Raw genomic sequence first — 72089 nt, 5'->3', positions numbered from 1 at the left:
CAGTAATAATTAAGCTCAGTAACATTAACTATATAATAAGCTAACTCGATGTTCTCAAAATTTTATGTATGAATAAATAAATGGTAGTAAAATAAAATTAGAAAAAAGCCTTTTGAGAAGAACATGTTCAGTCACTTTCATGGTCACTCAAAAACTGAAATTTCCTTTAGAGTTTACTGAATACCTACTATATTGTGTAATATTTTAATATTCTCAAACTGCTTTTTGTTTATGAATATATGTAAAAGAAATGCATTGTGAAGACATAAGTCTGAGTAAAAACAAAGCACACTTCTGTTTAGGTTCATTTTTAGGAATTTTATTCAGAAAATTTAGACACATAATGGGATAAATGCATTTTTTAATAAATTTATGGCACCATATGGCAACCATTAGAAGGTATGAAAAATTTTTAAAATACAAAGAACTGAAGTCAAACTAAATCAAATTTTCTAATCTTCCATTATAGGTTTCCACCTTCATGTTACTAATTTAAATGCATTGTATCTTAAAATAAGCAGTAACAGTGAACATTGGTATTTATGAGACAGGTTATGCTAGCAATGCTTTATTTATAATCTGAAAACAAAGATTTCAAGTGAGTAGTTTCAATAAAATACCATTCAAAAAATGTAAGATAAATGATACAAGTATGTCCTAAATTTTCTTAATGACTGACTAGTCGAAATATCGTCTTGAATGTTGTAAATACAAGAAATACACCTTAAACGGATTTTACCCATCAAACATTGCCAAGATATGAAGAAACTATTGAAAAGTGTATTACTTAGTGTGACTCTTTAGATTCCAGGAAATGTTGGCCTCTTTATGAACTTCCTTTTTGAGAATTTCTTAAATGTTTGAAAATGAATTGTGTTCTGTGGTTTCTTTCTAAATTGTGTTTGGGATAATGATAAGGGAGTGAATCCCATTTACGATTATTTCCAACCACATTCATCTTAGGTGCTGTGAAAATTCTAATGATCCTTCTGAAAAATATAGCCTTACTTCTGCCTCCTGCGATGTTCTTACATATCTTCACATGAAAGCAAAAACACCTCTACCCCCCAACAAGTATACCTAAACACACACACACACACACACACACACACACACACGCAAATGCAAACTCTGTTGGGTATTGTACTACTCTGTATTTTATTTTTGAGCTGTAGTCTATTAAGCAAACCCATTTATCATTTTTTGAGTTTTTGTCAAGTCAGAAGTGAATATTCTTTTCCTAAGGATGATTTAATTTTTAGTCTAGAATAGAAGAATAAAGATGTCAGAGGTCAGTTATGAATATCAAGAGCAGAAGATATGAGATGAGAATGGGCATTAAGCAGCAGAGCATAGTACAGATGGTAATAAATACTGATGGGATTGCCACAATATCTGGAAGAATGTCCACCAGCGTGACAGGAGAAGTAACCAAGTCTGGTTGCATAGGATTTTTTTTTTTTAACATCTTTATTGGAGTATAATTGCTTTACAGTGGTCCGTTAATTTCTGCTTTATAACAAAGTGAATCGGTTATACATATACATATGTTCCCATATCTCTTCCCTCTTGCGTCTCCCTCCCTCCCACCCTCCTTATCCCACCCCTCTAGGTGGTCACACACCACCGAGATGATCTCCCTGTGCTATGCGGCTGCTTCCTACTAGCTATCTATTTTATGTTTGGTAGTGTATATATGGCCATGACACTCTCTCACTTTGTCACAGCTTACCCTTCCCCCTCCCCATATCCTCAAGTCCATTCTCTAGTAGCTCTGTGTCTTTATTCCTGTCTTACCCCTAGGATCTTCATGACCTGTTTTTTTTTTTTTTTTTTTTTTTTTTTTTAAGATTCCATATATATGTGTTAGCATACGGTTGCATAGGATTCTGAAAAGTTTTACTTGAGAATAGATGTTTGAGTTCCAGGCAAATTTAAGTGTAAAAGCATTCCTAGGAATGGGAACAGTTTTTTCAGTATGTGTACATATAAAATAGTGGAACCTGTTTAAAATCTTTAAGCATTTAGAGTCTTATGGACCAATAGAAACATAACATATGACACAAAATCAACTTTAAATTTTCTAATACTCAGACAAAAATTAGAGTGAAATAAGCAGATGAAATATATTTTCACAATGTATATTTTAATCCAATGTTTCTGAATATTATAATTTAAACATGTAATCAATGTAAAAATTATGAATGAGTTATTTTACATTCTTTTTTCTTAAGTTGTCAAAAGTTAGTCTGTCTTACACTTACAATACATTCATCTTTATCAGATTAATGATATTTCAATTATTAATATGATAATAAAAATCATTTCATAATTTTACCAGATTAATGATATTAATGATATTTCAGCTGGATATACTTCAACTGGACAGTATAGATCTTGGCCAACTTAAAAAACATATTGAACAATGATATGGTAAATGTGGAAGAGGAGAAGAGGCTAGATAATAATTAAAGGCAGTATTATGAAAATTCTTATATGGTGTACTGAGGATTTTGGATTTCACTCCAGAGTGTATATATAACCATTGATTCTTTTAAGACAATGGTCTGTCCAGACATGTCTGGATTTGTACTCTGTAAATGACCTTATGAGGTCCTGTGAAAGATGGACTTGTTGCAGCTGAGTCACCAGGGCAGAGGGACACGTTAGGAGATTATTAAAATAGTGGAAAAGAAGGTTGCAAGATCCTGGAAGAAACAAAGAGAGAGAGAGGAGGAGATATTTGGAATGAGTAGAGTTTTTAGTATGTAAACGTAGTTAAATGAGGTTGATGAAAAGGCAGTGGAAGAATCAAGGGTCAACCAGGCTAGTGACTAGGTGGATATTGGTGCCTCAGAAAGGAAATATAAAGAAATACATTTGTGAAGGAAAAATCAGAGTTTCTGTTTTGGACAAGTTGACTTTCACCACTTCCCACACAGTGCTGCTAGATTGATTATTATTGTTATTCTTCTGGTTGTGAAAAAAATCTATTTTTCCTTTAAAAATATGATTTTGCAAACTTATTATGAATTATATTATATTGATATTTTGTCTCTTAAATTGTGGTTTTATCATTGTATGATAGTCTCAGTTACTGCCCACTTAGCTAGTGGGTAACACAGCAGCCCAATGTGAGCAGCTCAGCACACAGGAATGAGTCCACTGGTACAAAGAGTCATGAAGCCACCTTCAGAAAACAGCAAACATTTCTAAAAACAGATAACTTTGAGAAACCACACATGTTCGGCTTCCCTGGTGGAGCAGTGGTTGAGAGTCTGCCTGCCGATGCAGGGGGACACAGGTTCGTGCCCCGGTCTGGGAAGATCCCACATGCTGTGGAGCAGCTGGGCCTGTAAGCCATGGCCACTGAGCCAGCGCGTCTGGAGCCTGTGCTCTGCAACGGGAGAGGCCACAAGAGTGAGAGGCCCGTGTATTGCAAAAAAAAAAAAGAAAAGAAACCACAGTTGTTGCAATTTCTCCTACAAATTTTCACAACTTTGCTGTAAAATACAATAACTATTATATTATAAAATATATTCAAATATTTCAAAGTTTAATGGAGTGGTTTTTATAGAAACTCACTTTCACTTCGATACTAATTCTGAAATATTCTCTTTCATATCACCATTGACCATCCAGATCTTTATTCAAGTACTTGAAAAACTATAATTAGCAAAGAATAAGTTCAACCTTGCCCCTCACAAAACAACTTCTACTGAAACAGTGAGTGCTTAAAGTATTTCATAATTCTGAAAAAGAAATGATGTAAATGAGTTAACACATTCAAGGTAATTAATGTAAGTTTTCTTACGCAGTAAGTGATAAATACAAAAAAGTCTCAGATGTTTGAAATGTTCTTTTAAATTGATGTAAAAAACACCACAAGAAATATAAGGAATACCTGTTTTCCTTTATGCTTAAAATCACAGCTATTTAATAATAAAATTTTTCAAGACTAGTACCATAAATCACTAACTGGTAAATGTTCCAATGTTCTGTGAACTTAAGATTCAGAGCACAAATTCACTTAATATTCACATACAGAAAAGGAAAGTTCAAGCACATCCATATATTGTCAAATATATTTTCCTAGGAGTAATGAAGCCAATGACACTGATTTTGTGTTTTGATGTTTATTAATAACTCAAGTATATCTCCCATGCCTGTGACTCAAAACAAAACAAAACAAAACAAAACAAGTACTTCTAGACCACCCTGGAACACTGCTACAAAGGTTCTGTCCCATCCTTACAGTTTCAGCCTGAATACAAAGAGAATACTAGTTTTAGGGGGAAAAAAAAGACTCCCTTGACTATGAGTCTATGTCTTCATTGAAAATTCCACTCTGGATATCAGGAAAGCAGAGCTCTTTTCTTTTATTTAGTAAATTTCCCATAAAATACCTCGGGGGAAAGAGCTGAGGATGTGGACTTATGGGCTCTGTCCATACTTTCTGTCTCCTCAGGCACCTGCACTCTGGGATGAAGGGTTTCTCTCCACCCAGGACTGTGAACTTTCCACAGGTTGGAGTTTATTCCAATCTGCATCTAAACCTCTCCAAACATTCCTGGGTACACTTATAAAATATAGTATCTATCACCACTGAGACAGTCACTTACCCTTCAGTAACAGATAGTTTAACGATGGCATGAACAAGATAAAGTGAAAAAGAGTGGATGGATTTAGAAAATAGTTCATGATTAAAATTCAGAAGTCTTGGCAATTGTCTGGAAATTGAGAGAAAAAATACAGAGAGTTGCTGCTTCTTCAATTTTCTGAAATTTTTAAACTATAGGTAGAATCCATACAGGAAGGGAAAGGAAAACTGGGCATGTGTATAATACATATGTATTTATACATATGTGTGTGTGAATGTATAAATATGCATTTATAAATGTATATATGTATAAGCATGCATATATAAGCATAAAATACATATATCTAATAAACCGTTTGGAGTCTATGGAATAACTGTAGCTCTCGTACAGTACTTGTGGGATTGTAAAATGATACCTACTGTGGAAAATGTTGGCATATTTGATAGGATGTGTAAGTTTGTCAGTCTGATTGAAGAGCCCAAAAGCAATCCTTGTAGTGTTCATGTAACTTATCCGTGTTTTAAATTATATCAAAAGACAAAAAAAAAAAAAACTGAATCAGAAAGCCCTTCCTGACTGCAGTCATTTATGTCCTACTTTTCAGTATTTGCTCTGAATGAGAGCTGATGGAGTATGCAAATGCACTGTGCATTTGCATACTCCATCAGCTCTCATCCTTTAGCTCTGGTTGGTTGTGCAGCGCCACATCAGACACCCCTGTGCACATCTTTAAATCTTCTTCCCTCCCTTGTTTGCTTTTCCAGCTCCAAGTGGGCTTTGGCTCTGACTGAACTCTAAGAAAGATCTGACAGTACTTGCCTACAGCCTCAGGGCTTCTGCACTTATACTGCTTGGGTCCTATTCCACTCCTATGAGACCCAGACATGTGGTGGAATTAGTGCTGTGTGGGATGAACTGTTTCCAAAGGAAGATGTGAGCCTGAGGCAGAGTTTACACAGCTTCTTGGGGGCATGTTTCCACTGACCAAGCTGTCAGTCACACTTAGCAGTACCAGATAACTACTTGATTGTGTAGTCTCCTTTTTTCTCTGTTGCCCCAGATTACAGCAAATGCTAGATAGGACAGAGCAGGTTTAGAGGCTGCAGGAAAAGTGAAGGCATGTTTGAGAGAGTTTAGGTGTGTAAATTAGCAATGAGTGAAGGGGCCATGGAGAGCATTTGACCAGTTTATAAGAGGAAACAAATTCTCCCATTTAGTTTTGAGTTGCTTTTAGAATGTCAGGTCAGTGTTGCTAAAAGCCAGACTGTGTGGAAATTCAGAATTTATTTGTAAGCTTTCGGACTGATTGAAAAGAAAATAGAAATAAAAGTTTAGTTGTAGTTGAAAAAGTGGTCTACATAAGGACAACAGACCATATGGGTTCCAAATATTCACTGAACTTTTGATTATTATCTAATTATGAAAATAAAGTAAAATTAAAAATAATATTTTCTCTAATGAGTTTAATAGATTGTCATAAATATGAAAAAAGTGCATTTGGCCATAATGCCTCTCTCTCTTTCCCTCTGTCTCAAGAAATACTAACTCAAGATTGGAATAGAAATAAGCAGAAATATGTTCTTTGCATTGTTGTTTAATCATAATGTGTCTGGGTATCTGCTAGAGAAAAGCATGACAAATTTGAGGACGTTTCTTAGATTTTAGCGCTTATGGAGCGCCAAAATAATTTATAAGGAGTAACAGAATGGTTAAGCTAAATTCTTCCATTTTTAAACTCAATTTCTTACAGTTGCCTCTTAGTCCTATATTTTACTTTATTTTATTTTAATGGTTAGTGTATCTGGCTCTATGATGAAAAGGGCAGCTCTTGTAGTACTACTGACATTTGAAAAAAACAAGTGCATGTGGTTCTGTGAGTATTAATTATTTAACTTGACCCCAATAAAAGACACATTAAAAACAAAGATATTGGAAAACAACTGCTATATTTCTTGTGAATAACTATAAAATTAAATATAGCGAATATATCTAGAAACACTTCACTGTGAAAGAAATGGAATCTTGAAAGCAACAGGTAACAAATGTGGAATCATAATGAGTTCAAGACAAAGAGAGTGGAAAACCTGTATGCAAATATTAGTAAGTCATTAAGCTGTATCGTCTTGTTCAAAGCTAAAAACGCTCATGCTCAATTTTTCCATTTCTAAAATTAAGATGATATTATTCACTTAATATATTAATGAGGTAAATATCCTATCCTAATAAAATATCTGGCAATAAGCATTCAAACTGTTAGCTTTTTACCATGGAAGCAAACTAAATGTCCACCGACAGGAATGGATAAAAAAGATGTGGTACATATACACAATGGAATATTACTCAGCCACAAAAAGAATGAAATAATGCCATTTGCAGCAACATGGATGGACCTAGAGATCATCATACTGAGTGAAGTAGGTCAGAAAGAAAAAGACAAATACCATATGATATCACTTATATGTGGAATCTAAAAAATGATACAAATGAACTTATTTACAAAACAGAAACAGACTTACGGACAAAGAAAACAAACTTAAGGTTACCAAAGGGGAAGGGGATGGGGAGGAATGAATTGAGAGTTTGAGATTAGCAGATACAAACTACTGTATTTAAAATAGATAACCAACAAGGAACTACTATATAGCACAGGGAACTATATTCAATATCTTGTAATAAACTATAATGGAAAAGAACGCAAAAAAAAATATACGTATATATATAAATCACTTTGCTGTACACCTGAAACTAACACAACATTGTAAATCAACTAAACTTCAATAAAAAATAAATAAATATAAAATTAAAAATATTTTAAAATATCAGCCTTTTAATAATATTACTCAGAAATAAGAACTAATCATCAGATATTTAGTAATAAGATTGTATAGTCTCAGTACCTCAGCATGGGAAATATACATTTGTTTTCTGTTTAGGGAAGAAAGGCAACTCCCAAATCAAACTATAACTGATTTTGAGGAAATAAATTGTTGATTTTGTGATATAAGTAGGTGTGTGTGTGATAGAAAAAGAGAGGAAGGGAGAGAGGAGAGAGAGAGAGGGGTGGGGGGAGAAGAAGAAGGAGAATTAGGAAGGGGAGGAGAAACTAAAGCTGGAGCTCCTAGGATTTTCCCCCACTATCAGAATTAGAAAGGCTGCCTTCAGTTGTGTGTCTGACATCTGGACATGAAATCTTTGAGAAGATTCCAAACTTTCCAAGATTTCCATTTTCTCATCTAAAGATGTCTCATCATGCTGCTGCCTGGTGAGCTTCGGATAGATGAAATAATTATGAGAAAGTTTTTTATAAGGGATAACAGATTATACAATTTTAAGACATAATTATTCAGTTAAAAAGCATGAGTAAAAGGAGTTGTGTGTGTGTGTGTGTGTGTGTGTGTGTGTGTGTGTGTGACAGAGACAGAGAGACAGGGACAGAGAGAACAAACGTCTAAGAGGCTGCCAATGGGAAGTTTCACTGTCAGTATTGTTTCCTTAAGAGGATTATTCACAGAGAAAAACATCTGTTTAGAGTCCTAAAGATTTGCATTTACAAATGTCTAGCATTTTTCCCCCTACATATTCTGAGAGCATCAAAAAGAGACTGTGCGAGAATAAGTATACTGTAGGCACCCGTTGTATAGTCTTATTAAGTGAGGAAACAGGATGCATTTCCAATGCAAGAAGTTTTTATGATTCCAACTTCTTAATAGATACTTACATGGTCATGAATATTTTACAATGTCAGCGTTTCAATGTCATCTATATTACTATTTCTTTGACATAGCATATGCCATATCCCTGCTACTCTGAAACTTCTTTATAAAATGTCTAATGAAATATTCATTCAGTTTCACATTTTAGAAAAGATCACAGTAGGTAACCTTAACATAAAGTGCATTGAGTTTTATAAAGTTTCTGTTTTACTTTGAGACTCTCCAATTGATTATGAGATCAGTCTAAATATGCCAGAGATCTAGGCAGCGAATGGGACATCCTTCAGTTGCTCATATTCATTCAAGCACATTAAAAACTCTCTATAGAATAAGATCACTTATTGATACTTTGCTACATCTTGGAAGCAGGACAAAACCTCTTTTCAAAGGTTTTGTGTAAATTCATTCTTTCTTTTAAACAACAAATATTGATTCAGTATCTACTGTTTTCCATGCACACAGATCCAGAACACAGAATCCTTGTCTTCATCATGTTTATATTCCAGTGGGGGAAATGGCAAATAAACAAGTAAACCTACAAGTGTATTATAGGATCCCAGTTATTGATAAGTGTCATGGACAAGAATTATCAAGGTAATAGGATAGAGAGTAACAGGAGATGCTATTCAGATAGAATAGTGAATAAATAACTATAAATGAGACAATGTGAATAAACTATCCAGTGGCTATTAGCTTATCAACATGATTTATGACCATTAGAACAAAATCCAGAGGCCAAATATTTTAAAATAGAAGACTAGTTGAAAGTAATTGATTCAAATTACCTTCTTACCTAACATATTACTATTCCATGTTTTTTAACCCATTGTTAAGGAACATTAAACAATAAGAAGGGTTAATAAGGACAAGATTTTGTTGTGTACTCCTTGCTATGACATTGCCAAGCATCATAAGAGTTTCTAATGTGATAATATTTCTATTTGATAATTATATCTATCATAACTTAGAGAACCAAGAAATCCATAGTAAAATAACTCTTAAAATTATTATTATTAAATAAGGAATACAATAAAATAAGCAACAAAATAAAATAATAAAATATTGCTTTGTAAAACTTATACAAACACAATATAGAAGATTTTCAAATTTACATTTAAAATGAAAAAAATAAATATCTAGGAAGATTACAAAACATTAAAATGTCATTTGAGGCAACACTTGAATTAAAAAGTGTAGAATAAATAGTATTTCTATACTAACATTATACTAAATTTTGGTTGGTGGTAATTCTTAAATCTCAGCTTGTCTTTCCTAACTACAACCATTAAAGCAGAGCCTGAGACAGAATTTTGTGCAGGTAGATTTTTTGGAAGTAGTCCTGGGGAGCAGAAGCAAAGCTGAAATCAATAGTTATAGTGCCCTTTTAGGTTGTCACAGAATATTGAGCAGAGTTTCCTGTGCTATACAGTAGGTCCTTGTTTGTTCAATATTATGTAACAACCTAAATGGGAAAGGAATTTGAAAAAGAATAGATACATGTATATGTATAACCAAATCACTTTGCTGTAACCTGAAACTAACACAACATTGTTAATCAACTGTACTCCAATATAAAATAAAAAGTTAAAAAAATAGTAAAATTAAAAAAAATAATTATAGTGTCTTAGTCAATTCTGAGGGAAACTAGTCTCAGGCCACTTGAGAACTTCAAAGAGCATATGGAATGGTTTTCATAACTATCCATCTGAGACTCAAGGATTAACAGGAAGAAGGATGTATACCAGTCAGTTCCCATTTCCCATTGGTTTAAAGTTGTTGCTCTAGGCCAAAGATCCTGGACATTTCAAGGTTCTGCTTCCCTGCCTGAAGAGTGTGCTTCTAAAGACATGCACTGAGAGGCACATGAGAGCTGAACGTGAGAGACGGACTCAAGATCCTGGGGAGAGTGTATATATGTCCATGCCTAGTGGGAAGCAGCCGCATAACACAGGGAGATCAGCTCGTTGCTTTGTGACCACGTAGAGGGGTGGGATAGGGAGGGTGGGAGGGTGGGAGGGAGGGAGACGCAAGAGGGAAGAGATATGGGAACATATGTATATGTATAACTGATTCACTTTTTTATAAAGCACAAACTAACACATCATTGTAAAGCAATTATACTCCAATAAAGATTTTTTTTTAAAAAAAGGGATTATAAGAGGAAAAAAATAAAAATTAAAAAAATTCAGGTGAAAAAAAAAAGATTCTGGGGAGACAAGTGTAAACCGAACCCACGGCTGAAATCAAAGCGAGACTGAGAAAAGGTGACACAATACATAATAAGCAAACCAGGTTCTTCTATTGCGCGTTTAGTTGTAGAACAAAAATTGATGTGCTGTTTGGAACCATCCACAGGTACATTTATAAAGCAGGTTATCTAACCCACCCCCCCACACCCTCACACACACCTTTATTTTTAGGTAGAACTTTTGTTTTTCCTTCTTTTCCTCAGTATAATAATTTCCTTTCCTTTCTTTCTTTTTTTTTTTTTTTTTTGTATCTATTCCCTCTTCTTTAAAATTTGACCCTAGGAAAAGCTCTGGTAATATTCCTTTATCCTCTAGAGTAAATTGATTCAATGTATTATCTAATTTAAGCTTGTTTTTTACTTTCTTTTAAAGAAATTTCAAAAAAGAGTTATAATCATAAATATATTCTGGAGACATTACAGCTGAAGGCCCATTGAATCATACTTGAACTCTTGTGTGACCATTTTGATATGAGGCAGTATATACTGATTATCATTGAATAAGAAATCTATTTGTGCCTTGGTTCCTCTTTCTTTGCTTTGGGTATTACTTTCAAAATAAACTACATGTAAATAAATCCTTAGTAGGTCTCTACTTTGGCTGCGGCAGTGGCGGAACTCATACAAAAACACACATACTGCCACACAGATAATTTAATATAAAAAACTCTATTTCAAAAGAAGTAGTGTGTACATGACTATATCTAACTTTTTAGATATGTAAATTTTTTAGAAATTTAGATATGTCAATTTTTTTAGAAATTTACATTTTTAGAAATATACATTTCTACAATCAGATTAATATAATATAAACTTTAAACTAGTTACTATTTTCAGAACTTTGTAATTGCAGCCTAAACAAATATAGATATAACACAAATTAGTAAAAGTGTAAGAAAAGTTTATATCTCAAATATTTTTACTATTCCATATGTTTGTTTACCACACAGCAAAATGTCAAGATTATGATTTTAGAATCTTTATTGCAAGTGAAAAACAACGAACAAGATGTAAAGTAGTAATCAGCAAATATATATATTAAAAATAACAGGTACACATTCTTAAAATAATTTTATATTTCTATAATTTGAATACTGCTTGAGCTAAAAGAATACTAGCATTTTCTGAAACTGACATTTCAGTCTAGTGCATTTTATGATAGTTTAGTTTGACAGTATAATTCTCCAAATTCTTTGCAGTGATGAAAGGAAATCACACTTCTTCTTATTCCTTCTTTATGTTATTTTACAAAATATATTAGATAAACATTACATTTATTTTATTTTTTAAAGGTTTCCAAATAAAGATTATTTCAATTTCTATTATGTCATGCTAATTAAATTATTCCAATGAGCACTTTCCTAGTTTTTCTTCGGAATTTCTAATTTAATATTTATGTCACCATAAATGCTAATAAACATTTGAATGTATGATCTTCTGTAATACAATTACTTTATTTCTTCATGATTCTAATTGATAAGGATCCACACATTCATTTATCTTATTGGTATTTTCTCTTTTTTGTAATAAAACATTTTTAAACTTTAAATGTTAGCACAGTTTTCAGAAGAGTTTTGTCATAAAGTCTGACAGGATGTTCACTCCCATTTAAACCAACAGTGTATCATTTGCTGTCAGTGTTGTACTCAATACCCTATGGACACGATTCTTAGTGATTCTATAACTCAGGATCTAAGCTGGAGCTTTCACTGACTCTACTGGAATTCTCGGAAAGGCAGTCACTTTTTTTTAATATGAAATTATCATCTATGCATATTTACCTTTAGCATTATTTTTAAAAAGAGTTACCGCTTTTGGACATGTTATGAAGTAGGTGGAGTAATGGTGCTTACTTCATTCTGTCTTATACTATAGTTGATGACTTTCCCTGCCTCAGGAGAGTATAAATCTTTCAGGAAATTGAGTTATTTTACAGCAAGATTTGTGCTTTACTTATCTTACCCCCTCACATGTACATCCAGAGCCAAATAGAGAAATTTGCATATAATGGCAGTTGCTTCATGATTTTAGTTTTTTAATTAATCCATGAATATGTGGTCAAATGATTTTTTCACAAGTAAATAAAATTAGACAATTCCACTAATAAATATTACAATAAAAATTTTAGTGTGTGATGCTTTTATATTTCTCTCAAGTGTTGAAAAGAAAATATCTACACTTCATAATTTGTAATTAGTGTTTGGTTGATCTACATAAAATATATAAAACAATGTCTGTTGTGGAAATGTAATTAAAAACAAAACCTTCTCCCAACCCAGAAAATCTGTCCACAAAGGTAGTAGAGAAAGAAAACACTTTATTATCAAATAAGCATTAAACCAGAATGCTATGCTCATTACAGACAATCCACTGAAAGATGTAAAGACAGAAAGGATTCTGACCCTTTACGTAGACAAGCAGGTAGGACTATTCCATGTATGTTTTCAAAATGATTAACTGGTCTTTAAGTAAAAGGACAGGACAGCACCATTTGTCATGTATAGCTCATCCCATCTGACAGTCATCTGGTAATTCAGGTGACTGTCTGTGTTAGCTAAATTGGCTTTATCCAGAGGAGAAACTAGCTTTCATTTCTTTTTTATAGAAGATGGTTTTGCAACTTAGAAAAAGAAGCTCACCAGAAATTTTAGACTCTTTCCATGGGAACTAGAAGATAGAAGTTCCCTCTTCCTTGAGTTTACATTTCAGAGATAGCAACTTAACCTTGAGAAAGGCATTCCTGGGTCATAAAGCTACCAAAGGCTTATCCAGTTTTCAAAAATATTTGCATTACAATTTTTCTAAAGAAAAAGGGAAAGGGGTGATGTCAATTTTCTTATTTTCACCAGGAGAATTGTTCTTATTTTACATTTTTATTTGTCTTTACAATCTCAACACATAATAAATCACACACAAGAATACCAGTAGTCTCATAATATAGTGAAATATTTAAAAAACATATTTTAAAATTATTGTAAGAAGTTTTTGCTAAGAGTTTTTATAAGTCACAGATTCCTGTTAATGAGTAGTGTTGAGCACAACTTTAGGCCAATTATCTTAACCTGACATCATTTGACAGTAAAGAGTCTCATTCACACTTTATTATTATTATTATTATTGTCATTATCATCATCATCATCAGTCATTATTATGTTACCAAGCACTTGCCTGGCAAAGTCTAAAATCCTAATTTAAAATTGTTAACATTTTTGTTGCCTCAAGGGAATCATGTTGTAGTCATGTTTACTTAAAGATTCATATAAAGTATTTATCTGCCATGTTTCTTATAGATTCTAGCCAACCAAAAACTAAAATATGTTCCTTGATGAGAAGAAACATGATGCATATTGAATCCATCTAAGTATAATGAGCTAAGATATCAATAATCTAGTTAAAACTGATTTTTAACTAGATAATCTAGTTAAATAATTGTAAATGCTGACATTGTAAAATACTAGTGATACTGTTTGTGTGTGTGTGATAGAAAATATGAAGAATTGTATATGTGCTAATTTAATCATGTTTATTCTTAATATTATGTCAATATATTATGTGTAAATTAGATGAAACAGGACATGGAAGTATGCACATATTCTTGTTATAAAGCTATGTAGGAGACAATATTATTACCAATTCTTCATGAAAAGTTCAGGAAGATAAGATGGGTATGAGATTGGATATGGGAGGAATTGGCTAGCTTTTTTCTTTTTTTATTGTATGTAAAGTTAAGACATAAGACACAGAGGTTTTAAATCAAAAAATCAAGTAGAACTCACACATTTAAAAAAATTGTTAAAGCACTTAAAAACAATTACTATACGCCACTAATTGTTCTAAATGCTTTTCAAATATTGGTCATCTCACTTATGAAAATGAGCAGACATTTTAAGTAAAATACTAACAAATAGAATTTAATGTTGTTGTAGCAGACTGTAACTCCACAACCATTTGCAGTTGCTAACATGAATGCAATTTTGCTCATTTTTAATAAAGAACCAAGTAAATTTAAAAAGAAATATTAAGAAATAATCTTGAGTTGCCAAATAAATATTTAACAAAATTCAACATCTATATATATATTGTCAATGTAATCTATCTGTATAATATATATAATATATCAGATATACAACATACAATTTTTACTACATGTATATAGAATAAATTGCATTACCTTAACAAGATTGGTTAACACAAAATGGTAAAAAATGTATGTACTTTAAAGACCTGAACAAATTATGAATGTCAAAAATTTTTAATAAATTTATGAAGGAATAAGCCAATAGAAGATAACTTATTAATATAAACATAATTAAAAATTAAATTATCATTATTTGCAGATGATATATTTGTACATCTGAACTGAAGATAACTGCCTGAAAACTGTGAAATAAAATTCATATTTTATGACAAGATGAGAATCATTTAAAAAGAAAATTTTTTCTGGCTTTTGGCCTCCTCTCTCCTCACAGTGTACATTGTGTACCTGCATTATGCATCAACCAAACCTCTCCCATCAGCAGAAATATCTGCTTAACCATGAGGAGGAACATTCTCCTAGCATCAATGGAACAACTCCTTAAAAGATAGCTTTCCTTCTTGATCTCACGAGGGGTACATGGTGCTTAGATCTGCATTATGTACACTGCCAAACGTCATTTGATGTACAGTCCTCTGTCTCAAGAAACTTGTATAAACTGTGTCTTGACTTCTAATGAGTGGAACACTTCTCAGAGCTCTCAGAGATGCTCTTCCAGGTTATAGTCCTCAAATTTGGCCCAAATAAAATTTTCCAGTTCTTTCTTAAATCAACTGTTTAATTTTTTGTGGACAAAATCTATTAAAAGCAATGAAAGTACTCAGATTTTTCTAAGGTTCAAACATGTTCTTACATCAATTTTGATCTTTGCAAATGTAAGAGCAATCAAAGTGTCCATCAATAGGCAACAAATAAAATAAATAATGGTATACTTAAATTAGGAGATTAATTTTTAAGAATTTTGTGCTACTGTGAATTTTATTTATTTATTTTTAATAAATTCATTTATTTTATTTTATTTATTTTTGCTGCATTGGGTCTTCGCTGCTGTGCGCGAGTTTTTTTCTAGTTGTGGCCATTGTGCATTTGAAATACTATATGATTTGAAGAAAAATGTTTTTATCACCAGAAATTTTAATCTCACTTTTCCAATATCAAATTGAAAAAATGTCTAAATTTTCCTATTTCTTGCCATATTTTTCACTTTTTTTCATATATGGTTACTTGAGAAAACAAGTAAATAATCAAATATATTAATTTATTTTATTTTCAGGTATGTTACCAGAAAACTGGGTTTGCCTCTTGTTGGGTGTTGAGCCAAAAGATACAGCCAAGCCAAAGAGCAGGAGAAGGAAGTATTGATTACTTGCAGCAAGTAAGGAAAGCACGTGGGATCTTTCCCAAAGCAGTGTCTCCCTTAAGAGAAAAACTGGGGAATTTTTAATCTAAGAGCGTGTGCATATTCATGAGGGGGGGGTTGGGGGTTGGACAGTGGACTGAGTCCTGGCTTTAGCTGATTGAAGTCAGAAGGGTTAGCAAAGGTCAACAGCATCATCCATTAGCTTCCAGGTGATCTGGTGGTTGAACTTCAGGCTAATATTTACCATTGAAACAGAACTGGGAGTCTTTACAACTGATTTGTTATCTTTGCTATTGTTACTTCTCTTGTCTGATAACAGTGTTCCTGTATTCTTTTGTTTCCTTACGATCATTAAGTACTGAGACCTGTTCAAGGGCAAACATTGGAGCCAGGCTTAGATCACAAAATGGCTTAAGCCAAAAATGGTTTCTCTCTTTCTTTCTTTTTTTTTTTTAATAAATTTACTTATTTATTTGTTTTTTTGTTTGTTTGTTTGTTTGGCTCTGTTGGGTCTTTGCTGCTGCACGTGGGCTTTCTCTAGTTGCAGCGAGCGGGGGCTACTCTTAGTTGCGGTGCACGGGCTTCTCATTGTGGTGGCTTCTCTTGTTGTGGAGCATGGGCTCCAGGCGTGCGGGCTTCAGTAGTTGTGGCATGCAGGCTCAGTAGTTTTGCCTCATGGGCTCTAAAGCACAGGCTCAGTAGTTGTGGTTCACAAGCTTAGTTGCTCCGTGGCATGTGGGATCTCCCCAGACCAGCACTTGAACCTGTGTTCCCTAAATTGGCAGGTGGATTCTTAACCACTGAGCCCCCAGGGAAGCCCCAAAATGACTTCTCTTGTGTGAAGAAAGCCATGCATTGTTCTCTTTCTCCCTGGACTCCCTACCCTATCTGCTTACAAAACAGTCGCTTTTTTTTTTTTTACAACAGTTAAAATGTATAACAAATGTACAACTTAGACAATGATTCCCAAATTATTTAATTATTCAAGGGAAAATGGAAATCTGCAATTTAGGTGAAAAGCCTTGTTTTTTAAAGAATATAAACTTGGTGCTGGCCAGTAAACCCTTGTTACCACACATACACTTTGTCCCCACTTGTAAAGGGACTGTTATGGAGGTTCAGACCTCAGGTTGTAATTGGCTATGTTATGGGACGTTAGAAGTAATGGAGGCTTAAGAGCAAAATTTTCAAAAGAAGAAAGAGGGGAATGAAGTAGAAGTAAAGGTTAAAGGGAAGCAGAATATGCCACCCCAAAATATACCTCCTTGCCATAAAGATTATTTTGAAAAACTGCAGATTCAGGAGAAGCTCTAAAAACAGAGTAAAATTTACCTTTTTTGAGAGAAATCTACTCTTACAAAGAAAATTTACATTAGAAAGGGGGCCTGTTCCAGGAAGAGAGGTATCACCAGAGATAATATTTTTTTTCCTGAGAGACTTACCTTCACAGCAGGACAACATTTGTTTATCAAACTTTTCCTCTTCTCATCTTCCTGTGAATTGTCCCCCCACACCCAAACACACACACCACACACACACACACACACACCATACCACACACCACACACGCACCACACACACACCACACACACACACCACACACACACACCACACGTACAACACACACACCACACATACAGACACCACACACACACACACCACACACACACATACCACTTACACACACACACACAACACACACACCACACACACACCACACACACACACCACACAGATACCACAAACACACCACACACACAGATACCACACACACACACATCACACACCACACACCTACACACACCACACACACACCACACACACACACCATACACACAGACACCACACACACACACCACACTAACACCATACACACACAACACACCACACACACAGACACTGCACACACACACACACACCACACACAGATACCACCTACACACAACACACAGACACATACCACACACAAACACACCACATACATATCACCTACACACACACACCACACACACACATACCACACACACACCACACACACACCACACACACACCACACACACATACCACCTACACACACCACACACACACCACACACACATACCACCTACACACACCACACACACTACACACACACATACCACACACATACCACCTACACACAAACACCACACAGACACCACACAAACATCACACAAACACACACACACCACACCACTCACTCACCTCTCAGATACCACACACACACCACAGACACCACACACACACACATACATGCACCACACACAACACACACACAACACAAACACATACCACCTACACACACACCACATAGACACATACCATACACACACAAACATGCACCACACACAACACATACACAACACACACACCACAGACACACCACACAGACACATACCACACACACCACACACATACCACACAGCCACACACACACCAGACACACACACATACCACCTACACACACCACACACACACATACCACACACACACCACACACAAATACCACACACACACCTCACAGATACCACGCACACACCACATACACCACACACCACACACACACACCACACACACACACACCACACACCACACACACACACCACACACCACACACACACACCACACACACACACCACACACCACACACACACACCACACACACACATACCACCTACACACACCACACACACACACCACACAGACACATACCACACACACACACACACACACACATACCACCTACACACTCCACATACAGACACATACCACACACACACACACACACCACACACACAACATACGCACACACACACACCACACCACACACACACACATACACACACACACACACACACCACACACACCTCATACACACCTCTCTTTAGTCAGTTATATGAAGCTAGTATTCAAGGTAGAGGTTTGGGCCATCTCAGACAGTTTGCTCATTTTCCTTGAGGATCTTCCATATATACATGAGGTAAACATGGATAATAAATCTGTTTGTTTTTCTCTTGTTAATTTGACTTTTATCACAGAGGGTGTCAGCCAGTAATATAGAGGGTGGAGGGAAAATTATTTTCCTCTGCTACAAGGTCAAGGTAAGGAAAACCACATTCTGACATAAAATCCATTCCTACCACCACAGATTTGCACTGTAACCGTTAAAATTGATTATCTCTTGGAATCTCAAGGAAAAGAAATTATCTCTTAAAGTTAAGCCCTTGCCAGTCAAAACAGACTGTGTGGGTTAGTTAGGACTGTGTCCTTCAATCTTGGGGAATTATCATTAGATTAAAATAAAATAGATAGATCTTTCTCTTTCAGTCTCAACACAAGGTAAAAAAAAAAAAAAAGAACCTGTTCCGGAACTTCCCTTTTCTCTCTCAGTCTCAACATAAGGTAAAATTAAAGAGATCTTGTTCTGGAACTTCCCAATATTAGTTTAGTACATAAGAGCATATATTTGAGGCTAACAAAACTTGAAATGTGTCTTAACTATTTTAAGTTATTCATTAATTAGAACAATTTCAAAACCCTTTTATACTGGCTTATTTCAATATTATCCTGAATGGAGAAATTCTATTTAAGTTTTACATGAATAAGAAAGGCTTCTGTCTTTTCTCCATACTCCTTCCCATTCTATTTCACTAGCACATTACTCTTGTGAATAATTTATAGATTTTAGTATTCAACACTCTTCCTTTTCATTATCTTCAATGAAAGTGATTACTATTCATGCCAGAACTGAAGCTTAAAGTTTTCTACATTGAAATATATCCTTGGATCTTTATTATGAATTTGTTTTCTTTCATTTATACTATTATCCTCTCACTTTTACTCAGCTGAAAATAGTGACTGAAGCTGAAAACATGTGGTTTTTGAACATATTTTTTATATTTCATGTATTTTAAAATTTCTCAGATTTTGAAGATAAGACTTCTTATAAGACCTCATTTAATGCATCTTAGGAAATGCTTTTGTTTTTTTAAAAAAAATCACAAGTAAAACATATAATTGTCAAACAAATTTCTCTCTATGACAACATGATAGGCTTTGTTGATAGCAAGAAAGAGCAAATATGATACATCTTGTCTCCAATAAAGCAGCTCCGTCTCTTCCAAATGTCACTTTTTAAAAAATTATCAGCACTGAATATGTTTTACATAATATGGTTGTGTAGGTATTCTACTGGTCAGGAACTTAAATTCAGTGATTAGCAATCTGTAATTAGTATTGGTTCAGGGGAAGTTTTCCAGTTCTTCTGCCAATCTTTGCCTGATACAATCTAACATTTTTAGCAATAACTTATAAAGTAGAACTGCAACTTAGTTGGCTAAAATTTGAGAAATTACAAAATAGTATTGGAATAAAAACAATTTTGAGAAGTCCCTTTCATAATCAATGCAGCCACAATCTCCCCTGATGATCTATTTTGACCTACAATTCTAGATGAGGGGCCTCTCCTAATGTGTTCATCAGAAACCATGTGTTACCCTCTATCTCAGTATTTTATTTAATTTTTTTGAAGGAAACAATCTCAAATTTTTATTGTCTTAATAGACATTTCTCCAAAGAAGATATACAGACTGCCAACAAACACATGAAAGAATGCTCAACATCATTAATCATTAGAGAAATGCAAATCAAAACTACAATGAGATATCATCTCACACCAGTCAGAATGGCCATCATCAATAAATCTAGAAACAATAAATGCTGGAGAGGGTGTGGAGAAAAGGGAACCCTCTTGCACTGCTGGTGGGAATGTGAATTGGTTCAGCCACTATGGAGAACAGTATGGAGGTTCCTTAAAAAACTACAAATAGAACTACCATATGACCCAGCAATCCCACTACTGGGCATATACCCTGAGAAAACCGAAATTCAAAAAGAGTCATGTACCAAAATGTTCATCGCAGCTCTATTTACAATAGCCCGGAGATGGAAACAACCTAAGTGCCCATCATCGGATGAATGGATAAAGAAGATGTGGCACATATATACAATGGAATATTACTCAGCCATAAAAAGAAACGAAATTGAGCTATTTGTAATGAGGTGGATAGACCTAGAGTCTGTCATACACAGTGAAGTAAGTCAGAACGAAAAAGACAAATACAGTATGCTAACACATATATATGGAATTTAAGAAAAAAAAAATGTCATGAAGAACCTAGGGGTAAGGCAGGAATAAAGACGCAGACCTTCTAGAGAACGGACTTGAGGTTATGGGGAGGGGGAAGGGTGAGCTGTGACGGGGCGAGGGAGAGTCATGGACATGTACACACTAACAAACGTAGTAAGGTAGATAGCTAGAGGGAAGCAGCCGCATGGCACGGGGATATTGGCTCGGTGCTCTGTGACGGCCTGGAGGGGTGGGATGGGGAGGGTGGGAGGGAGGGAGACGCAAGAGGGAAGAGATGTGGGAACATGTGTATATGTATAACTGATTCACTTTGTTATAAAGCAGAAACTAACACACCATTGTAAAGTAATTATACCCCAATAAAGATGTTAAAAAAAAAATAAAAAAATAAAACAAAATATGAAGCTCAGAACTGGATCACTTGGTGCTTTCTCTTCTTATCTCCTCCCAGCTCAAAATGCTTGCATCTCTTAATAGCCAGCATTCTCTTAGATCTGCAGTTGGGTTCAACACATTCAAACCTCAGCACAGTCTTCTTTGTAGTTTTAGCCTTTTTCTGGAAAATCGGCTTAGTCTGCCCACCATAGTCACTCTGCTTCCTGTCATAAAGCCGCTTTCCCTGGGCATACAGAGACTCCTTGCCCTTCTTGTATTGTGTCACTTTGTGGGGTTGGTGCTTGCCCTACTAAGTCTCGTTTACAAATCAGAGGCACGAAGGAACAGCACAGAAGCGGGCTGTAACAGGTTCATTTCTGTCTGAGCTCAGGGAGTTTTAAGTTCCTTAAGCTCCTTACAGAAAGTCCAGCAGGTTTTAGGAATATTCACCGTGTTTGTGAGAGTGCCATCAACACGGAAAGAGAGAGGCCTGGAGGTAAACTGAAGTACCTCAGTATTTTATACACTAACAGTTCACTTGTCTGTCCCCTTCTTTTGAGTGACAGCTCCTGGAAAGTGGGTAATGTCTTACATATCTGAATCTCCAACAACTTATATGTTTTAACTGAATAATTTTATATTGAATTAATGAAACATACCAAATTTTCATATAATGTTTACCAAGAGGTGTTTATTAGTTTCAGCGGAGGAAGTAATTTAATGAAGGTTAAAGTTTGGAACACTTATGATTTTTATCAGGTCATTAAAAATGAGGTTTCATAGAAATGCAGAGCAATAGGTAGGTGGATATGAATTTTCTGAGTTAGAAATCTCTAAAAGTGAGGGTACATTATCCATTTATATAGTTGACAAATATTTATTAGACACCTTCCTATGCCAGCCTCTTTCCAAAATAGTAGGGGACAATGTAGAGAACAACAGTTGTCCTGTGATCACAATTTTTATGTTTGAATAGGCAAGAAAGACAATAACAATGTAAAGCACTAAATGGATAGTACTCCAGAAAGTGTTAGAAACTCAAAAAAAACCTTGATTTTATTTTAGATTGAGTAGTCAGGGTATTCTCTATATCACTGACATCTAAGAAGAAATATAAATCAAAGAGAAAGTTGTGCAAACATCTCACGAGAGAACATTCTAAGAAGAGGAAACAGAAAATACCAAAAACTTGAGGTGAGAGAATGCCTCACATATTTAAAAAAGAGTAAGGCATCTGACACAGCAAGGAATGGTGACCTCAGAAAAAGTGGGAAGACATTTGATTAGAGATAGCAGGCTCTACAGTAGTTGACCTCTTACAGGGATGGGGGAGGAAAACATTTTCTTCAACTCTTTTATGGTCCTTGTCTGGGACTGAAGATTAAACTGACAAAGACAGAACAAGAGAAAAGCATAAAAATTTAACTGAAATTTTACATGTATATGGGAAACTTCACAGGAGAATAAGGACTTGGGGAAATGACCAGAACAAGAAGTGTTTATTCCTTTTAGACAAATAAACAACAACAAAAAAAACACATTAGTTTGTGCAGAACTGAAAGGCAAAGGGGTAGTAAATGGTGAAGAAGTAACTGGGAGGATAAGGGTTATTTAACAAAATTTGTTTGTATAGATTTCTCATCCCCAAATTCCCTTTCCCTGGTGGCAGAATATATTCCTCCTCAGTATAAGGAAGGTTCTATGACCTGTTTCTCAGAAAAAGTGTGAGGGGAGGGAAGTCAGCGACCTTCCTGCTTCTGGCATTTTCTGAAATTCCTTCCACTCAAGATATTCAAGGTGCCAACATGCCATATTTTAAGGAAGTGTGTTCCGAACCCTATCATAGATCATGTAAGCATTTGGGTTTGAATCTAAGCACAGTGTGAAATTTGTCATTGAGGTTTCTGAGCAACACTTTGACATGCTCTACCTTATGATTTTGAAAAATCTTTACTGTTTTGTGGGAAATGTACATCTCCAAGAGAGGAATCAGAGAGACCAATCAGGAGATGTTTGCCAGAGTCCAGGTGGCTGGACATGAATAGCAAAGGTGAAAGGGATGGGAAACAGCCAGATTCTATATGGTTTATGTTGGTAGAGCTGAATAAATTCTGATTGATTGGATAAGAATGTAAACAAGTAAATCACCGATGCTCCCAGATACCTCGGGCTGAAACAACTGGAAACTGTTGTTTCCATTCCCTTTATTAGTCTCATTCTGACTAATAAAGTTACAAACTTAGAGCTGAAGACAAAAATTTATTTAGTTTAATAACAGGAAATGTTTATTTTAATTTCTTACTCTAATTTTGATATCTAGAAATAAATTATATTATTAACTTCCTGTGGAAAGTTATTATGTGATAAATCTAAATTTTAAAACTTGGCAAATTTTAATACTGCAAATGATTTACAGAAAAGTGTCTATCTAATATTTTATAATGCAATAAATAAACTAACACTATTTATCTTTGAATCTTATGATTTGTGATAATTATATATATATATATATATATATATATATATATATATATATATATATATGATCTTTGCCCACAGTTTCTGACACACAGCTCCAAAAACTTTTGTCATTTTCTATATAAGAGACATAGGGCATCATTTGTTAGAATATTAATTTTTCTTCTCAGCCCTGAAATAGCTCCAGATCAGGCTGATTTTTATACCTATTTTTATTTTTATCAAAATTTCTGATTTTCTTTGCTCACAGTTCAGTGATGAAATTAGACTCATTTCTTATTTTTGTGGTGAACTTTCTTCCTTACTGTATTATTCTTCCTATTCATAATCATGTACTGTTTGGGGAGCCAAATTTTACCTAGAATCCCACCTCCAACTTCCCAGGTTTCAGTGTTCTGTACTTTGAGTTAAGAAGCTTTTAAAGTGAAAACAATTATCTGTGATACCTTATGGTATCAGTAAAATTTGTATTTAAATTACTTTGGTTTTAGTTGTGGATGATAAACACACACCTGCACCTACACACATGTATGCACACATGAACACATGCACACAGAAACGTAGGTAAGAAAGTGGAGGTACAATATGATTTTACTATTAGACTTAAAGATTATCTAGTTTGTACCACTTAAATATGTATACATCATATATTAAATATATATATGTATATAAAACATAAAGTAAATGTATATTTTGTAATGTATTTTTAACAATCAAAGTAATTTTTCACCTTGAAATCTCTTTTTAACTCCAGACAGTAACATTTGTCAGGAATTTGGGGTACTTGTTTAATAAAGATTCTGTATGTTTCAAAGATCTTACTTTCATGAGTAAGATATTTTCCTGAGGGAGTATTTTATCTAAGTTATATACACTGCTACCTTTATTAGGTTGGTCTTACCTTAGGTAGGGTTAGGGAATCATTTCTGTGCAAATAGCAAGGATTTCCCTCTAGGTCTATGCTTTTATTGGTGTATAAGAAGGATTCATTTCCAAAATTAATACACTGCTACGGTATACCTGAAACCCTAGAGAAGGTGAAGTGTCTGTTATAGCACAGAAGTGGTATTCAAACAGAACCTTACTTGACTGATAACAAGCCTAGATTTCTGCTTTGTCTTCCAGAAAGTTCAGAATTCCATTAAATTCTGAAATGCAATAACAAACTCAGGCAGATGTGCCATACACCTAATTCTTCTCTTTGTTCTTTAGATTTGGGTCTCTGTAATTTTTTAAAAATATTCTTATTTTTAAAAAAATTAGTATTGAAAGATGTTTCAAATTGAAACTTGGTAGAATATAAATCATAGTTTTTTAATGATAAAAATATTATTTTACTTTCAGCAAAAAATCTTTCATGTTGTTTTGGCCTTGATTAAGTACTAATAAACATTATTTTGGACTGTTAATACCATTATCTAGTCACAGGCTAATATTTGTGCATTATTTAATAAGAAAGCAAAAGACTATTGAAGCCCATGGTTTCCACCTCATGCTGTAGAGAACTATTAAGTAACATCATTCTATCATTATCACTAAAAGAAGCTTGGCTAACTTCAAATTCATACCTTTTTGTGAATGCATTAGAACACTGTGGTCACAGAGCACAAGTAATGCTCCCAAATCTAAGGAGAGACACTGCTTTCAGGGAGAGAGGAGCCAAGATCTTGCACTTTTCTTTGAATATAAAATATGTATACATATAGCTGACTCACTTTGTTGTACAACAGAAACTAACACAACATTGTAAATCAATTATACTCCAGTAAAGATATAAAAAAAAGAATATGTAGAAATATAAATTAATTAATTAATTAAATTAAATGAGGCACCAATATGAACAGTTTAAGTAGAATAGTCAACAAACTGGTGAAGGTTCTGTGTGGACTGGTGAGATAGTGTGAAAGTTGGAGGAATCTACCATCTTGCAGTCTATTTCTCCAGAAACCCTACAAGGCATTCAGAGAAGGAATCTAATAGAGCCCTAAGAAGTGTCTATTATGGTGCAGACCTGGGGAGAAGAGAAGCACCCATGCAGGATGGGTGAGAAATACTGCCTAAATTCTTATCTGCAATCTCCACTGTGGAATAAAAGTTTTAACCTGACATAGGACATGCAATGGCACTCATGCTCTTAAACATTGTTAAACATTTGTTACAACAAGTGGAAGGAAAAAGAAAGGTTCTAAAAATCCATTCTTGACAGAGGAACAGTGTTACATGATAAGCCTATAACTGTAACCAGGTAGGGGCAAACAAACTGAGGAAGGCATACCTCCAAGTCCCAGATACATGGTACAGGTCTAAGATTGAGCCAGAATAACTGATTGCACATACTAAGAAGCCTCCCATAATAAGTAACAACAGAATACTGATGAGGGAGGGATGGGAGAGGAATAATAGTATGCAGGGAGACTGATTCTGAGGCATAGAAGAAAGGAAAATCCTAAAACTAAGAATTCAACAGGAATTGATCCAATAAGCCTCACTCCACTGTAGAAACAAAGTAATTCTACAGGAATTTGAAAACTTTGGCACACTGTGGGTAACCATAGCAACAACAAATCTTAAGATTAGTTCAACTCTTAACCAGATTAATCATAACCTCCAAGAGTAAAATTTTAGTCAAAGGAAAATGTGCTTATTTTCAGGCAAAAACTCTGTTTTACTGTTCTACAGAAAATATTAAGAAGTATATGAAAAGAAAAGAAAAATGGCCACAACTTCAAGAAAAAAGGCAATCATTATTAAGATCAATACAAATTGAGATAGGACACAGAACTTGGAACTTTTTAACAGGGCATTTAAAACAAATGTGGTGAGGAATGAAGTCAGTGATATGACAGACTAGGAGATTTCAGCACTTGTCCTGTTGCAGAAACATCAATTAGAACAACTATCCACAAGTGATGATATCATTACAAAAGCTACAGAATCCAGGTGAGTGATTACAGCAACTAGGTAGAGAACAGAAGTAAGAAAAGATGCACTGAAGAGGGTGGAAAGGATAGTTTCACTATCTCCCAATCCTGGGGAGGGTAGAACTAAGATATTCTTGGCATTTGTGGTAAAAGACTGAAGTGAGTACCTGACTTCACTGTGAACCATGGCATCTGGTCTGGTCTGGTGAACTCCAGTCACAGGCCAGCATCCATAGCCCCAGTTCAGCAAACTGGAAGACAGAATAGTGGAGATTCCCTAAACTGAACAGAAAAAAAAAAGTGAATTTAAAAATTTAGGAGACCACAGGGGCAACATCATGTGTACTAACATTTGCATTTTAAGGGTTCCAGAGGAGACAAGCCATAGAAAGAGGTGGAGAACTTAACTGAAGAAATAATAGCTGAAAACTTTCCTAACACTGGAAGGAAAACAGACATCTAGGTCCAGGAAGCATAGAAACTGCCAAACAAAATCAATCAAAGAGGTCCACATAAAGACATACTGTAATTAAAATGGCAAAATATAAAGATCAACAGAGAATCTTAAAAGCAGCAAGGAAAAAACATCTAGTTATGTACAAGGGAACTCCCATAAGATTATCAGCTGACATTTTCAGCAAAAACTTTGCAGGTCAGAAGAGAGTGGCTCAGTATATTCAAAGCGATGAAAGGAAAAAACCTACAACCAAGAATACCCTACACAACCAGGCTATGATTCAGATCTGAAGAAGAAATAAAGATAAACAATTTTACAGACTATAGAAAATAGTAGAAAATATAGAAAAAATATAGAAGTGTACAGCACCACAAAACCAGCTTTACAATAGATGTTAAAGGGACTTCTTTAAGGGGAAAAGAAGAGACCAAAACTAGAAATATAAAAATTAAAAAGGAAAAATATAATTAATGAAGGCAAACACGCAGTAAAGATTGTGGATCAACCACTTATAGTAGTTGGAAAGTTAAATGACAAAAGTATTAAAACCATCTCTCTCTATATATAATAAGTAGTTAAGGTACACACATGTAAAATATCATGCCCAAAACATTAAATAACAAGGGGAGTCAAAATGCAGCGTTGTTAGAATGCATTTGAACTTAAGAGATCATCATCTTAAAGTAATAATTTTACACACACACACACACACACACATACACACACACACACACACATACTCCACAGATAGAGAGCGAGCGAGTTATATATGAACCTCACAAACCAAAACCTTTTAATAGATACACCCATCATAAAAGAGAAAGGAATCCAAACATGATACCAAACCACAAGGGAAGACAAGAAGGAAGAAAAATGAAAAAAAAAGAAAAAAAGAATTACAAAACTAATTCACAAAGTGTCAATAAAAAGATACCTATCAATAATTACTTTTAATGTAAATGAACTAAATGTTCCAATAAAAAAAATGGAGTAGCTGAATAGGTAAAGAAAATAAGATCTGCATATGTTGTCTGTAAGAGACTCACAAAGACTGAAAGTGAGGGGATAGGAAAAAAGCTTCCTTGCAACTGGAAACAAAAAGAAAGCTGAGGTAGCAATAATTATACAGACAAAACAGACTTTAAAATGGAGAGTATAACAAGGGATAAAGAACGACATTACATAATGATAAAGGGATCAATCCAAGAAGAAAATATAACATTTGTAAATATATATGCACCCAAAATAAGAGCAACTAGATACATAAAGCAAACATTTACAGATATAAAGGGAGAAATTGAAAGTAACACAATAATAGAGTGGGGCTTTAATAGACCACTGATATCCATAGACAGATAATTCAGACAGAAAATCAAAAAGTATATGTGAGCCATAAATGACACAGTAGATCAGAAGGAATTAACAGATAATAGAATTTAATCCAAAAGCAGCAAAATACACCTTTTCAAGTATACATGGAATGTTCCCCAGGATAGATCACAAGCTAGAACACAAAACAAGGTTCAATAAATTTTAGGTTGAATTCATGGCAAGCATCTTTTCTGACTACAGTGCTATATAATACTAGAAATAAACTACAAGAAAAAAACTGCAAAAAACAAAACCATGTGGAGGCTAAACAATATGCTGTTGAACAAACAATGGGTCACTCAGGAAATCTAAGAAGAAATAAAAAATAATAACTGGAGAAAAATGAAAACACAAGCACAATGATCCAAAATCTATGGAACACAGTAAAATCAGTTCTAAGAGACAAGGTTATAGAATTACAAGCCTACCTCAGGAAACAAGAAAAATCTCAAATAAATAACCTAACCTTACACCTAAAGGAACTAGAGAAAGAAGTCCAAATTAAACACAAATTTAGTAGAAAGAAAGACATAATAAAAAACAGAGCAGAAATAAATGAAACAGAGACAAAAAAAACAATAGAAAGTATCAATAAAACTAAGAAATTGTTCTTTGAAAAGATAAACAAAATTGATAAAACCTGAGCCAGATTCATCAGTAAAAGAGAGGACATAATTATATAGAATCAGAAATGTAAGAGAAGTTACAACTGACACCACAGAAATACAAAGGATCATAAGAGATCACTAAAAACAATATATGTCAATAAAACGGACAACCTAGGAAATGGATAAATTCCTAGGAATGTCCAATCTCACATGACTGCATCAGGAAAAAATAGAAAATATGAACAGACCTTTTATGACTAATGAAATTAAATCAGTACTAAACAAACCCCCAACAAACAAAAGTCCTAGACCTGATGACTTCACAGGTGAATTCCACCAAATATTTAAAGAAGAATTAACAACTATCCTTCTCAAACTATCCCACCTCCAAAAAAAAAAAAAAAGAAAAGAAAAGAAAGGGAAGGAACACTTCCAGACTTATTCTGCAAGGCCAGCATCATCTTGAATACCAAAACCAGAAAATTACGCCTCAAAAAATGAAAAAAAAAAAATATAGGCCAATATCACAGATGCCAATAGGTACAAAAATCCTCAACAAAATATTAACAAATTAAATTCAACAATTACTAAAGTATGATCCATCATAATCAAATAGAATATTTCCTATGGATGCAAGGATAGTTCATTACACACAAATCAATTTGATACACCACATGAACAAAATGAAGACCAAAAATGATATGATCTTTTCATGGATGCAGAAAAAGCTTTTGACAAGTTCGATATCCATTTATTATAAAATCTTTTAACAAAGTAGTGGTAGAGAGAACATATCACAACACAATAAAGGACATATATGAGAAACCTATAGCCAACATCATACTCAACAGTGAAAAGCTGAAAGCACTTCCTCTAATATCAAGTATAAGACAAGTTTGCCCACTCATGCCACTTCTATTCAACATCATATTAGAAGTCCTAGCCACAACAATCAGACAAGAAAAAGAAATGAAAGTAATCCAAATTGGAAAGGAAGATTTAAAACTGTCACTGTTTGTAGATGACATGATACTATATAGAGAAAATCTTAAAGACACCATCAAAAGTCTGTTAGAACTAATAAATGAATTCAGTAGAGTTACAGAGCAAGAGAAATTTAGAAAATGGTCCCATTTACAAATGCATCAAAAAGAATAAAATACCTAGGAATAAATCTAACCAAGAAGGTAAAACAGATGTACTTGGAAAATTATAAGACAGTGATGAAAGAAATAGAAGATGACACAAAAATGAAGAGATATATTGTGCCTCATGTATAAAAAGAATTAACATTGTTAAAATGAGTATATTACCTAAGGTAATCTAGAGATTCTATGCAATGCCTATCAAAATAACAATGGTGTTTTTCACAAAGCTAGTACAAAAATTCTAAAATTTGTATGGAACCACAAATACCATAAATAGTCAAAACAGTCTTGAGAAAGAATAAAGCTGGAGAAATCATGCTCCCTGCTTTGAAACTATACTACAGTTACAGTAATCCAAACAACTTGTTAATGGCACAAAAAAAAGACACATAGATCAATAGAACAGAATGGAAAGCCTACCCACACTTATATGGTCAATTAATCTCCCAGTAAGATAGACAAGAATGTACAATAGGGAGAAAACAGCCTCTTCAACAAATAGTGTTGGGAAAACTTAAGAGCTACATGTAAACGAATCAAACTGGTCTACTTTCTCACACTGTATACAAAAATAACTCAAAATGACTTAAAGACTTAAATGTAATACCTGAAACCATAAAACTCCCAGAAGAATCCTAAGTAGCATGCTCTTTGACATTGGTTTTAGCAATATTTTTTTGGCTATGTCTCTTCAGACAAGGGAAACAAAGTCAAAAGTAAACAAATGAGACTACAGCAAAGATTTATGCAGCAAAGGAAACTATCAATGAAACAAGAAAGTGACCTACTGAATGGCAAAATACATTTACAAATGATATGTCTGATAAGGAAATATTCAAAATATACAAAGAACTCATACAATTCAACATCAAAACAAACAACCTGATTAAAAAATGGAGAACTTGAATATACATTTTTTCAAAGAAGACAAACAGGTTGTCAACAGACATATGAAAAGATGGTAAACATCATGAATCATCAGGGATTTTAAAACCAAAACTACAATGAGATATCACCTTACACCTGTCAGAATGTCTATTATCAAAAATACAAGAAATTACAAGTGTTGGCAGGGATGTGAAGAAAAGTTTACCCTGTGCACTGTTTGTAGGAATGTAAATTTGTGCAACCACTGTGGAAAACAATACAGAGGTTCCTCAAAAAGTTAAAAATAGAACTACTATATGTTCCACTTCTGAGTATTTTTCTGAAGAAAACAAAAATACTAAATTGAAAACATATCTACATCCCTATGTTCATTGCAGCATTATTTACAATACTCAAGATATGGAAGAAGCCAAAGTTTCCACTGATATTGAGTAGATAAATATGATAAGGTATATAAATAAAATATAATATTACTCAGCTGTAAAAAGAATGAAAATGCCATGGAAGGCCCTAGAGGATACTACACTAAATGAAATAAGCCAGACAGAGAATGAAGAGTACCATATGATTTCACATATATGTAGAATCTAAATACAAGACAAATGTACAAATATAACAAAACAGAAACAGATTCATAGATACAGAGAACAAACTGGTGGATTTCAAAGGGAGGCAGGTGGGGATATGAATAAATTAGGTGACGGAGATTAAAAGGTACAAACTTCTAGTTATAAAATAAATAATTCATGGTGACGTAACATACAACACAGTGAATATAGTCAATAATATTATAATAATTTTGTATGGTAACAGATTGTATGTAGACTTATTTGGTGATTATTTTGTAATATAGAAAAATATTGAATCACTATGCTATATACCTGAAATGAATATGATATTGTAGGTCACTTACATGTCAATTAAAAGAGGACAGAAGCTACTTAAAAAAAGAAATTGAGATCTATGAACACTCTGATGAAGATTTTAAAATAATCACTCAGTAACCTTTAATTTTCAACCTTTTGTAGCTCTCTTGACTCAATTAATATAGGTGTTGGTGGTGTTTTTGAAGTGTCTTGCTGGAGTCGTGGCAAGTCTAGGGATACTGTGGTGGAAGAGGCCATGAGAGTGTTGGAAATAGTCATTATACATGGGATTGTAGTTGTGTTGTAGTGGAAGAACTGCAGGTGAGTACAGTGGATGTGTGACCAAAAATGTTAACTGAAACCACCAGTGTAACCAGAAAAGCAGATGTCCAGCAGAAGTCATGGGTGGACATGTAAGTACACAAAATCAGAAAGTCATAGGGAATAGGCAAGGGCGAGCAATATAATTGGGGAGTATTTCTAAGCAGGGTTGCTGTCTGGTTCTGACTGCACATTTTGCCTGCTGTAGTGGGGAAACACGATGCAAAACTGCAGTCAGCAGAGGACATACAGTTTGACAGACATCTTGGTATAGGAAATATCAGCAGAAAAACAGAGGATTCCAGTGGAATCTCTTATTCCATTAAGGCAGTACATTTAATCCATTGTTCCTGGGTAGTCTCAGTCCCCATTGTGTTGTCTCACTGAGTTTGCTGTGAACTCAGTAGTAAGGCTATCTGGGTGAGTGGCTAGGTCTCTGACTGGTGATATGTCTCTGGGGAGTCATCTCTGGTGTAGGGACATAAGTCACCTTCATTGATGAACTCTTGGGCTGGGGTGATGCTGTCTGGAAGAGCATTCTCTCCAGTGATGAGTCCATCTCACTCAGGGGTGAGGATCTCTAGAGCATTGGCCCCTTAGGGGGTGGGGTCCTCTCATGTAGCTATCCAGTTGGGGTAGTGGTCATGGGCTGAGGGTAAGCTTGTCTTATGTAACTTGAAGTCACCTCTGAGGACAGAAATTTTTTAGAGCTTCCTGTAGTCATCAGCGGCAAATTTATCAAAGGAATGGGTGACTGCCCTTTCACCCTCCAATGAGCTCATTACAAGCATATATTCAGATTCTGGGTACATGTATCCAGGCTAAGGGAGACCTCATGGATGCTATTTAGACATCTCTTGGACCAGACTGTGAGGACGATGGATAAATCATGGGAACAAAGTACCTGTAACTAGCTGAGTTTTATGTATGGGCAATCAGAGGGCCAGTTAGTTTGTAGAAATATTTGATGTAAAGAAATTGGGGGGTGCCAAGTATCATTTAAATAGCATGTCCAGAAGAAGCCCTGTGTGTGAAGTGATTTAATCCTTTTGCCACTCAGATTTAGTGGCACACCTTCCTGAGCCCTTCCAACAGGGCTTGCCAACATTTCCTGCTTTTCTACCCTGTAGTGCAATTGCATTCTGAAGTGGCATTGTTCCAACGTTGATCCTGGGTGATGATTAGTCCCAAGGAATCTACCAGTAACCCAATCACCCAGGCAGCACACATCAGTAAGAATAGCCATAGCTGTACAGAGCACTGCCATTAGATGAGCTTAGGCCAGGCTCCTTCTAGATGAGTTACGTGTAAGTTGACTAGTGACTGAGTGTGATTGTTCCTGGCAAGAAAGTCATGGATTACCTCATCCAGCATGGGGTAAGGATAAGACTTGTACTTTTCTTGCCATGCTCTCATCTTCAATATGGCTCATGTCTACCAATAGTTTCTTTCCCTCTTTTAGACACCCAAACTGTGCAACTGGTTGGTCTTGAGGCAATGGTTTCCACTTCCCATACATTAGTAGAGAGATTTAGTTTCATTAGCCAGTCCTTGTAGCCATTACACTGAAGACAAGCAGTTACCATAGAGGTGGCTCCTTTTGGAGAGTCCTTAAAGTTGCCAGGGTTTCCAAAGACATGTTTTTGGACTAACGTGTAGGCTTTGGTACTGAGGGACATTCAATGATGAGAAGATAGTATTGGACTATCTGGTCTGATCAGGTGACCAGTGTGAAGTAGTTTGTAAACTGATCCAAAAATCATAAGAAGGTAAGTCAAATCAGAGAATAAAATAAAAACAACATTGCCTTGGATAGTAAAAGCTTAAGGTTTGTCAGAGATGACAAAAAGTAGAATTTTAGGGGGTGTGTAATAGTTGGTATGTGTGGTATGAAGGCCCTGGGGGACAAGAATTAAGCAAGAGCAAACTGGGGCAAAAGTTTGGTCCAGGGGCTTCCCTGGTGGTGCAGTAGTTGAGAATCTGCCTGCCAATGCAGAGGACACAGGTTCGAGTCCTGGTCTGGGAAGATCCCACAGGCCGCGGAGCAACTAGGCCCGTGAGCCACAACTACTGAGCCTGCGCATCTGGAGCCTGTGCTCCGCAACAAAAGAGGCCACGATAGTGAGAGGCCCACACACCACGATGAAGAGTGGCCTTCGCTTGCCGCAACTAGAGAAAGCCCTCGCACAGAAACAAAGACCCAACACAGCCAAAAATAAATAAATAAGTTATAGTATCTTTGATTGATAGTCCAGCCTCACTCTTGGGGGAAAAAAAAAAAAAAAGTTTGGTCCATTTTGAGGTCCCCTTGGTGGAAAGTAATTTAAGTAGTGTGTCTTTAAGAAGGCCATTATGATGCTCAATGAGGCCAGCCATCTGGGGGCTGTAGCTGAAACTGAAGTTCCAAAGAGAGTCCACTGTTGAGTGTCCTGAGATGAAGTGCGTACCTTGGTCAAAATCTGATCTCCAATATCTGGAGATCAAAAGAAAGAGAATAAATTTAATAAGAACAGAGATTTACTATTTTGAAGAGGAATTCCAAGTGCGAGTTTCCCAAAAAGAGTTCTGTGTAGGTATTGATTATTACGCTGGTCAGCAGTGTACCTGGAATCCAGCAGGGGGAGAGTGGGTCACTGAAGTCAATCTTCTGGTGGGAGTATTGTCAGTCTACCCAGGGAATGTGTCCCCATCTGGGTACCCTCTGTTGTTTGGTTTGGGAGCAGAGAGTACATTCCTCTATCACAACTTTGGCTGCTACAGAGGAGAGAGGGATGCCCTTCACAGGAGCCCAAATTGTTAAGGCATGGATTCTCCTGTGACCTGTGACTCAGAGGTTGTGTGGGCCAATTTAATGACCTGGTAGGAAGGGTCAGGACCTTTAGGAGCTTGTACCAGGCAGAGTGTGGACGACTTAGTGAGCGAGTTTGCAATGTTGTTGAAAATAAGGTTAGTAAGAGCAGAAGTTTGGGTAACAAACTAGGAATCAGGGACTCCTTTAGTTCCTTCCTTATATAGGTACCTCAAATGGGCTTGCCTTGTATGAGAAAATTGTCCTTCAGCCATTGGTTAAATAAACTGCAAGACCCTTAGCAATAGCCTAGGAGTTTGTGAAAATGTGGATCTGTGAAAGGCCTCTTTTAAAGGCCTCCTTGAGGACTAGTAAACAGCTACAAGTTCCACCAATCAGGCAGAGTCAACAGTGTCCTCTTCAACTAAACATTCCACCTGAGCTCAGGTGGAATGCTGTGGCCCTCCAAGGACCTGCCAGAGAAAGGAACATTTACTCCCTGACCAGCTCAGACAGTTGGCCCCAAGGCACTCCTCAAATACCCAGAGGAGAAGAAAGCAGGGGTGCTGATATCAATTCTCCAAGGCTCTCAGCAGGGGACTGAACATGGGGGAAGCCGCAGTCTCTGTAATTGGAGAGGCCTTCAGTGTTAGATTTAGCCTTCTTCCATTTTGACAAGGTTGCACCAGTGGCTGTGCTGACCTTCTGTGCTGAGGCATCTCTAACATAGAGCATTATAGGAACTTAGGTATGGGGTAGTATTGTGTGGGGTCTGGTTAGGGCCTTGATTTGTAGAAGACTCACATAAGATGCCAAAAGTTGGAGCTCAAGGGAATATATTGGGCTGGCACAGGGTGTAGGCACTTAGTCCAAAACCACAGAGGAAGCCACTGTGGTCCAGAGAGTCCAGGGAGGCACAGCTGGGTGTGGCCAGGGCTCAGTTCTCAATGTGGAGCCAGGTGAGACTAAAGGTAAGTCTTGTTGGACTGCCTATTTGCAACTTCTAAAGAGCACTGTTGGGCCTTGCCCCAGTGGGAGGTTGCAGACATGCATGTGGTTTCATGGGCAAGGAATTAGTGAGACATGAAGGGTATGCTGCCTTCATAATATGAAAAGGCCTAATATGTGTGGTGCCCACTGAGTGTAGTGTAGTATACTGGGTTTGATAGTGAAAAGTTGATGTTAGTGGCTGGGGGGATCTCTTGGTCCTTGGAGGGTCAGGTGATGCTCAGAAAGGTGGCAGATGAAGCTGGGCCTTGGATCTTGCCAAGGGGGATTGGCTAACCACATTGGTGAACATGATGTGTGAAGGTGTGCAAATCTGCCTGTACTGCTTCCTCAGAGATCCCTCTGCATAATGCCATCAATATATTGTCAAAAATGGCAATTTTCTGATTGTAAAGTGTTTATATCAAGGCAACAGATATTATGTGTGATTGCAGTGCTGTTTAAGTATCCCATTGGGAGCCATTTAAATGTGTACCAAACCCCTTCAAAAGTGAAAGCAAATCGGACCTGAGATTTCTCCACGATGGGAACAGCATAGAACATACTAGCTAGGTCAGTGACTGTGAAGTCTCCTTGGGCCAGTTTTGTGTCCTCAATCTATTCTATAATTTTAGATATTGGAGCCTTAATAGCAGGAACTGTGCATTGAAGTTTCTATAGTCAGTGAGGAAATGCCTCTAGTTGGTGGCTGGCTTACGTTCTGGGCAAATGGGGCTTTTGAAAGGGGACATTGTGGGTTTAATCACTCTTGTCCCAAGCATATCTTTAAACACAGGTGTAGACCTTCAGTGCCCTATTTAAGTCAGTATTAAGGGGTATTTATCACCTTGGCCAGAGGAGGAAGAGTCACCATTGTCCATCTGCAAGGCCCACCATGAAGGCCAAGCACTTGGTCTTGTTCAATTCAGGATGGTGTCACACAAATGCATCTATGATCTATGCCTATATGATAAAGAGAAAGCCAATCCAATCACCACCAGCAGAGGCTCTTTAATGAAAGCATGTGCCCAGATCCTACCCCTCTCTATGTCTACACTCTGCCTTGACCTCCCTGTGTAGACCCTTGAGGTATGTGGCTCCTTGAGGCCTCTTGGGGCCCTGTACTTTATTCAGGACCTGTGAGCAATAAACTTCCCTATTTCAATTTCTCCTGTGGTCTTCAGTTGAATAATTGCTCACCATTCAGCACCCTGTGTTCCACCTAACAAAAACTAGTGAATATTACAAAAAATAAACAGATATAGAGAAAATACTAGTGGTTACCATGGGGAGAGGTGTGGAGGAGAGGGGCAAAAGAAGAGTAGGGAATTAAGAGGTACAAACTACTATGTATAAAATAAATAAGCTACAAGGACATATTGTACATCCCAGAGAATATAGCTGATATTTTACAGTAATATAAATGGAGTATAACCTTTGAAAATTGTGAATCTCTATACTGTACATCTAAAACATATAATATTGTACATCAACTATACCTCAATAAAAAGAAAATTAAACTACAACAACAGAAGCCAAATGTTAATTTGGCAGTCATAACAGTGGCATGTAGTTTGATTAGATCAGCCACAATCTTTGTTCTTTGTTATGTCCCTTTGTCTCATAAGAAAACAAAATTTGCCTGGAATGCTACTTTTGATAACAGATTGTGTGAGTTTCCATGCCTTTAAGTGATCTGTATTTACTTTTGAAATCTTTTTTTCACCTTAGCTCAAGAAATAATTGTTTCACAGTGACCTATGATTCTATCTGACTGGGTGTTTTAAAATTTCTTGAAATTTTTGACAGACTTCCCAAATACCAAATTCTAATTAAATTTCTTTTGACCTCCAGCTAACTTTGGGGTGCTTCAAAGGGCCCTTGGAAAATCCCAAAGAGAGATCCTAAACTAATTGGATTCGTATGTTAAATGATATGGGAAACACTATCCAAACTCGCTGTTGCCTATGTCAGATGGAATCATCAGGCTTTCCCCAAATTTATCACAGCCACCAAACAGATAAGGGAAAGGATTTTGGGTTCTTCTGCTGTCTAGTCTTTCACCTTACTCTATGTTCAAAAAATCCCCTGTGGGAATACTCCCATCTCTAGGCCCTCAGGTTCTGATGCCCATGGCATTTTCCAAAGTACCCAACTCCAATTCCTCCAAGAGTCCCTTTTTGCACCTCCAGGACCCTCTTGACTTCAGGCCTTGGCAGCCCATACCTTTTCTACAGACTACCTATTGGGCTGGCCACTTCCAAGCAGCCCACATCCTAGACTTTATAGATGCTCAATCTCGAGAAATACAACCCAACATCAGGAAATTTTTTTTTAATTTTTTTTATTTATTTATTTTTTTTTGGTGTACGCAGGCCTCTCACTGTTTTGGCCTCTCCCATTGCGGAGCACAGGCTCTGGACGCACAGGCTCAGTGGCAATGGCTCATGGGCCCAGCTGCTCCGTGGCATATGGGATCCTCCTGGACCAGGGCACGAACCCGCGTCCCCTGCATCAGCAGGCAGACTCTCAAGAACTGCGCCACCAGGGAAGCCCCAGGAAAATTTTTATAGGACATAAGCATTATAGATATCAGATCGACCTCACAGAAAGTCTTGGCAACACACTGGCACTGGTTCAAACGTTCACTAATGGGGACCTCTTGCACAAGGGAGGGGGGTGACCAGAGATGTCTGGTTAAGCAATGGGAGAGTAGAAGATGCTCAAAATCCCATTAGGTGAGAAAGAAATTCAGAGGACAATCCAGCCCCCTTCTGACAAAAGCCTCCTGGTAAAACGTCTCTGGGATGCTGGTGGACCAGGTGGTCCTTGATGTGGCAGGTAAGAAAATCTTTTTTTTTTTTTTTTTTTTTTTGCGGTATGTGGGCCTCTCACTGCGGCAGCCTCCTCCCTTGCGGAGCACAGGCTCCGGACGCGCAGGCTCAGCGGCCACGGCTCACGGGCCCAGCCGCTCCGCGGCACGCGGGATCCTCCCGGACCGGAGCACGAACCGGTGTCCCCTGCATCGGCAGGCGGACTCCCAACCACTGCGCCACCAGGGAAGCCCCCAATCATTTTTTTTAATTGATATGGGAGCCAGTTACTCTGTCCTGATTTCTCACACTGGGTCTCTTTCTTTCAAAAGCTGTACTGTGACTGATGTTGATGGAAAGCCTCACACCTGTTACTTCACTGGAACTCTCACTTGTCAATTTGAACAGCGTTTGATCTCACATGCCGTTTTAGTTGTGCCTAAGTGTCCTACCCTATTTCTGGGGAGAGACCTTCTGGGCTCCCTTGGAGCCATATCATGGTTAGGAGGCCCCAAGCAGCCCCTTTTCTTGACTCTGGACTCTGACTAGGACAAAGCAGCTGGAAGGACAAGGGCCTATTCCTAGCCATATTCTACATGCAGTAAACCCTGCAGTTTCGGACAAAGGAATCCCTGGGAAGGCTTTCACATGCCCAACATGTAAAAATTAGCCTTAAGCCAGAAGTCGCTTATCCTAAGAAGAGAAAATACCCCATAAAGTTGGAAGCAAATAAAGGTTGACAACTCCTCATAGATAAATTCTTAAAACATGGCCTCTTAGTGACCTGACAGTCTCCATGCAATACCCCTATTCTGCCAGTTGTTAAGCTAAACGTGGAATATTGAATGGTACAAGACCTTAGAGTAGTATATGAGGCAGTGGTCCCTGTACATCCCCTTGTGGCCAATCCTTATATTAGTCCAGATTCCTGGAGATGCCAAATGGTTTACTGCGCTTGACCTCAAGGATGACTTCTTTTGCATCCCAGTTCATCTCTCATTTCAGCATCTGTTTGCCTTTGAGTGGACTAACCTCTACTCGGGACAGATGCAAGAATATACCTGGAGAGTATTGCCTCAGGTGTTTTGGGAAAGTCCACAATTGTTCGCCCAGGCCCTAGGGAAATAACTAAGGGAAATACACTTAAAAGAAGGGGCCATTCTACAGTATGTAGATGACATATTAATATGTAGTCCCACCATGGAGGCCTCAGATCAGAATACCATTGAAGACATTAATTTCTTTGGTGCCTAAGGTTACAGGATCTCCCAGAAAGGAAAAAAAAAAAAAAAAAAAGCACAAATCTCAAAGCAACAAGTTAAATATCTGGGATAAATTATAAACCCTGGAAGCAGACAGTTATCTCCAGATAGAAAACAAGCTATATTAGGTCTAAACACCCCAAAGACAAAAAAAAAAATCTTTGTACTTTCTTATGCATGGCAAGATTTTGCAGAATTTGGATTCCAGGATTCAGACTAATGGCAAAGCCTTTATATAAAGCTACTAAAGTCCTAGATACAGAGCCATCACTTTGGAATGGGGAACAAGAAAGGGCTTTTAATAATATCAAACAGGCGCTCACCAGAGCTCCTGCTTTGGGTCTCTGCAGTTAAAAAGGAAACAATTATCTTGTATGTGGCTGAAAAATAGGGAACAGCTCTGGGGGTCCTTGTGCAAAAGCTAGGAGAAGTTCCTCAGCCTTAGTCTATTTTTCCAAACAACTAGATTCCTTGGCTCGAGGTTGGCCTGGCTGCCTCTGGGCAGAAGCTGCCACTACTTTATTAGTGGAAGAAGCTAAAAAGCTTACCTTTGGACAGTCACTAGGAGTCCAGACCCTTCATCAAGTACAAGGGATTCTGGAGATTGAAGGCCACTGTTGGCTAACTGGAGGCCACCTAACTAAGTAACAAACTTTACCCCTTGACTTCCAAGAGGTAACCCTCAAAACTTTCCACACCTTCAACCCAGCTACACTAATGCCTGTGGAAAGCCCAGAACAAACACATTCCTGCCTTGAAACCCTTGACCAGGTTTATGCCTGTAGGCCTGATCTAACAGACCAGGCCATAGAAAACCCTGAGGAAGAATTGTTTACTGATGGCAGTAGTATTCTTAAAGATGGAGTCATGAGGGCAAGGTATGTTATTGTGAGCACTTATAGTGTTATAGAAGCAAAACCTTTGCCACCTAACAATTCAGCCCAGAAGACTGAGCTAATAGCCCTAACTTGGACCTTAATCTTGGGGGAAGGAAAAATTATAAATATGTATACAGATTCGAAATATACCTTCCTTGTTTTATATGCCCATGCAGCTATCTGGAAAGAAAGAGGACTGTGAATACAAAAAATTCCCCTGTAAAATATGGGGCTGAGGTTTTACATCTCATAGAAGTGGCTCAAAAACCAAAACTAGTAGCAGTCATTCACTGTCATGGGCACCAAAAGGAAAATTCTCAAATTATCCAAGGGAACAACAGGGCAGATTTGGAAGCAAAGAAAGCAGCTGTAATGCCCATGCCAGGTAGAAACCAACACTGAGAAAATTCGACTACAAACCACTTGGCTTCAGCAAACAATTAACCACCAATCCTTGCTATTCAATATGGGCACGGAAACTGAAAACTGGTTCTCTAGTTTTTCCTCTTGGATTCCATGAGGTATAAAAAACTTTCTGGAAGGAGATTTTTATTTTCTTATAACCCTTTTCTTTTCAGTCATACTGATTTATGCCATATTTTGTCTAGTGCTCCATTGTCTTCCCTACTATTGTAAACCTGTGACTCAGACTTTTTGGTCCAAGAAGGAGAACTGGGACAAACAGGTTCAGGCCTTCCATTCTAAAAATAGAGAAACATGTTAAACTTTAACCCTGATATTAACAAAAATATATACCCAAGGAGAATGGCTTTTTGGCAGGGGCAATGTCACCTCCCTTGTCTGGTCAACAGTTAAGGAAGCCCAAAATTAACCTGGTTCCTTCCCTTTCTAGGTCCTTTAATGGCTATTGTTGTTCTCCTTTTTAACCCTTGTTTGTTTAACCTTTTGATTGAGTTTGTGTCTTCTAGCCTACAACAATTTGAAGTAAGGCTCCTGATGGAGTAAGGAATTCAGCCCATTCCAGCGGAAAGTGGCCCAGATCCCTACAGGCCCTTGCAACAGTCAGCAAGTGATGTCTACACCTCTAGGGCAGGCTAGGATCTGCAGTACCTGTCCAGCAGGACGAATTTTCCGAAGAAGAGAACTTCGGCCCCTTACCCCTTAAGAACAATGGTGTAGAGTCTCTCAGGGGAAATGAGACTGGCCTGGGACCTGGGACACTTTGCTGCAGTTCTGCAAAGCTTGTACCTGGACACAACTCTCCTTGAGCTACAAAATACAAAGAAATTATATGGGACTAAAAACAACTGTGTGCATACACAATTGGGGCAAATTCTGGACCCATAAGATACAAAAAAAACAGAGTAAAACAAAAAAACAACTGCCATTTCTGAAGAGCCGGGAGAAAAAACAGGGTTTGGGGAGCAAAAGCAGGGAACTGCACACACAGCCACCTAAGGGATGGGCAAAACTCCTAAGCCACCCCTCCAGCCCGACCCCTGGACACACCCCTACACTCATCCCATATAAGGAACAAGCTTGCCCCCCTCCACAAGCGAGCAAGCCAGGGAACCTGTTGTTTGCTCTCTCCCACTCCCTCCCTGCTGCAGCAAGGACCCCAATAAAGCCTTGCCTGAATTTCTTGTCTGGCCTCTAGTCAATTCCTATTGATTGGGGAAGGCCAAGAACCCTGTGGGTATCACTAATATGCTGAGTTTTGAGGAAAACACCTAAAACAGTTAGGGGGTATTGCCTGAATTGTCCCTTATGCTTAATTTTTTATAGAATATGGCATGATTTTGGAATGCTGATGAAAAATACGAGGCTTTAAAATAGTTCACTTACTTCCCCTGAGAGGTAAGATTAACACTGTTCAATTATTAAATTTTCTTTAAAATTATTATTTTTTATGAATAAACACGAGTTTAGAAAGCTGAATTAAACTGCAGCCGTACTCTATGTAGTGGGGAAACAAATCGAGGTATTTGCATTCAGACAAAACTTTGAACTTTAGCTCTACCACTTACTATCTTCTGACTTTAAGCTTATTAAATATCTTCTGTTGAAGGTTGATATCTGTGGAATAATTTTAATAATTTACAACTTATTTCAATTCTCCCTCAATTCTTCAAAGTAGTTTAACCGAAGTAAGCAGTTTTAAACATCAGGCAGTTACAAAGGGAAAGAAGCCTATTAATCAGGATAATAGACTCAAAAGAAAAAAAAATAGAAATGACCAGATTCTCCAGACCTTTTTTCTTATTCCACTACCCTAATCCCAGGTTAGAAGATTCCTCTGGAATAGGAGGATAGACCAAAATCCCTTTGGGATGAATAGTTCTTAAAACAGGTGTTTCTTAATGATTCCTCCCAGGCTGGATGTATCTGCTTGTATTTGCATCGTTTGTTTCATGGCAAATATTACTGTCAAAAAGTCTTTAAAATTATATACAAAATTACCTATGTGTGACTAAAATTATATTTATTTCCTATATGTTTTTCCCAACTTCTAAGATCAGATATTCATAAACATAACTTTAAGAAGTGGTCTACCTCATCCTTCACGAGTCTCTATTTCCTCATATATGAGAAAGGAGACCATCATTTATCTTCTTTTCAGGAGTTTGTGTGAAGAAGAAATATTACAGGGGAAGTGATACTTACAGAGTCTTCTAGACTTCTGCATATTTTGAATCATTATCCCTAGGGCAGTCTGGAGAATTTCATGTCCTAATCTTCTGGGTTTTGTTTGTTTGTTTTAATATATATACACATTTGGAAACTGTTGCTATATACCAAAGATTTGTGCTTCTATAATTACACGAAATTTCACTTTCCTAGATGATTTTAAAATGATAAATAAAGGTCTAACTCCTCTTTGATCTTTCTTTATATTCACTTCTAAATTCTTTTGTTTTTCCCTGTAAACTCATCATATGTGAGAGGATGGAATACTACAATACATGGGCATGTGCTCTTTTCTATTTCAAATAGCAAGTTGAATAAGAAAAAATAATATAATTTTTAATATTCTATAGCAACTTTTGCATTATATGCAAAGGGGTACCTGATTAATCATATACTATGTAATAATACAATGGCTTTGTTACAAACATTTCTAGAAAACTTACATAAGTGGCTTGTGCTTACTTAAAATTTTAATTGATGTAAGTGAATTCATCCCTTAAAGCATGTTAAGAGATTCTCGTTAATATTCAGTTGTAGGTAAATCTGGGCTAGGAAAACATATAGCTGCTTATAGTACAGTAAGTACAGTAAGTATAAAATGACACAAGACACTGAAAATCTGATTTCAATATATTTTTGTATCCCATTTCATGTGTAATCACAAATACTATTTATATTTACTGAGTTTGCAGTCATCACTAGTTCAGTCATTTTATAATGATATTTCCATGATTTTTATATGATTATGGAATGTATAACTAAAATAATGTACTATTAAAAAAATCCAAGTATTGTTCTCTGTGTGTGTGTCCGCACACAAACACACACACACGTGCAGATACATTTGTAACTGCACAGGAGTTCTCTGATATATGCTTTACAAATGCACACATGGGAAAATTGACTAAAATATATATATTAAAGTATGAAGTGTAATTTATGTTGTGTATGAACTATAATTTTATTTTTAATTGAAGGGGGATATTATAATTAGGTTTTTGTAAAAGCAGCCCCTGATAGTAGCATCTGAGTGTGTGGTTTCTATTTGGGTGGTGATCATAGAAATCATAGTAACGGAACAGGGAAGTGAGAAAAAGACAACTATCCATCAGAAATTGTTAAGAAATTGATTATTCCTGTAGGCAACTGGGGCTCCATCTCACTGGGTACTCTGTAGAAGGCCATGTAGAGTGTACCCAGAATTGTTCCACTGAGGGTTAAAGAAATTGGGACTGTGCTTCACCAACTCTAGAACCTAACTGGCTGAAGGTCGCTCCTGGAATGTTAAATCTTTGCACTTTTATCACTGGGTGGACCAGAAAAGCTCCTGCAGCCAGAGGAAGTCCCTAGGCAGAGAGACAATAAAGTGGGGCAAGGGAAATTGGTGAGACATCAATGGCATCTGCAAAAGATATCACCTCTTGAGCCACTCAGCTCCACTTGCATCCCACGTTAGATTAATAACATCCTTTCACTGATTCTACAAGTTGTTGCCTGACCATGATTTCTAATAAAAATAATTATAACAAGGTTAGCAGGGAAAATGACATTCCCGCTTACAGCTTGTGTTCAGCCCAGATTTGATAATCATCACTTCTCTTTCTCATATGCATTCTAGGTCATCCTTATCATTTTCCTGCATGCCTGATTATCTAAGTTGCTTATTTGTTGGGGTCAATCATACCTCTAACTATGGAGTGTCTGAGACTGCTGGATACGATACGATGCCCTTGCCATGCTGTGGTGTTGCCCCAGGCATGTACCAATAAGTATTCCAGTGAAGTCTTGGAACCACAGACTTCCTTTCCACTGTTTCCACTATGTAACAGCAGTACTGATTCTTCATGATATCCAGGATTGACAAGTCCTACCAGCTCTATAACTCCTCCATTTTCCTGCTGACTTCAGCATTAGGAGACCCAAATGATCAGTTATCAGTCCTAAATCTAGATCTGTGTTCTGTGGAACACTCCCTGTGTCCTCTGGAGGAAATATTCCACCTCTAGTTATCTAGACCCCTAAAACTACAGAGACTGATTTGCAAGGGAAACATACATTTCCAAATAAGTCAGTACGGTTTTGGTGAGAGTGACCAGTTTTATTTTCACTATTTGGTTTCTGAACAAAGGCAGAAAATCAAATAAACACTAACTAAGACTATTAGTTTAATGTAGACATTGCATTTGGGCACAACTGCCATAATGCTGTAGATATCCTCAAATTGGAATTTTAACTGATCCTTTAAAAGGCCGTTCTAATGGTTTATCATGAATGTAACTTCTGAGTAATATATAATAGGGCAGGTGAATCCTTTATTGCTGTGTACATTCTTCTAACTCCTACATGACAATGTCAGCCTCTTGTTCTGAGATGTTGTTCCACAGGATAACATTTTAGTTAATCAAACATTCTCTGATCTTTCTAAAAGTAGTAGTGGTAGAGCAAATGTTGCCAAGGAAAGAGAAATGCATAACTATAACACATACTGATCCTAGTCAAGACAAATCATTAACATCTTAAGTTGGAAGTGGTCTTACATATAAAAAATCACTTTCCACAAAGTGCCTGGTGAATTTCCTCAATGGATTGTGTGCTTTTTAGAGCTCAGCATTGGTCTCTGCTTCAGGTGAGTTAGATACTGAGCACCAGTAGTAGCTGGATCATCTCTGAAAAGGGAGAGCCCAGGTTGTTATGCCCATGCATAGTCTCCAACCCTGCCATCATAACCACTTTATTCATGGACCCACTGCGCAGACACTGAAGTGACTGAAGACTGCCTTGCACTGGAAAACTCATTTTGCACACCTGAAGATTAATTAAGCACCTCCTATGGGGTAATTGCTATCTGGAGGGCATTCAAGGCAGACAAAAAGTTCTGCATGCTTTTTCCCCTCCTATAGGTCCTGATCTCATCTAGTAAAGACAGCACATCTGAAACGGAGGCTGCGATTGGGATTAACAGTTGATTATAGTGGTCCACAATCATCCTCTTTGATCTTTATAGTTTTTGGAAGGTCCATTTCTGGGAATGAAATTGGTTGTTGACAGAGATCTTCTTTATGCATCCTTTAAGTTTTGATATTGATAAATGGCATTGCTTCTGATCTAGTATTATGAACTGAAGAAAGAGACCAATTGTTAGGAGATTCCTGCACATTAATATTCTTATTCCACAGAAAGTGCAACTGCAAGGATTTTCTGTTGCTCACCTGAATATTCTTTTCACGTCCTTGATTTTTTTTAGTTGTTAACTATACAAGTCATACAACTTTCTTATTTTAACATCATTAATTTGACCCTAGAAGCATCTTGCTTTCAAGCCTAACCACTACCCATTACCAGTCATCACACAACTTCAGAAATAAAAAGTTTTAACAGTGATTACAGACCCTGCAGGCACCCCTCCAACCATTATATTCCTCTTCTGCACTATCAGGAGAAACTTTATACTGAATTTTGTAGTAGTTTTCCCCTCGAAGTCTGTATTTTAATCTGTTTCTAGAAAATATGTTACTAAGCTTTGCATTTTTTACATAACTACAAACATAGTGAATGTATTTTTCTGTTACTTGATCTTAACTTGTTTGGTTGGAGATTTATTATATTATAAAGATGTAGCACACCTGACTTCAACTTTCTATCGATTTTCACTTTTGTTCCAAGTCTACATTTTTCTCACCTAGAGCTTGTACTATGTTTACTTTTATTCTTCCAGTTTTCTTGAGATATAATAGACATACAGCACTGTATAAATTTAAGGTGTAAGCATCATTAATTGACTTACATACAGCATGAAATGATTACCCCAATAAGTTTAGTGAACATCCATTGTCTCATATAGATACAAAATAAAAGAAAAAAGAAATATTGCTTGTGATGAAAACACTTAGGATTTAATCTCTTTTAAAAAATTATTATTATTATCTTTATTAAAGTATGGTTGATTTACATTATATTAGTTTCAGGTATAAAACACAATGATTCAATATTTTATAGAATATAACCCATTTAAAGTTATTATAAAATATTGGCTATATTCTGTGTGCTGTACAATGTATCCTTGTATCTTACTTTATACATCATATTTCGTACCTCTAAATCCCTTACCCTATTTTGCTCCTTTCCCCATCACTTTCTCCACTGGTAAACAATAGTTTATTCTGTATATCCAAGAGTCTGTTTCTGTTTTGTTATACTTGTTTTAGATTCCACATATACAGGATAATTTACAGTACTTGTCTCTCTCTGTATGACTTATTTTACTAAGCATAATACCCTCCAGCTCTTTCCGTGCTGCTGCAGATGGCAAGATTTTATTCTATTTTTATCCCTAAGAAATATATATACCATATCTTTAACCATTCATATCTGGATAGCTACTTAGGTTGCTTCCATATATTGGCTGTTGTAAATAATGATGGTATGAACATTGGGGTGTGTGTATCTTTTTAATTTAGTAGGTTTTTTAAATTCAAATCTAAACCCAGGAGTGGAATTACTGGATCATATGGTAGTTCTATTTTTAGTTTTTTGAGGAACCTCCATACTGTTCTCCATAGTGGCTACACCAATTTACATTCCCACCAACAGCTTAGGAGGCTTCCCTTTTCTCCACATCCTTGTCAACTTTTGTTATTTGTAGACTTTTTGATGATAGCCATTTCTAACAGCTGTGAGGTGATATCTCCATGTGGTTTTATTTTGCATTTCCCTGATAATTAATAATGTTGAGCATCATTTCACATGTCTGTTAGCCATATGTATGTCTTTGGAAAAAAGTCTGTTCAGGGCTTCTGCCCATTTTTAAAATTGGGTTATTTGTTTTTTGATATTGAGTTATATGAGCTCTTTATATATTTTGGATATTAAGTCCTTATTGGACATATCATTTGCAAATATTTTCTCCCATTCAGTAGATTGTGTTTTCATTTTGTAGATGAGTTCCATTGTGCAAAAGATTTCAAGTTTAATTAGACTCTATTTGCTTATTTTTGCTCTTGTTTCCTTTGCCTATGGAGATAGATCCCCAAAAATATTGCTGTGACTTATGTCAAAGAGTTTTCTGCCTATTTTTTCTTTTACAAGTTTTGTGCCTCTGGTCTTCCACTTAGGGCATTAACTCATTTTGAATTCATTTGTTCATATGATGTGAGAAAATATTCTAATTTCACTGTTTTACATGTAGCTGTCCAGTTTTCACAGCACAACTTATTGAAGAGACTGTCTTTTTTCCATTGTATATTGTTGCCTCCTTTGTCATAGATTAATTGACCATATGTACGTGGGTTTATTTATGGGCTTTCTATACTGTTCCATTGATCTGTGTGTCTGCTTTTGTGCCAATAATAACTATTTTGATTGTTGTAGCTTTGTAGTATAGTCAGAAGTCAGAGAGCATGATTCTTCCAGTTCTGTTCTTCTTTCTCAATATAATTTTGGTCATTTTTGGTCTTCTGTGGTTCCATATACTTTTTAGGACTATTTGTTCTAGTTCTGTGAAAAATGCTATGGGTATTTTGTTAGGGATTGCATTAAATTAGACTGCTTAGGGTAGAATGGGCATTTTAATAATATTAATACTTCTAATCCATGAATATGAGGTATCTTTCCGTTTCTTTGTATCGTCTTCAATTCCTTTATCAATGTTTTATAGTTTTCATAGTATAGGTCTTTCATCTTCTTGGTTAAGTTTATTTCTAGGTATTTTATTATTTTTGATGCAATTTTAAATTGGATTGTTTTCTTGCTTTTTCTTTCTGATCATTCATTATTAGTGTATAAAAGCAACAGATTTCTGTTTATTCATCTTATATTGTACAAATTTACTGAATTCACTTATTAGTCCTGATAATTTTTTGGTGGAGTCTTTAGGGGTTTTATATACAGTATTTTGTCATCTGCAAATACTGATAGTTTTACCTCTTTCCTTCCAATCTGGATGGGTTTTATTTCTTTTTCTTCTCTGACTTCTCTGCCTTGGACTTCCATACTATGTTACATAGAAATGGTGTGAGTGGGCATCCTTGTCGTATTCCTGATTTTAGAGGAAAATCTTTCCACTTTACATAATTGAGTTTGGTGTTAACTGTAAGTGTGTTATAATTGGTCTTTATTATGATGAGATATGTTCCCTCTACACCAACTTTGATGAGAGTTTTTATTAATAATGGATGTTGAATTTTGTCAAATGCTGTTTCTGCATCTATTGAGATGATCATGTTATTTTTTTCTTTCCTATTGTTAATTTCCTAGCACATTGATTGATTTGTGGATATTGAACCATCCTTGCATCTCTGGAATAAATCTCACTGGACCATGGTGTAAGATATTGTTGATATATTGTTGAATTTGGTTTGTTAATATTTTGTTGAATGTTTTTAAAACCTTTTTTTTCTTAGAGATAATGGCCTTTTCTTTTTCGTGTGTTGTCTTTGTCTGGTTTTGGTATCTGGGTAATGGTGGCTACATAGAATAAACTTGAGAATGTTCCTTCCTCTTCAATATTTTTGGATAGTTTGAGAATGATAAATATTAGTTCTTCTTTATATGGTTGATAGAATTTCCCTGTGAAGCCATCTGAACCTGGAATTTTTTTAGCTGGGAGATTTTTTATGACTGATTAAATTTTACTACTAGTAATCAGTCTGTTCAGATTATCTAGTTCTTCCTGATTCAGTCTTGCCAAGTTGTATGATTTTAGGAATTCACTCATTTCTTCTAGATTGTCCAAGTTGTTGGCATATATCCATTCCTACTGTTCTCTTATGATTTTTTGTACCTCTGTAATGTTCACTGTAATTTCTTCTCTTTTATTTCTTATTTTATTTTGGTCTTCCTTTTTTTTCTTAATGAGCCTGGCTAAAGGCTTATCAATTCTCTTTATCTTTTCATAAAAGCAACTCTTATTTGTATTCCTTTTTTCTTTTTTTCTATCTCTATTTTACTTATTTCCATTCTGATCTTTACTGTTTTCTTCCTTCTGCTGGCTTTGAGCTTTGTTTGTTCTTTTTCTAATTTTTTTACATAGTAGGTTAGGTTGTTTGAGATTTTTCTTATTTCTTGAGGTAGGCCTGTAACACTGTAAAATTTCCTCCCTTTTTCTGTGTTCCATAGATTTTGGAAAGTTGTGTTTTAATTTCATTTGTCTCAAGGCATTTTGTAATTTCCTCTTTGATTCTTCATTGACCCATTGTTTTTTTAATAATATATTGTTTAGTCTCCATGTGTTCTTGTTTTCCCTACTTTTCTTCCTGTAATTGATTTCTGATTTCATACCATTCTCATTACAAAATATGCTTGATATAATTTCTATCCTGTTAAATTTGTTAAGATTTGTTTTGTCACCTAGCATGTCATCTCTCCTAGAGAATGTGTCATGTGCACTTGTAAAGAATGTATATTCTGCTGCTTCAGGGTGGAATGTTTTCTCCATATCTATAAAGACCGTCTTGCCTAATGAGTCTCTTAAATTCAGTGTTCCCTTATTGCTTTTCTGTCTGGATGATCTGTCCATTGATGTAAATGGGATGTTAAATACCCCTACTGTTATTGTGTTACTGTCAATTTCTCCCTTTATATCTGTTAATATTGGGTTTATGTATTAGGTGCTCCAATTTTGGATGCATATGTATTGACAATTGTTATTATCTTCTTATTGGATTGATAATTTTATCATTATGCAATGTCCTTTATTGTCTCCTGTCATAGTCTTTTTTTAAACATTTTTTTTGTTGACATAAGTATTGCTATTCCAGCTTTTTTTTTTTTTTCATTTTCATGGAATACCTTTTTCTAACCCTTCCCTTTCAGTCTGACTGAGTCTCTTGTAGGCCACATATATATGAGTTTTTTTTTTTAACCCATTCATAAAAAAATCCATATTAATAAAAAGACATAGCTTTTCTGTGTCTTTTTATTAGAGCATTTAGGTGACTTACATTAAAGGTAGTTGTTGATAAATATATTTATGACCATTTGTTTATTGCTGTCTTGTTGTTTTTTAGTGTTTTTGGTTGTTGCTGTTGTCTTCTTTTGTGCTCTTCCCATTTGATTTAATAACTCTCTTTAGTGTTATATTTGTATTCCTTCTTTTTTTGTGTGTGTATCTATTATAGGTTTATGGTTTGTGGTTAACATGAGGTTCATACATAAATACAGACACAATTATAAATATAAATATGTTAATGATCTCTTAAGTTCAAATGCATTCTAACAAACCTGAATTTTTATTCCCCTTCCCACATCTCTATTTTTGACATCATATTTCACATATCCTTCTTTTGTATATCCTTTAGTACTTATTGTGGATATAGACGATTTTATTACTTTTGTCTTTTAACTTTCACAGTAGCATTATAAGTGTTTTGTCTACTATCTTTATATTTTTCTTTACCAATGAGATTTTTCCTTTCATAACTTTTATATTTCAAGTTATGCTTTTTCTTTTCTGCTTAGAGAAGTCCTTAGTGGATGTCTAAGTTGCCTCCTGTCTCTCTGGGATCAACAAGTAGGTCTGGCCCAGGAACATTTATTGCTGACTGTGCACTGGGTCTTGGAAACTGAGATTTTACATATGCCCTTTAAGACAAGAGTGTGTTTCTTTCAGTCCTCTAGCTCTTTTGTATACAATCCCTATGGCCTTCAATTACAGACATTCTAAGTATTCATCTTCCCAGTGCAGAACCCTTGAGCTGGGGAACCAAGTGTGAGCCTTGGACCTCTTGTTTCTTGGGGATACTCTTCTGTAATTGTAATTACCCTCAGATATGTGGTTTACCTACACAGGGATGTGGACTTTTGACTATCCTTGGCCTCTAGCCTTCCTACACATCTCATTGTGTTTCCTTCTTTGTATTCTTAGTTGTGGAAAATATTTTCTGCTAGTTTTCAAGTATTTCTCATTGATGGTTGCTCTGTAAATAGTTTTAATTTTTGTGTGCTCATGGGAGAAAGTGAGTTCAGAGTCTTCCTACTCTGCCAGCCTGGCCACTTCTTTTTACAGTATTTCTTGGCATCTAATAGAAAATGTCCTCTTGCCTTCTTTTTTTTTTCTCTAGTGTGGTTTATCCTTGACTATCAGCTGTTGCAACAAAAATTGCTGCAATATTAATTAAGATTGCATCAAATCTATAGACAAATTTAGAGGAAATTTTACTCAGTTTCCAATGTGTAAATAGATGTGTGTTTGTATATGTGTGTGTATATATATATATGTATATGTATATATATATATACACACATGTATGCTTTTATTAATTAATTAACTTACTAATAAGAAAATCATTTGTTTTGCAGTTTATTTTACAATATGGTTTTATAATATAAAGCTAATTGATAAAAGATTTATAATATTAATATCATATTATAATCAATATTATTTTATAAAATACTAATAACCTGTTATATGTGATATTAATATAACCTTTCAAATAAATGTTTATAATTTATTAAAAAATCATTTTCTGGATTTATTTTTGTGTTGCCTTTTTTAGTAAGTATAAATGATATTTTTAAAAATCACTTTAACTGAATAATTGTTTCTTGTGAATAAAACACAGTAGAGTTTACAAAATATTTTGTATTCATCAAAATTTCTAAAATTCTTTAACTCTAATAATTTATCTGTGGCTTTTTTGCACATTTCTAAACACATAATATGATAACCAATTAATTTATCCCCTTGAGAAGAAGTGGTCATATTGAACACCTTAGGTTGTTCTTGATATTAAGAAATGCTTTCAAAATTTGACCATTCTGTCTGATATTGTCTTAGGGATTTATTTTCTGTCTCTTTGTAAAGGGAATTTATCAGGATAAGTATTTTTTTTTTATTCCTAACTTACAAAACTTTTTTCCTCTTTAGAAAATTTTAAATTAATCTAAATTTTAATTTTTTTCTGGAACTATAGAAAATAAATAACATCGTTCTCTCCTTTAATTTATTAGTGTTAAATCATATAATCTGATTTTCTTATGTAGACACATTTATTAATGCTGGTATAAACTCAAACTTCCAATGAAAATATAGTATATCAAGTGCATTTTTCCCACCAGTGTATTTGTAAACATAAAACGTTACTGCTGAATGGAGTTATATGGGGATACTTTTCTGGAAATTTATTAATAATTTTAGTTTTGTGATCAGTAATATTTAGTTATTGTTTTATGTTTTTAAGTGATAACTAGAAAATTTTGGAATAAATACAAAGGATTTTTATTTCCTTCTGCAGGTTCTTCTAGTGGTTCTCTTTTTGTGATTATCATTCAGCTTATTTTCATTTTTTACTTGAATAAAAGTTACTCTGGCAATAAAGGCAAGTGAGATAGAATAAGGAACTTTTTAATTTAGTTACTTGTCCTCCCCTGACTGGAATTAAAAAAAAAAATTCCCATTTTGTTTCAACTATTTTAAATTGTGTTATTTATCTTCCTCCTAGTTTTATTGAAGCAGAACTGACAAAAATTGTATATATTTAAAATGTGCTACTGAATGATTTGATATGCATTTGTGTTGTGAAATAGCCATCATGACCAAGTTAGTAAACATATGTGTTACCTCACATAATTACCATTTTCTTCCTTTCTTTCTTTCTTTCTTTCAGAACACTTAAGATCTAAGATCTACTCTCTAGCAAATTTAAATATACAACAGTGTTAACTATGGTCACATTTTTGTACATTTGATCTCCAAAACTTAGGTATCTTTCATAAGTAAACACGTTCTTTGACCAAAATTTTCTTATCTATCCCTCCCTCCAGTTCTTGGTAAGCACCATTTTACTGTCTGTTTCCATGGGTTTGATTATTTTAGATTCCACATATAAGTAAGATCATGCAGTATTTGTTTTTTTAATTTGTGGTCCATTTCTTGCATATTCTTAGTAAGCAGGTGCTTCAATTCCTTTAAAGATAGTATTTATTAAGATTGAAAATATTTGAAAAAGTCTATATAATTATTAATGTGTATCTCTCTGTCTTTATCACTCTCTCTATATATATGTATATATACTTTATATATATACTTTGTACCCCATCAAAATAAATATGTCTTTCTATATATAAATATACATTCATATAAAAGCTTATTATACTAATATCTGTTGATATAATTTCCCATATGCATGAATGCACATACATCCCTTTAAAAATATTAACAACAGGAAGAGAACATTCAGTACAGTATCAATTAGGTACCATATTCTCTTCTGAATTTGAGGTTAATCATTTATGGCAAGACATATTATACTTGAAAAAATGTTTATAGAATGAAGCAATAAATATTGTACCTCTGTTAAAGTGTCTTGCCAATTACTAAAACATAACTGTTACAAAGTTAAACTTAAACATAAACTGTAAACCTAATAATATTTTAAATTTAGATACATTTCAATTTTATAATTCGGGTTTTATATTATCAAATATATTTTCATGATTGCACTGCTTTACTGAGATATAACTTTCATGTGATAAAACTTTAAGAGTGATTGGTGCAGTAGTGAAATTATTTAAACATCTAACATTGACATTTAAATGAAAAATAAAATTACATATATGTAGTTTATAGATGACTGGATAGGTTATGTAGAAAAACCTACAGAATCTACAAAAATGCTAGATTTAATAAGTAAATTTTTCAAGACAAGAAACTAGTTAAATTTTTAAAAATCCACTCTATTTTTACATCAAAGATATAAGCAATTGGCAAATAAAATTACCAAAACAATCCATCAAAATAGCATCAAACTGTAAAATTGCCCTTACTTTTCTTCTTCTCAAATGGTAAATTCATTATGTTGAGCAGAACATGTGGGCGTCCATTGTAGTGGTGGTGGAAGGGAACCATGATGACTTCAGGAGTGTTGTCAGAGCTGAGGCTTAATCAGGAAACCTCTCCAGGGAGAGGAAATTGTGGTCTATTATGGAATATTAAGAGTCTGACTGGTATAAGGAAGATTTCCCACTCTGGAGTGAAAGAGCCCAAGTAGGGAGAGAAGAGTGTCCATATGGAATGGAACAGCTTGCAGAGAAATAAGGATGTACATGTAAAGTCAAAATCACTGGGTACTCAATGCAAAAACCATAAAAATTCAACCACTATCTCAATTGAAACACATACAAAAATTGAAGTGGGTCATGGACATAATCCTAAAACTATGAATCACAGGGTTTCTGAAGGAAATATAAATGCCTTTGTAACTTTGAGGAAGGCAAAATTTTCATGGACATAACACCAATGTATTAATCATAAAGGAAACAAAATTATAAACTGAAATTTTCTCTTTATTTTTCTTCTAGATTGATTATGGTTTTAACTTTCACATTTTAAAATTAATTTTTGAATATACTATGAGGTAGAGTCAATATTTATGTTTCTTTCAGTAAGAATATCCAGTTGTTCCAGCACAGTCTGGACATTATTTTGTCCATTGAATTGCATTGGTGTCTTTGTTGACAATCGAGTGAGCTCATATGTATGTGTCTGTTTCCATACTCACTATTCTATTCTGACACTACTATTTCAATGCTTCTTGTAATTTCATAGTAAGTCTTAGAATGAGGCAGTATAAATACTCTTATTTCAAGTTAATATAAACCCGTTGCATTTCCATATACATTTTAGGACCATTTTGTCAATTAAAATAAATAGTGTTTTTCACATTTTGATTGGAATGACATTAAACATATGTTAATTTGGAAAGAATTTAAATCTTAATAATATGGTCTCTTCCAATTCACGTGAATGAGGTATTTATTCATTTATTTAGGTTTTCTTTATTTTTTCCTAGTGTCCATGACTCTTATGTCTCATGGCTCCTCCTGTCTAATCTCCTGCTTCATTCTTTCTTTTGCTTTATAGATTTTATTTTCTTCCTTCATTTGGTTTCTTTGCATTTTCCATCTATATTAGTTTCCTGTTGATGCTGTTACAAACCACAACCATAGTGACTTAAAAGAGAACAAAGTCTTATCTTATAATTCAGTAAGTCAGTAGTCCAAAATTAATCTCTCTTCCCATGATCTTTGTTTGTTATTTTATCTCCTTCTCTGACTCTGAACTTCCTGCCCGCCTTTTACAAAGGCCCTTGTGATTATGTAGGGTCTATTCAGATAATTCAGGACAATTTCATCTCAAGGCCTTCAACGTAATCATATCTGCATGGTGTCTTTTTCCATCTGAAGTAACTGATCCACAGGTTTTGAGAATCAGGATATGAATATCTTTGGTGGGCCATTATTCTGTCTACCACACCAACCAGTGTTTCCTGGCTGTAGCAGGAAGTGTGGTTGAAATAATAAAAATGATCCATATAATAAAGGAGTCTTATAAATACTCTTCAGGAAATTTGACTATCCAAAGAAATGAGTCACAATTCAAAATTTTTAATAAAGGGAATGACATATTTGTATATGAGGTTTAGCAAGAGCACATTTTCCAGTGTGGTAGATGATCTAGCAAGAGAAATATTACAGGCAAAGGAGCAGTTAGGAGACCACTGTAGGGATAAAACAAGAGACCTATGTTCTGTTACAATAGTCACAATCCAGATGGAGAAAAGTAGACAGAATAAAGAGAATGAAAGGTCTTGACAAGTCAACTGTCCTGGTCTATTAGACATTCATTTAATTTGAGAAAAACCTTTATTCTACTGCTTGAATTTTTGATATTATGAATCAAAGGAGTAAAAGCATAAAACAATCCTACAAATCTCAATGTGTATAAATTTTGCAGTGCACCCCTATCTTCTTTCTCCTATTCATTATAGCATAGAATCAGCTATACATAAACCCTGACACCTACCTCTAACTTGACAGATTACTAATAAATGGGCATGTGGTTTCAGTTAAAAAATGAATAATGCTCTAGTCTAGTCTATATATACTTATAATCAACAATGATGTCTAGCACAATTTAAAGTTTAATAGGATAGAACTCACACAAAGTGTTCTTACCACAGTAAAATAAAATATAATTTAATTTAAAAATAGTTTTCTGTGAGTGGCAAACACTAAATAGAAGAGTAAACAATGAAATTATGAGATAGTAAGTAGATATTAGAGAAGAAAGTAAGGGTTTCCTGTTTATATTTTTATTCTTTAGGACAGCAGACTTAATTTGTTCTTAGTAACAAGGCACTTTTGATTTCCTTCTATCAGCTTTAAAGTAACTGGAAAGTCAACCACTAATTTTAGTAATTAGTTCACTCTCAGTTCTCATTTCTTTGTTTCTGGTGTTTTTGTTTCTGAGTGTGTGTGTGTGTGTGTGTGTGTGTTCCCATAGATATTTTAGTGTGAATTTGAGAAAACCTGAAAGTTGCATCAGAGGCTAGATATTGTTTTAAAATAGAAATGCCTCTTCTTTTTTATGTCAGGTAGAACATTACACATTCTTTTCAAGTTACATTTCATTTAGATCAGAGATTCATTATGGAAACAATTCTTTATAGCACTTTATTTCATAATTCTTATTGGAAAGCCAAAAAATTTCCTCCTAGTGCCCTCGGAACAAAGACCTGTTAATGTTTTCTTGACTAATGTTGAATTTTCAAGCATCCTAAGCTTACAAATTAAGGCTTAATAACTCCCATTTGGCAGCAGCTAAACTAGAGGTTCCAAGGTGTTTACCAGAAATTTCAAATTGTTAATCATATATCCAAATCCACAATAATCCAGCAAAATGCCAACTTTTGCAAATTAACTCTGCAATTTTCCTAAGTAGCTAATGAATCCTCATCCGGCTTTACATATTGCTGTCCACTAATGGTCATAGCCAAAAGAGATGAGGCATGAGCTGGACAAAAGTTGATAAGAAGCGTACAGTAAAAGGACAACACTATTTTTTTCCTATTTATCAAATTTGTTTTTCTCATCTTTCATTATAAATTTATTAGTAAAACATGGAAAGGAAAACATTCTCTACAAGCTAATTTCAGTGTACAGACAACTCACAAATATCAATATCTACATAAAAGGTTATACTGTCAAAGTTATAAAGGACACTATTTTACTTTCATTTAGGATAAATTTGCATTTTTAGTTAAAAATTAAGACAATAGCATCATTGTACAACACTGATAAAAAATGTCAAATTTCTGGTTTATAATCTCATGGGGCATAATGCAGTCTGATTTATGGAAATTCTTAGCAAATTGCTACACTGTTGTGTTAGTACTAATGTCACCCCAATTAATAAACTTGACAAAAGTTAATGATATCAGCAAGTAAGATCATTTTGTTTACAAGAAACTTAATAGGGGATGGTAAAAGAGTTTTGCCAGCACTTTTAGCTTCTTTATGTGATCCTAGAGGATATTTCCATATTACTTTCCATATAAACTCATTAAATGATAGTTTTATTCTCAAAATATCATTATTATAAGATAGGTTAATTATATTCATACTAATTAAACTATATGTTGGTCAAAATATTCATTGTATACTGCTTTACACTGAGGCTAATAACTGAAATAGTCTATATAATATCTTCATAGTATCATATTTCATACTCAGAGACCCCAATAAATAGTTCTCATAAATAAACCTGTAGATTCTACTGGAAAACCACAAGTTATCTTTCATTTCTATCTATAAAATAGGAAAATAACAGACACAAAAAGATGCTCAAAATCATTAAAAATCAGAGAAATGCAAATAAAAATCACAATGAGTTATCGCCTCACACCTGTCAGAATGGCTATCATCAAGCAGAACACAAATAACAAATGTTGGCAAGGACGTGGAGAAAAGAGAACCCTTGTACACTGTTGGTGGGAATGTAAATTAGTGCAACCCCTGTGGGAAACAGTATGGAGGTTTCCCAAAAAACTAAAAATAGAACTACCATGTGATCCAACAAATCCACTCTGGGTATTTATCTGAAAAACATGAAAACACTAATTTGGAAAGATAAATGTATCCCAATGTTCACAGCAGCATTATTTACAATAGCCAAGACATGGAAGCAACCTAAGTGTCCATCAACAGATGAATGGATAAAGAAGATGTGGTATATATATATATACTACTCAGCCATAAAAAATAATAAAATTTTGCCATTTGCAGCAACATGGATACATGGATGAACTTGGAGGGTATTAAGTTAAGTGCAATAAGTCAGATAGAGAAAGACAAATACTGTATGTTATCACTTATCTGTGGAATCTAAAAGAAATAACAAATGAATAAATATAACAAAACAGAAAGAGACTCACAGATATAGAGAAAAAACTAGCGGTTACCAGTGGGGAGAGGGAAGTGGGCAGGGAGAAGAAAGGTGTAGGGGATTAAGATTGTAATAAGTACAAACTATTATGTATAGAATAAATAAACTACAAGAATATATATAGTATAATACAGGGAATACAATCAATATTTTATAATAACTATAAATAGAGTATAACCTTTAAAAATTGTGAATCAGTATGTTGTACACGTGAAACTTATATGATATTATACATCAACTATACCTCAACAAAAAATTAAATAAATAAAAACATAAATAAAATTATCTATCATGTAAAATATATTTGCATATTGCCATGGGTCATCTAATACAGTAAATATTCTTATTATCTAAAAAGCTGATTATAAAGAAAAAATCCAGATTATTAATAAGTATACCTGTACTTTAGTTTTGGTCAATTATCAACATTTAGCAAATCATTTTATCTTCCCTGAGAACATCTTGCTCATCTGTAAGATGAGAAGGGTATATACAGTTCATGACTTCTAGGTTATCACTTTTATTTTGCAATTATTTTAGGTCTGATTTTGTAAAAACCTTTACCTTAATTAACTGTGATGCTCACTGAAGACATTACACATAAAAATTTCACATATGTTTCTAAGGTATAGGGATTTTCATATATTTCAGAAATTATTTCAATATCTGTTATAAAAATAAGATAAATACTTATTTTTATTGGGTACCCACTAACTTTCAGTAACTGAAAAGTATGTACATATATTAAACAATTTAAACCTCAACACATATAATCGTTCCTCTTTTACTATTTGAGGAAATGAGAGCTAAGAATATTTTACTATTTTCCGTGGTAAGGCAGCAAGTAAAAATTTGAAGTTTTATTTATCCAACTCCTTAATGGCAGTGCTACATATTTTTCCAAAACTGAGGAAGGGAGACAGATGTTTGTTCATTGATACAACACAAAAGTTTGATTTATTAAGTTCTTCATGAAGCAGTTTATGGTTTCAGGTTTTCTTAAGAATTGGAGATTTTCCTATAAATAATATAAAATTCTATAATTACTTTTCTTAAATTTTAATTATCAACAATAAAAGTGACTTATTAACAATTTGTTATGTGAAATCCAAATGGATCCATGAGAATTTTAAAGTTTAAATGCCTGTTTAAAACTTATTGCTTACTGCTGAATTGCTCTATAATTCAATCTAATTAGATTTAACAAGTAGAGAAGCTTTTAGTCAGAAAAAAAGAAAATGGGTGAAGTATTTCTGAAACATCATTATTAATGTCAGAGGTAAAAATTTATTTAGTGTAGATCTCACTTCTTCTAAGTCAGAAGTAAGTACAAAATTTATTTAATATTGAGATCTCACTTCTAAGAGATAATTGTAGTAATAGAAGAAAAAGGAAAGGAAAACTATTTTTAGAACTCATTTGTTATTTATTTTCTAGAAAGTTGTTTAAAAGTCTCCTACTCTGAATAATGCAAATAATAATTGTATGTATTCATTATTCTAGTTTGAAACGAATTAATTTATAGTTTATCTGTAATTACTTTATGATTGATGAGATTTTTTATGTTATTTGATAATTTATTATTCATCACCAAAGATTGAGAACTATAAAAGTTAATAAAATTTTGCCTAAAATATTTATGTATGTTACTGACTCAATCGACAAGCATTGTAAATTTGAGTAACTCTTAAACTGAAGTTAAAAGCAAGAGCACAATGACATTTAAAATTGTGTGCCATAACTTCAATTTACTTGATTACTGTTAAAAGTTAAATTCTAGGGGCTTCCTCGTGGAGCAGTGGTTAGGAATCCACTTGCCAATGCAGGGGACATGGGTTTGAGCCCTGCTCCAGGATGATTCCACATGCCACGGAGCAACTAAACTCGTGTGCCACAACTACTGAGCCTGTGTGCCACAACTACTGAAGCCTGCACACCTAGAGACCACGTTCCACAGCAAGAGAAGCCACCGCAATGAGAAGCCCTTGCACTGCAATGAAGAGTAGCCCCTGCTCACTGCAACTAGAGAAAGCCTGCATGCAGCAACAAAGACCCAATGCAGCGAAAAATAAATAAATAAATAAATAATTTGCTTTTGAAAAGTTAAATTCTATTTTTTAAGGAAGTAGTCATGAACTGCTGATTATCATTCTAATGAGGAATTTGTGTCAATTTCCCTAAACTTTAAATGTTCTATGAAAACTATAAAACATGATATATGGGACTCTGAAAATAATAATATTGATCATATTAAAAGAGTTTATATGCTCTAGTGTTATCATTAAAAAATAGTCATTCCAACTTAATAAATATGCAGACTACAAAAACAGAACATTTTCATTTACTTAAATTATTCATTATAACCAATGAATGTAAAATTGTGTTTTTTTTATATGTGGTTCCATTAACAAATTGTGCTTGGTTATAAAGTACAAAATTCTCATTTTGAATATCAGTGAAAATTAAATATATAATCCTATCAGAAACTTTTGGGAATTTGGAAGGGTCCATTCTCCAACTCAAACTACATATAACAAATATGTTTCAATGTTTATTCCAGAACAGTTTATTACTATAACCATTTCACTTATGGGAGCAACAATTTTATTAACTACCTATTCTACTTTTGTAAAGACCATGTTGAATATCCTTTACTTAAGACTTAAGTCTGTGCTTATCTTTAGTTATCTCTTAGGATAACTCATAGGAAGAGTTATTGTTTAACATCTGCATATTCAAGGCTTTCAGGACACACTACTAAACTGTCTTCAGAAATGTCAATGTACTCTTTTCACAACTACAAGTCTTGTCTCATCTGATCTTAGACTACACTACCGCACAACACTGGCTTTATTTTAGTCCAATTGACATACTAGGCACCCATTTCCTTTGTAAGCCATTCACACATGCCACTCTTGCTACATGGAGTGCTGGTTCCTCAAATCACTCCATTGCTAATTTCTACTTTTTATGCAGATATTTATTTAAATATACATTCCCAGGGAAGCCTGTGACGGTCTTTCAACTCCCCAAGTTATATGGTAGTATGGTACTCTGTGCTTCTCAACACTTACATTTCTAAATGTAAATATGTATAACTAAAAAGCTTTTGATAGTATTGTGTTTGTGTATAATACTATCAAACATCTTTTCAGAGTCTATATTAATGACTGTATGATACTTTTCTTAGATCCATTAATGTAGTTAATTATATAAAGTGGTTTCCTAATATTTAATAATCCTTACATTCCACTCTATTGTGTGTATTACATATAAGGTGATACAGATTTATAATTTAATGTGATGTTAAAATTTCTGTTCACTAATGTTTTATTTAGGTTTGATTGCATGGATATTTTAAGTGAGATAGAATCTGCTTGTTTATCTATCTGGGGCTATATTTATTAGCTTAAAATTTGAATGTAAGGGGTTTCCCTGGTGGCGCAGTGGTTAAGAATCTGCCTGCCAATGCAGGGGACACAGGTTCGAGCCCTGGTCTGGGAAGATCCCACATGTTGCAGAGCAACTAAGCCCGTGTGCCACAACTACATAGCCTGCACTCTACAGCCCACGAGCCATAACTACTGAGCCTGCGAGCCACAACTACTGAAGACCACACTCTTAGAGCCCATGCTCCACAACAAGAGAAGCCACTGCAATGAGAAGCACACACACCACAGCAAAGAGTAGCCCCATCTCACCACAACTAGAGAAAGCTCACGTGCAGCAATGAGACCCAATGCAGCCATAAATTAATTAATTAATTAAAAACAATTGAATGTCATAATTTCTTCAGAAATGTGGAAATTTTCAAACTTTTTACCTTCTCTGGACCTATTATGAAATATCATGATCTTCTGTCCTTTGAAGGTTTTATAAAATTGCTCTAAAATAATCTGAGCTTGGGGTCTTCTTGTGAGTCAATTCTTCGATAAGTCTATATATTTTCTTTTATGAAATTGCTTTGTATATGCTTTTAGACTTCAAATTGTATAACTTTTTCCCTAGGACTTAATCTGAATCATCTGGTTTTGTAAATATTTTGCATGGAGTTCAAAGTACATGCCAAGCTTAAAACTCATGGGTGAAATAAATGATAATGTTTTAAGCTAGTAAATTTGTGGGTGTTTTCATGCATTACTAGGTAATTCATACAGAATATTTATGGTTACTTCTTAAACAAGATGGAAAAAAGCAACAACACTAGGAAGTAAATGAGAAAGGAAATTTGACCATTGCACAAACTCTGTTCATTGTAATTGTTTCAGTTGCAGACTCTTTCACCAGCAGGCAACATTTAGAGAACTTTGAAATGATTTGACAGTGTAATATTATGACTACTGAATCTCATTTTTAAAATAGTTTTTTTCATTTGGTATATCTTTACTTTTTAATTTTATAGTCTTTTTTCTGCATTAATGTTAAAGTATCCGTTGACAGTGACTGTATTTTTTAATGATGTGTGGTGAGAGAAGTAGTGAAATGGACTATACTAAAATTAAAATACATGTATCTATTCATTAAAATATACTTCAGCAGTAAAATGAGAGCCACAGGATGAGAAATGTTTGCAACATATTAGTTGCCAAGCGGTTTTATGTTAAGAAATCATAAATGTTTGCAAAAAATCAAATCAACTAGAAAAATAGGCAAAAGAAAAGTGCAAATAGACAATTTATGAGGATTCCCAATGCCATGTAACACGAGCATTGCTCTACCTCATGATCATCATGGGAATTCATATTAAAATCACAACAAACACAGCATATGGGCACACATTTTAAAGTCTCATAATCCTAAACATGGGCAAGGACGTTGACCAAGAGGAGCACTTGGAACAAGACTGCTCAACACTCTAGAAAGCTCATAGGCAGAACACAATAAAGTGGAGAACTCATAGTCTTAGAAATCAACAACATCCTCATGTGCCACCCAAATCAGAGGAAGGGGAAGTTCTTAGCACAATTTGTATGGTTGCACAGTGAAAACATGCAAAGGTCCACATTCACCTCTTTGGGTAAAGGAACAATGGTGCATCCAGGCAGTGGCGGAGTGATCAGCAGTGAAGACCATCAAGGTACCATTTCAGCCACCTGGGTGGACTCAGTGCTCAGGACAGCACCCCCTCCTCTCTGGTTCCCCAGGGGATCTGCAGGATGCTAAAGGGACAAACTCCTCTACAAATTCAGTAAGGTTCAGGGCTGGAGTAGTTCTTGTCCACAAAGCCATCCTCTTCTTGGTACCCAGATATTATGAAGGACACAGAGAACCTCCCAAGGGGTCTTGGAGTAAGAGTCGCCCTGTGAAGTTAGAATTGCTCAGTGTCTACAAGGGGTCCCAGGCAGGGGCAGGGGCAGCTGCCGCTTCCTGCTGTGCACCCTGCACAGGGACTCCCCAGGCCTGGTCGTGGCAGGAGATGGTGGATTGGCTGCAAAACTCCCAAAGGGCTGCGCAGAAGCAGGCTACAGAAACCTAGCCGCACCCCAGGAACACACGACTTCAGGGCACAGAATGAACTCCATGACCTTGTCCAGCCATGCAGTCACTGGTGTTACTGCTGTAGCTGGTTACTTCCTCGAGTGCTTAGCCAATCAGTTCTTCTTCTTTTTTAAAATTTTTATTGGAATATAGTTGCTTTACAATGTTGTGTCAGTTTCTACTGTATAGCAAAGTGAATCAGCTCTACGTATAGATATATCCCATGTTTTTTGGATTTCCTTCCATTTAGGTCATCACAGAGCACTGAGTAGAGTTCCCTGGACTACAGAATACATTCTCACTAGGTATCGATTTTATGCATAGTATCAATAGTGTATATAAGTCAATCTCAATTTCCCAATTCATCCCACCCTCCCTTTCCCCCTTGGTATCCATAAGTTTGTTCTCTACATCTGTGTCTCTATTTCTGCTTTGTAAATAAGATCGTCTATACCATTTTTTTCAGATGCCATAATATGAGTTAATATACGGTATTTGTTTTTCTCTTTCTGACTGTATGACAGTCTCTAGTGCATCCACGTCTCTACAAATGACTCAATTTCATTCCTTTTTATGGCTGAGTAATATTCCATTGTACTGCCCATTGGTTCTTGAACCACACCTGCATTTGGTACTCGCTCTTCTCAAAGTATTTCTCCAGCTCCCTGCACTGTCCCTGACTGTAGACTGTGTGCTCTCGATGCCTCCACTGCCGCCTGGTGGCACCTGGGGATGGTGCGTGGCCCATGAAATATTTAAGTTCTTGCATGCTCCTTCCTGCCCTGTTTCCTGCAAAGGAGGTTCTATACACAAGGCCCAGGGAATAAACCCTATCCTCCATGCTGTGCATACAAGGTTGGTGCTGGGACCCTCTTTATCACCATAGTTATGTAGATAGACCACTATTGCTTAAGCACACATAGTAATAAGCAGGAAACTTTGAATATAACTAGAGAATTTAAACCATGTAATTAACAACCTTTATAAATATCTGCAATTTAAACATAATATCATAGACATTTGATTCAACCTTCCACCCCTTCTGCTTTGGAACAACTGCTGTGAGTATGAGTTGGAAATATATAGCAGAAATGAAAATGTTCATCAACAAGTCAATGTCTTTTTTTTGTTTTTTTGTAGTACGCGGGCCTCTCACTGTTGTGGCCTCTCCCTTTGCGGAGCACAGGCTCCGGACGTGCAGGCTCGGCGGCCATGGCTCACAGGCCCAGCCACTCCACGGCATGTGGGATCTTCCCAGACCAGAGCACGAACCCATGTCCCCTGCATCGGCAGGCAGACTCTCGACCACTGCCCCACCAGGGAAGCCCAACAAGTCAATGTTTTAATTTCATATTTTATCATTCAACTTGTCAAATGCCTAGAACTTTTCCTCGCTATCACAGTGAGAACATGACATTATAAATGCATCACTTATTTTGACATAACATAATTTGGCAGTGCTTTCAGTTCTTCAGAAAGAAAGATTTCCAAAATTGAAACATTATTAATTCTCTTAACTTGTGCATCAATCCCACTTGGATGACATAATGACAAGGGAAATGCTCTAAAGATATGGGGATAATAACAGAGAAGGATCTCTGAAAGAAACAAAATGCCTCACTTTGACACCCATAATTCTAAGATGGTCCACAAGATTTCCACTCCTTAGTATAATATAATGCTTTCCCCTTGAGTGTCAGTGAGGCATGTAAATACCATGGAATATATCTATGATTAGGCTATGTTATATGGCAAAGTTAAGGGATTTTGCAGATGTAATTGAGTTTCCTAATCAGTTAAGATATAAAAAGGGAATTTATCTTGGGTGAGTCTAAACTAATGACTTGAGCCCTTTGTAAGTAAGTTCTAGAGTCAGAAACAGAAAAATTCATGAAAATTCACAACAGAGGAGACTCCTTGGTTGGCCTTGAAGTATCGAACTTCTCTGTTGTAGTGAGGATCACATGTCATGGAATGGAAGGTGTCCTTTTCAGGCTAGAGCCATGGTCATATGGCTGCAAGACACTGAATTGTGACAACAACTAGGGAATTTAGAAGAGGATCCTGAGGTTCAAATTAGGTCACAGACCCATCCAAGACCTTAATTTTAGCCTAATGCGACCCTGAGCAGAAAACTACCTAATCTGTGGAGTAAATCAAACCTTTATTCTTGAAGAATAAAGTTGTATTGAGCTGCTGTAGTTTTCTATTAACTTTACTATTGTCAGTCATGAGAGGAAGGGCTGGTAAAGGAGGTCTCAAATTTGTTTCCACAACATATTTCCATTCAAACACTCTGGGACTAATTCCTTCAAATTTATGTTATAACTTTCAGTTAAGGACTTGGTGAGAATGTGAATTCAAATTACATTGTAATTCTGTAGCCACAGTATCAAATTTTGGGTTTAATTTTTAACTACATTACCTTGGGACTAAAAGAGAAGAAAATGTTTTTAACTGAATCATAGAATCTCTGGGTTCACTGATCTTGCCCTGAACTGAATTGAAACCCTAAACTGTTAATTTGCTTTCTGAAAATAATCCTCTGAATTTAGAAACACTAAGCCCAACTGAGATATAATACTCAGTATCAATTTTGAAGCCATCTAAACTGTTGGCATACAGTTGTTTATAGCATTACTATGTATCTCCTTTTAGCTAACATTTCCAGAGTACTCTGTACACTTTCCTTTATATGAACCCATAGTCCAATAATTACAAATGTCACTGTTATAATGTAGTTTTTAATCAAAATTTAATTTATTTTTCCAGTTATTTAATCTGTGTGAGGTTTGGATTTAGTATCCTTTTTGATCTCAAGACAATATTATAAGAATGGCTCTGTTGTCTATAGGAATTTCCTCTCCTTTTCTAAAACACTCACTTTTTTTTTTGTTTTACATTTCACCATGCTTTCTCTTCTTGTAACTGTCAATTTTGTGAACCATTGCTGGCATTCTCTGTCTTACAGAGAAGAGAGACATGGTAAAAGTAAATGAGTTACGAGTTTAAAATGAGTTATTTTTTGGTTCAGTGCACACATGCCTACTATTTAGGGCTAAAGATACAATCACAAAGTCAACAGAACACCACTGGATAAAGCATAATTTACTGTATCCTTCCCTAGTAAAGTCTGGGATAGAAATGCTCACAATGCTCATTTCTTCACTTGGTAGAAATGTAAAGTATATCGGAGCCAGCTTAGAACAAAATAAAAATTTGCACTTCGGCTGATACAATAAATAAAGTTTGGAAATCCTATTTAAGATGAAGATAATTTTTAATCTTCATTTTAAAAGAATTGAAATTAAATAGAATTGCAACAATTCTATGATGTGTGGGTTTCTCTTTCTTCATACTACCTTTTGACTAAATTTAATAAGGTCTCCTTTAGGTTTTTTCTTTTTTTTTTCTTTTAAGGCTGAAATACTGCTTTAGAAATTTAGCCAACACTGAGTTTATGAAGATATTCTCATGTTGTTTTGAAGCTTTATTGTTTTACCTTTCACATTTATATCTATATGCCTTTGAATTTTTTACATGGTACAGAAAAAGGTTATTATTATTTTTATAAATGCAAATATCCAATAGACTCAGGACAGCTTAATGAAAAGATTATCAGTGCCTATACTTTAGGGCATATTGTTTTTATTAATTATATGACCATAAATATGTGGATTTATTTCTGAATTTTCTGTTCTGTCCTATTTGTCACTTTTCTATGTTTGCATTCTTCTCATTCCCTTTTATATTTTCATGTTTCCATTTTTATATCATTTTCATATTTCCTGAAGAATTTTGTTCAGCTTTTTTTTTTTCTTTCTCTCTGTTGATGTAAACTTATTTTCAGTTTTAGTGCAGTTTTACTGGAAAAATATTAAAATTTTTTATGGTTGAAAATACGTTTATATAGGCATTTTTTTTGGTTTTGTTTTGTTTGTTTGTTTTTTTGTGGTACGTGGGCCTCTCACTTGTGTGGCCTCTCCTGTGTGGAGCACAGGCTCCAGACGTGCAGGCTCAGCGGCCAAGGCTCATGGGCCCAGCTGCTCCACGGCATGTGGGATCTTCCCGGACCGGGGCATGAACCCGTGCCCCCTGCATCGGCAGGCGGACTCTCAACCACTGCGCCACCAGGGAAGCCCTATAGGCACTGTTTTGAGAATTTTTCTGAATTTAAAATTTGAGATCGTTAGTTGTTATCCCTCCATCTTTTAAAGCATTTTCCTATGATGTTCTGCTTTCACCCTTTATTGTGAGCAGTTCATTGTCAGTTTTATACTTGCTACTTTGTAGTTAAACTGTGGACCCACCAACAGTAACTGATTTTAATATATTTTCACTCCATTTCATTTTCTGGATTTTTACCACAGCATGCTGACATTCTTTTCTCTCTTTCTGGTACTCAAATTTATGTATATTAAGATTTTGCAACATGCCCCAGATTTCTTTTACAAGTTTTACTGTATTTCTCCTTTTTTTCTTTCTGTGTTTCAATCCATATACATTCTCCTAACATATCCTCTAGCTTACTTTTCTTTTCCTCAGCTTTAACATACTATGAAACACATCTATTACATTTTTATTTCCGTGATTGGATTTTTTATTTGTAGCATTTTAATTTGTTGTTTTTAAATTTTTAAAATTATTTTTTATTCGAATTTTATTTATTTTTATACAACAGGTTCTTATTAGTTACCTATTTTATACATATTAATTTATATACACTTAAATTCTCTGGTGAAATTATCTTTCATTCTCTTTTCATCTTTCTATGTTCTGGAGCAATTTAATCATAATTAATTTAAAGTTGCTTTCTGGATGAATTTTTTTTTTTTTTTTTTTTTTGCAGTACATGGGCCTCTCACTGCTGTGATCTCTCCTGTTGCAGATCACAGGCTCCGGATGCGCAGGCTCAGCGGCCGTGGCTCACGGGCCCAGCCGCTCCATGGCATGTGGGATCATCCTGGACTGGGGCATGAACCCATGTCCCCTGCATCAGCAGGTGGACTCTCAACCACTGTAGCACCAGGGAAGCCTTCTGGATGAATTTTGACTCTCTCTCTATTGTCTTTTTTTTTCTCTTGTTTGTCATTTGACCCTGTTTACTTGAATGCCTGGTAACTTTTGAGAAAATGCTAGACATTGAGTATTAAAATATAAGAGGTACTAGGTGATGTTTAGTCTCTTTGAGCAAAGGGACATCACCTTGATCCAGTCCAGGCTAGGATTCAGATTTTGTAGAGATCAGTCATTTCTAGTTTTGCCTTACTGCCATAGCCTTCAGTAATAGCATGGGTATTTACCAGTGTTCCTTTATCTTGTCATGCCCTGAAATTCAACACCTGTCTCCTTTGAACTTAAAATGAAGTCTGAAAAATGCTGACGTCTTTGGTTACTGATTTAACCTTCTAGCATCTAATTTTGTCTTATTTCTCAAACACTTTTCTCATGCCATATAACTTAGGATTCAGCAAGTTTCTCAAGGAGAAGAGAACATAACAATTTTAGAATCTATGGTTCCATCCTCTATAGCTTGAATCCTCAATACCCAGGTGCCCTGGGAGCCTTGAATTCCAACTTCTATCACCTAAGATCATTGAGGCTAATGTAAGCCTAAAGCTGCTTCTTTCAACCTCTTAGTCCCCTCAACAAGTCAGCAAATGATTCATCGGCAAAGAGGCAAATGTGAAGCCCACCCCATGCCTTCATCTTTTGAAAAGTATTCTAATATTTTATTAGTGGTAATATAAATTATAACTCATTTGAGATAATTAGAAAATTGCTAATCAAAATTTGAGTTTAATAAAAACCAACACAAATGGACAATACACCAGAGACAATCTATCTCCAGGCTTATACCTTAGGGGTGATTTTGCACATGTGCACAGGGTGATATATGCCATTAAAAGAGAACATTTCTCAAACTCATAAATATCCATCAATAAGAAGATGAATAAATAATAGGGGTTATATTCATATGATAGAATGGTTACCAAGGGATGCACATTTCCAGAATAGCAGCATGCGTATCTCTAAGTAATCTCTCTCCAGCAAAACAACCTTGACAGGTGAAAATTATTTAAAAAAATATATTTAAGACTTCTTTAAAATGCTAGAAATTGTCCAAAGGACAAACGGCAAGTGGATAAATATTTATTCAAAACAGTCTATTAAATAAGGTAAGAACAGCAAGAGTCTGACATCTGAGATGCAAACATCTCTCTCCCTGACCAAGCTCAGCAAGATGGAAGTTCTATTCTTGGCAGCTGCAAGCAAGAATATGAGGATCCTTCTTTCCCGGCTACCAGTCAGGAGCTATGGTACCTCCTCAAGAGAGACAGGCTGCCAAGATTTATCATCTTTCCCAGCTCAGTGTCATAGAAGCTTTATTCCAAAGAGAAACTGTGGGATCTGTGGCTCCCTTCCCTTCCCATCTGCAATCCATGGGGTAGAAACT

The 72089-nt window shown here is 35.3% G+C and overlaps 1 protein-coding gene across 1 annotated transcript; it reads right to left on the bottom strand.

Moving 5' to 3' along the window:
* Positions 1-21531: 21531 nt before the first annotated feature.
* On the bottom strand, positions 21532-66401 carry LOC132437188 (large ribosomal subunit protein eL42-like). Its single transcript, XM_060030455.1, has 4 exons — positions 66255-66401; positions 27067-27176; positions 21910-21990; positions 21532-21808 (listed from the first exon to the last, which is right to left on the bottom strand). The coding sequence occupies exons 1-4, from the start codon at positions 66399-66401 to the stop codon at positions 21532-21534; spliced, it is 615 nt and encodes a 204-aa protein (XP_059886438.1).
* Positions 66402-72089: the final 5688 nt, after the last annotated feature.

This window comes from Delphinus delphis, chromosome 14 (genome assembly GCF_949987515.2).
Source record: "Delphinus delphis chromosome 14, mDelDel1.2, whole genome shotgun sequence".
In the NCBI taxonomy this organism is placed as follows: Eukaryota; Metazoa; Chordata; class Mammalia; order Artiodactyla; family Delphinidae; genus Delphinus; species Delphinus delphis.
Note: the sequence above shows the minus strand (reverse complement) of the source record. Positions and strands in the feature narration are given on the sequence as shown.

Excerpts from the sequence above, each read along its gene's own strand:
- LOC132437188 (XM_060030455.1), bottom strand. The coding sequence starts at position 66,401 with ATGCAAGAACTTAAATATTTCATGGGCCACGCACCATCCCCAGGTGCC. Across the intron at positions 27,177-66,254 it reads AGAGCGAGTACCAAATGCAG|GGAATCTCCACTATTCTGTC; the intron begins GTGTGGTTCAAG and ends TGTTCAGTTTAG. Across the intron at positions 21,809-21,909 it reads TGGACTTTCTGTAAGGAGCT|GGGCAAGCACCAACCCCACA; the intron begins TAAGGAACTTAA and ends CGAGACTTAGTA.